This window comes from Bos javanicus, chromosome 15 (assembly GCF_032452875.1).
Source record: "Bos javanicus breed banteng chromosome 15, ARS-OSU_banteng_1.0, whole genome shotgun sequence".
NCBI lineage: Eukaryota > Metazoa > Chordata > Mammalia > Artiodactyla > Bovidae > Bos > Bos javanicus.
This window is the reverse complement of record NC_083882.1, coordinates 3,400,908-3,472,996: the sequence shown is the minus strand read 5'-3', so window position 1 is coordinate 3,472,996 and position 72,089 is coordinate 3,400,908. Positions and strand designations below refer to the sequence as shown.

At 38.1% G+C, this 72,089-nt stretch overlaps 1 protein-coding gene and 1 pseudogene across 1 annotated transcript; one reads left to right on the top strand and one right to left on the bottom strand.

The window, feature by feature from the left end:
* Positions 1 to 10,230: 10,230 nt before the first annotated feature.
* LOC133261547 (zinc finger protein 596-like) lies at positions 10,231 to 11,586 on the bottom strand. The gene has a single exon (XM_061440014.1). It carries the CDS (start codon positions 11,584 to 11,586, stop codon positions 10,231 to 10,233), a length of 1,356 nt encoding a protein of 451 aa, XP_061295998.1.
* A 30,659-nt stretch (positions 11,587 to 42,245) lies between these two features.
* On the top strand, positions 42,246 to 70,969 carry LOC133261546 (RNA-binding protein EWS-like; annotated as a pseudogene).
* Positions 70,970 to 72,089: the final 1,120 nt, after the last annotated feature.

The following is a 72,089-nucleotide window of genomic DNA, read 5'->3' as shown; positions in this document are numbered from 1 at the left end:
AAGGAGATCCAACCAGTCCATTCTAAAGGAGATCAGTCCTGGGTATTCTTTGGAAGGAATGATGCTAAAGCTGAAACTCCAGTACTTTGGCCACCTCATGCGAAGAATTGACTCATTGGAAAAGACTCTAATGCTGGGAGGGATTGGGAGCAGGGGGGAGAAGGGGACGACAGAGGATGAGATGGCTGGATGGCATCACCAACTCGATGGACATGAGTTTGAGTGAACTCCGGGAGTTGGTGATGGACAGGGGGGCCTTGCGTGCTGCAATTCATAGGGTTGCAAAGAGTTGGGCACGACTGAGCAACTGAACTGAACTGAACTGAACTGAACTGAAGAAGATACTGTTGAAAGGTTTGCTTCTACTCTGAGAGGAAGAATTAAAACTCCAGAATCTGAATATTGCTTGCTATTTTACAAATTCATAGTAAGAACTGAACATCTGCTAAAAAGTCTCTGATGAAGCATGTCATCACCATTTTTCTAAAGTTTTCTTCCAGTTCATTACAAACATAGGCCATCAGTCAAAAAAAAAAAAAAAAAGAATCTAACGCATTACACAAAATAGAATATTAATATGCCAGAAAATAAATCTTGTCAGTTGATCCCTTTATTCTCTGATAAAAGTAATTAATACATTTAATTTTCATTTTATATATCCTCATCAATTCCAGATACAGTTTTCTGGATTCATTCTTTCAGAATACTCTGTGTCCTTCTACTTTTAGAGCCTATCCTATCCAGCCCAAATTTTCATTCTTTAATACTATTCTTTTTTAGATTTTCTTATAGACTCTTGGTTATATGCACTAGTAAATTCACAACTTATTTTCAACTTCACGACATGCATAAAACTTGATGTTCATATGTGTGACCTATTGTCACTGAAAGGAGCATAGTTATGCGAAATTTCTGAAATGACACACTGTATATCTCTTTCAGTTAGACAAACACAAAAGCAAAAAAAAAAAAAGGAGATAAGACAGCTTAATATTATGAAGATATTAGTTCATTCTAAATCAGTTAATAAATGCAATGTAAGTCAAATTAAAAAAAAAAGAACCTCTTTTTTTCCCCCTGAAAACAGATTGAAGTTCATGTGAAAAATTAGTGTGCCAGAACAGCTAAGAATTTCTGAAAAAGAACTATGTGGTCATGCTACTCTAACCAGGAATTGAAAATACTATTTTACCATCATATAACTAGATAGATAGACTGGTGAAATATAATTTTAAAAATCTAGAAACAGACTCAAGAACATATGAAAATTTTCATTAATAATGCAAATGGCATCACCAATCTTTGAAACAAAGGTAGACTTTTAAATTAAGTTGTGCCAAAATGATTTGATAGCTGTTGAGAAAAAGGTAAATGTGTATCCCTCTCATACATACAGAAGAATAAACTCCAAGGGAATAATAAATCCAATATAGAAAATAATACATAGACAAGTAGACAATTTAATAAATCCTTCCATGTAAGGAAGGCTTCCCTGAAAGCTCAGTTTGTAAAGAATTCACCTGCAATGCAGGAGACTCCAGTTTGATTCTAGGGTTAGGCTACCCACTCCAGTATTCTTGTGGCTCAGCTGGTAAAGAATCTGCCTGCAATATGAGAGACCTGGGTTCAATCCCTGCGTTGAGAAGATCCCCTGAAGAAGGGAAAGGTTACCCATCCCAGTGTTCTGGCCTGGAGAATTCCATAGACTGTATAGTCCATGGGGTCACAAAGAGTCAGACACGACTAAGTGACTTTCACTTTCCATGTAAAGAAAGACTCTTATTATGACTCAAATCCAGATGTAGTAAAATAAAATAGCAATAAATTGAATTACATGACATTTGGAAACTTACCTTTGAATGAAAAATTTAAAAAAAATTATCAAAGTTAAAATATGTGTGAGGTGTAAATGGAAAGAAACTTTCAGTTCAGTTCAGTCACTCAGTCATGTCCAACTCTTTGCAACTCCATTGACTGCAGTATTCTAGGCCTCTCTGTTTATCACCAACTCCCAGAGTTTACTCAGACTCATGTCCATTGAGTAGGTGATACCATCCACCATCTCATCCTCTGTTGTCCCCTTCTCCTCCTGCCCCCAATCCCTCCCAGCATCAGGGTCTTTTCCAATGAGTCAGTTCTTCACATCAGCTGGCCAAAGTATTGGAGTTTCAGCATCAGTCCTTCCAATGAATATTCAGGACCGATTGCTTTTAGGATGGACTGATCAGATCTCCTTGCAGTCCAAGGGACTCTCAAGAGTCTTATCCAACATCACAGTTCAAAAGCATCAATTCTTCAGTGCTAGGCTTTCTTTATAGTCCAACTTTCACATCCATACATGACTACTGGAAAAACCATAGCTTTGACTAGATGGACCTTTGTTGGCAAACTAATATCTCTGGTTTTTAATATGCCATCAGAATGGTCATAACTTTGCTTCCAGTGAGTAAGCATCTTTTAATTTCATGGCTGAAGTCACCATCTTCAGTGATTTTGGAGCCCCCAAAACAAAGTCTGTCACTGTTTCCACGTCTATTTGCCATGAAATGATGGGACCAGATGCCATGATCTTAATTTTCTGAATGTTGAGTTTAGCGAACTTTGGCAGGTGGTAAAAATGAGTACTAATTTTTCTGGGAGGGCTTTCTGGGATGAAAATAACATGTCTTGATGGTACAGGGAGAGCTAGGGAGGAGGGTTCGGGATGGGGAATGCGTGTATACCTGTGGCGGATTCACGTTGATATATGGCAAAACCAATACAATATTGTAAAGTTAAAAAAAAAGAAAAAATAAAAATTCAAAATAAAAAAAATACAAAAAATATATATTTAATTGAGGAGGTGATTGTGAAACTCTGAAAATACTAAAAACTATTAAACTATATACATTGAATTGAGTGGTTGAGATGTAAGTGAATTGTATCTCAATAAAGCTGTTATTTAAAAAGAGAGGAAAGTATTAATTTTCCAAAGAAGAAAATTGTTATGCCTCTACTTAACCAAGTGATTAAATTTAATATCAATGACCTAGAATATGTCTTCTAGAGTTACTGCTGCATCACTGGAACATCCAATAGGCAATATAAATGAACCCTGCTCTGTATTCAGGCCCTTTTGAGATCTAATAAGTGGTTGGTGAGGCTTCCCTCGTGGCTCGGATGGTAAAGAATAAGTCACTTGCTTATGTTTATTTGTACAACCAACTCCGTACATGTGAAATAACAGTATCTTCACTCCTGGTAGCTTGAAACAGTCTCTCAGATGTAATTAAAAGATTTCAAATGTCTATTTCTGTACTTTGATGATTCATGGTGAAAACTTTCCAAACTCAAAAATAAGGAGTTGATAGGTTAGATAAGTGGGATAGATAGACAGGTAAATGATAAATAAATAGATTATGATAGATAAAGATAAATTCTTCTTAAATGGTAGCTGTGCACAATTAAGATTATGATCCAGACGATTTCACTAACCTTAGGGCATTATTGATAATATGTATAGAGAAGAAGCAAAAAGAAATTCTTCTAACATTAATACTCAATTTGTGAGCTTACAGAAAATTCAAAACAGGGAGAAAAACCTCATCCTTTTTACAAAATGATAGTTAAATTCTTATGTAAAAGAAAATTTCAGTTCTATCTGCAGCAAAACAAAATAAAACTTCACTGGAATTTTAAAGATTAGGAAGTATTGAGTAAATGAAAATGCTAACTAGTGTAGTAAAGGTAAAAACATCCTCAGATTTTTACCTCAAATATAGAAAAAAAAAAAGTTGTGACACTGATACTACATATTAAGTTACCATCTCTCCACTCGAGATGCTTTACTACTGTAAGTGTAGAGTTATTTCAGCTGTCTGAAATAGATTCTGCGGATGTTCTGGAATGAAATCTTGTCAATAGACTACATTTTTCACCCCATAATGAGGGACCTCAAATCAGGTCTCTCAAATCAGAGAAAGAAAATATATCTTGAAGAATTCACATAATTATAGATGATCAAATATTACTGAAGGATCTGTCTGTCTGAGATGGGTATGCTAAAATTTTCTGTTTCCCAAGCTGGCATTTATCTGACCTTAATAATAAAAACAAAACAAAAGACTTTGTTGCTGTAGTTTAAGAACTAAATTCATACAAAGATGCAGATATTTGCAGGTATATCTCATATAAAAATGCAAAAATAAGTACATGTACAGGTTGAGAACAACAAATAGAGTAATAGTTTAAATAAGAGGTTGTCATGGAAGCCTAAGTAATCTCTAGCATTGGTGAGTGAGCAACTGAAGGGATTTCATTTTCTATATTAGTGAATAAAGAAAAAAATCTAAATATTTTTATATTGTAGAATGAAAAGAGTACTTCATAGCTTTGTTCTGACTGTTTCAAAGCTTTGGGAGAATGCCATGGCACCTTCCCCAGCATCCCTTGCTGATAATTCTATTTTCATCTCCATCAATGGGGCCTTCATCTTAGGTAATACCATCTGACACTGATTTGGATCACTTTGATTCATGTAATGTGTGTGGATTCAGTTGCTTCTGACTTTTTGCGGCCCCATGGATTATAGCCCACCAGGCTCCTCTGCCCCTGAAAATTTTCAGGCAAGAATACTGGAGTGGGGTCCCCTTCCCTAATCCAGTGGATTTTCCCTACCCAGGGGTCAGACTCTCACCTCTTTTATCTCCTGCCTTGGCAGGTGGATTCTTTACCACTAGCATTACCTGGGAAGACCTCTTTTTTTTTTTTTTTTTCAGGTCATACTGGAGAGCAAATCAAAATTTGTTAATTCTGGAACTTCATATTCATCCTTTTTTTAGAATATTTGATGAATTTAAAAACTCTTTTTTTTTTTTTCTTTGAACTTCCATAAAAATAAGTTCAGGATAGTGTTGAATTTAATTACATATTTTATTATTTTTCTTTTATAGATTATATGAAATAACCTACTTATATTTATCTATAAAACCTTAAAAAACATGTGTTCTTATAAAAGCACCACATTACTAGTACTTAACCTGCTATAATTCCTGGTGCTATGTTCTTGGTAGTCTTTATATGAGTAAATGAGAGAAAAGTTTATGTTAAGCACCCTAAATCACTCACTGTTCTGTACTTTTCTACTCTCGATGAGACTTAAAATAGATCTTATTAGAGTGAGTCACTGTGATCTTCAAAAAGTCATTTCCAAAAATAATAGATGCATGTTTAAATTCTCTTACTGTGTTAATATTATTTTAAAAGTAAGGATTAAAATTATAATTACCAATGATTGATGCTGTTATAATAAGACATAATATATTTGCAACTTGGTTTTAATAAAGAATTATTTTGATAAAATTGTGCAATTTTTGGAATAGAATTTTAAAACTTTAACATGAAAATCACACAAACACATTAAATGAAACTTTGTACACTATATGGAAAAAAACTTTTAAGACTCAGAAAATGATAAAGATATAAATTTTATTTATAATAATTTAGATTTTAATGGTTCGAATACTATAGTTGTAAACATAAAGCAGATTTATTTTGACCATATGAAACAGTTAATGAGCTTGTCCTATTACTGTCAGTTTATATTTCAATGACAAGTGAAAAAGATCAACTGAAATATTTTCTCCATGAATGCCCCAATCGTTTTGGGCATTTAAGCTATAAGATTCATAATATTGTTTCATATATTTTATATGATAACTAACTATGGAAAAGACATAATTTAAATAATCATCACATTATTTCCTAAGCAACTGGATTCTCAGAAATGTTTAGCTTGTTTGTTACTTATGCAGAAGAACATCTATGAATCACTCCATTTGAGGATATATATAGCTTTCATGCCAGGTCACGTCATATCAAACTCTGTCAAATGGATAAGCATAAGAAAGGCTAATTATATCTATTTAGAGTTTGTTTTGTGTATGGTGTTAGAGAATACATTAATTTCATTCTTTTACATAGAACTGTCCACTTTTCCCAGCACCACTTATTGAAGAGATTATCTTTTCTCCATTGCATATTCTTGCCTTCTTTGTCATTGATCAAATGACATGTGTGGGTTTATTTCTGGGCTTTCTATACTGTTCCATTGATCTATATTTCTGCATCAGTGCATTTTCAACTAACCCTATGTGTCACTGCAAAAAAAAAAAAAAACTCAGTTTCTCTCATTCAAGTGGGGCAGTTTATAATAGATTCAGTATTAAACTAACAAAAGACAAGTGATAGCAGTTAGACTATCACATTGGGACTTCACTGGGAAAATCATGGACTTACACATATTTTATGTCAAAGAGGAAACTTCAAGACCTTTGAAACAAAACTTCTCCTCTTTTCTAAGCCTTGGAGTGGTCAGCTGGTTATTTTACATCATAGAATGAGCTATTGTAAAACCTTTATCAAAACCTCTAGCTTGCTGACTTCTAGTTCTAGACATTTTTCTATTATGCCAATAAATTCAGTAGCTCATTTTCTTTTTAATTTTACTGTTCCAACTATTTCAACTCTTTACCTCATAGTTTGTTGACATAGTATATCTATGAGACTATTTAGATTAACTTTAAAAAATATGCATTTAAATGTTAAAATATATCTATTTTTTGCTTTATACCCATCCTAGGATAATATTAAGTGCAGTAACAAAGAAGAATAGCAGTCCACTTCTAATTTAGTTTTTAATTCCTAAAATTTACAAATTCAATTAAAATGTTTACTCTTTAGAGTTAAAACCAAAACATAAAATAGTTTTCATATTCCTAAATTTAGTGGCATTTCAGAAGCTCATTTGATTTCTCTGTCCTGAACTCGTTAATGACAATAAAGAAAATCTTATTTTAAATAAGTGAAAGAGAAAAATTACTTTGCATCATATCCATACAATATATTCATGAAAAATATCAAAGTCTTACTTATTTGCCATTAAAATAATTTAAAACACTTATTTTTCATCTAAACTCTTGTTTTCAATTTCATTAAAATTTCAGAACAAGTTAAAGAGACAATGTAGAACTAAAGAGAAATCACAGATTATGAACAGTCTTCCTGGATCTGTGTTCTACTTTTCAATGCTTTTTCAATACTCCTTTACACCATGATTTAACTTTATGAGCCATTATAGTGTTTTAGGTTGATTGACTATGAAGACCCAAGTAACAAATGATACCCATCACTTCACAAACAAATGAGATATTTTAAAACAGAGCTATTCACTACGTTCTTCAAACACTACTACAAGCACCCCAAATTTGGTAATTTCGGTCTTAAGATTCTACCAAGTCATCAAACTATTTCAGAAAGCATCCTCATCTAGCTATATATTTATTTAATAATCTAGTAATTTAACATGACCCATTCATTATAAGTCAACATGAAAAGGGAATAAAGAAGCACCAGTTTGGTTATAGTTAACTATGAAGACATTGCTACACTGCATAAGGTCCATCCTGTGAATTCTCAGGCAACCTCTTACCATGTGAAACAAAGATAGTGGAAATTAACACACAATGGTAGGATTTGGATAGAAAATGGAGCAGCAAGAGATTCTTTCAGGACTCAAAAAGGACATAAAGTGATGTTTGGGCCACTAAAGGAAAATTCATTTGGAGGCATAAGAATTAGTCAACTTGGCTAATGCCATAAAAGTAGTTACAATTGCAAATCCCCTAATGATAGGGGAAAAGTTGTGGTGACTAAAGTAGAGGCTCTTGTTTTCAGTTGCCCAGTCTTGCCTGACTCCTTGTGACCCTGTGGACTGCAGTATGCCAGGCCTCCTGGTCCCTCACCATTTCCCAGAGTTTGCCCAAGTTAACGTCCATTGAATTGGTGATGCCATCCAGCCATCTCATCCTTTGATGCCCTCTTCTTCTGCCCTCAATCTTTCCCAGCATCAGGGACTTTTCCAAAGAGTCGGAAGTTTGTATCAGGTGACCAAAATATTGGTGATTCAACTTCAGCAATCTCAAAGTAGAAGTCAGGCAGAAAGTATTTACTATTCAACCTGTAGTATTTACTACTCAACCTGTAGCTCTTTGAAATTCCATTTCTATTGATTGAGGACAGAATCAGATCTGGTGGAGAAGAAAAAATAGTTACATTTGCAGGTGAATAGAAGCTCCTTCATCCATGGAATTTTCCAGGCAACAGTACTGAAGCGACTTAGCAGCAGCAGCAGCAGCAGAAGAGGTTTTCCTCACTTTCTACTATATCCAGTCAGATCAGATCTTATCAGTCGCTCAGTCATATCCGACTCTTTGTGACCCCATGAATCCCAGCACGCCAGGCCTCCCTGTTCACCACCAGCTCCCAGAGTTCATTCAGACTCACGTCCATCGAGTCAGTGATGCCATCCAGCCATCTCATCCTCTGGCATGCCCTTCTCCTCCTGCCCCCAATCCCTCCCAACATCAGAGTCTTTTCCAATGAGTCAACTCTTCGCATGAGGTGGCCAAAGTACTGGAGTTTCAGCTTTAGCATCATTCGCTCTAAAGAAATGCCAGGGCTGATCTCCTTCAGAATGGATTGGTTGGATCTGCTTGCAGTCCAAGGGACTCTCAAGACTCTTCTCCAACACCACAGTTCAAAAGCATCAATTCTTCAGCTCTCAGATTTCTTCATAGTCCAACTCTCACATCCATACATGACCACAGGAAAAACCATAGCCTTGACTAGACAAACCTTTGTTGGCAAAGTAATATCTCTGCTTTTGAATATGCTATCTAGGTTGGTCATAACTTTCCTTCCAAGGAGTAAGCATCTTTTAACTTCATGGCTGCAGTCACCATCTGCAGTGATTTTGGAGACCAGAAAAATAAAGTCTGACACTGTTTCCACTGTTTCCCCATCTATTGCCCATGAAGTGATGGGACCGGATGCCATGATCTTCATTTTCTGAATGTTGAGCTTTAAGCCAACTTTTTCACTCTTCTCTTTCACTTTCATCAAAAGTCTTTTTAGTTCCTCTTCAATTTCTGTCATAAGGGTGGTTTGATCTGCATATCTGAGGTTATTGATATTTCTCCTGGCAATCTTTATTCCAGCTTGTGTTTCTTCAAGTCCAGGGTTTCTCATGATGTTCTCTGCATATAAGTTAAATAAGCAGGGTGACAATATACAACCTTGACGTACTCCTTTTCCTATTTGGAACCAGTCTGTTGTTCCATGTCCAGTTCTAGCTGTTGCTTCCTGACCTGCATACAAATTTCTCAAGAAGCAGATCAAGTGGTCTGGTATTCCCATCTCTTTCAGAATTTTCCACAGTTTATTATGATCCACACACAGTCAAAGGCTTTGGCATAGTCAATAAGGCAGAAATAGATGTTTTTTTTTTTTTTTCCTTTAGCCACAGACTTTATTGTTTGAATATTTTCAACTATGACTTTTTTTGACAGACTTTAATTTTACAAAACCTACATTCCATGTGGTTGGGTCACTTCACACCCCATTTGATACCAAATTTTCATGAAGAGGTATTTCCCCCAATCACAAACTGCCTGACTGTTACAGGATTCTTACAGGATTCTCCCTCCCACACAGTATCTTTTTTTTTTTTTTTTCTAATATGAAATCTAGCTGTAGATTCACTTTTGATTTTAGGATTGCTGCATCCTCAGTGTGAGAATTTAATGTTGACTGAGAAATGAAAGTGATCCCTGAAGTCTTCCCTTCTGTCATGACCCTGAGAGTGTGTTCTATAGACTGAGCATGTGTGAACCAGAGGGGTTGCTCTATGGAGAAAGAATTTCTCATACTTTTCCATGAAAAAACTTCTCCAGGATGAATTATTTAAAAGTATGCTTGGTGTTGCTCAACCTACTTTGATATCTTTCAAGAGTCTTCATCTTTGTTCTTGTGTTTATTTTTTTTCAAGGTTTCTTGTGCACATCAACTGAATGGTTGTCAACAGTTATCACAGTCTTAGTGGTTCTCTCTGTGGAGTTGGTTCACATAGATCAATAATTATCGAAGAAGTAGAAGTGGTTGCTTATCCTCTGCTCATGTCCTCTAAGGTCTTTAGAGTTGGGAGCTGTTGCTGGAAACACTCATATTGTGTTTGTAGAGTGAGTTCTGTTAAGTTACATGAGGTCAGGCTAATGACTAAAGGCTTAGTCACAGAGAAAGCACATGTGTGGATCCACATCCACAGGCAGTGCCTGTCTGGACTGCATAGCACAATGCCTGAAGGAACCTCCACATTGATTATGTCACCTCAGGTCAGAACATCTTCTGAGGGTCCTACTGGTTTTCTCTCCTGTGCTGGGTTCCCTTGTGTTGTCTAAGGGAAGAGGCACGAGTGAAGTGTTCTCCACAGAGCTGACATTCATAGGGCTTCTCTCCACTGTGGGTTCTCTCATGTTCCCTCAGCTTAGCATATTTATTGAAGGCCTTCCTACACACAGAGCATATATGTGATTTCTCTTTAATGTGGATTCTTTTGTGCACATGAAGCCCTGAACTATGAGTAAAGGCCTTCCCACACTCAAGACATACATGTGGTTTCTCTCCAGCATGGACTTTCTTATGTGAACTAAGGCCAGAGCTTTGAAGAAAGGCTTTGCCGCACTGATGACATTCATATCTCTTCTCTCCTGTGTGAGTTCTCTCATATTGTTTCAAGGAGGAATTTTGACTGAAGACTTTCCCACACAGATGACATTTGAATGGTTTCTCTCCAGTGTGAATCATGCTGTGTCTCCTGAGGCTAGCACATCTACTAAAGGCTTTTCCACACTGATGGCATTCATAGGGCTTCTCTCCTGTGTGAGTTTTCTCATGTACTTTCAGGGAGAATCTTTGATTGAAGACTTTCTCACACAGTTGACATTTGAATGGTTTCTCTCCAGTGTGAATCATGCTGTGTCTCCTGAGGCTAGCACATCTACTAAAGGCTTTTCCACACTGATGGCATTCATAGGGCTTCTCTCCTGTGTGAGTTTTCTCATGTACTTTCAGGGAGAATCTTTGATTGAAGGATTTCTCACACAGTTGACATTTGAATGGTTTCTCTCCAGTGTGAATCATCTTATGTCTGCTAAGGCTAGAGCATCTATTAAAAACTTTCCCACACAGAGCACATTCACATGATTTATGTCTAGTGTGAATGTGACCCTGTCCATTGAGGAATGACCCTTGACTAAGTGATTTTCCATGCTGTTTGCTGACATTATGTTTGCTTCTGAAGGGAACTATTGAATATTGAAGTGAAGATGTAGGAGTAACTTCATCTCCCAAATCAGCACATTCAGCAGGATCCCCTTGTGTGTGAGAAACCTGCATTGTCCTTACTGGGGATGTGTGCTTCCAGTAGACACTTTGCATTAATGTCATTTCTTGTTGTCTAAAGAGACTTTCACTGCCTGGACTCTGACCTTGGAAGCCTCCTGCTGCTTGTGTCCACAACTCTTTCCCTTGTTCCAGTTGGAAAACCACATCTGATTTGCTGATCTGATAGCCTACAGAGACCAGGTGGGTGACAGTTTCCAGCATCACATTTCTAAACAGGTTTTTCTGGGACTTATCTAGCAGGCTCCACTCTTCCTGGGTGAAGTCGATGCCTACATCTCCAAATGTCGCTGATTCCAGGGGCTCCATCCTTAAGCTCAGTCACCAGGAGGCTTTCTTGGGATCTCACTCACAGCCGATCAAGCACTAGGCAGGCCAACCTGGGTGTAGTCCCAGACCAGCACTCGGAAACCGGTGGTGCGTCCAGGGAATACTATGCAGCTTCTTCTCTCCCAGATCCCATGTGAAGAGCTAGAGCTGCGGTTGCTAACAGAGAAAGTCAAAGTCAATTTACAATGGACACCCAGAGGTTCCAAAATCTTGAATATATGACAGGGTTACACTAGAGGAAGGAGCAGCTGTCATTTAATTTTGCTCAGTCTGTGTCTTGTGATCAAATATCTTTAGCCAAAAGCCTAAATTGGAGGAGCGGGTCAAGCCAAATGGATTCTGAGGATTCCATAGCAAGCAACTGATTCCTCTTCCTCCAACCTCCTAAATGGTCCCGCTTCTCTGAACAAATGCCTCCCTCTGTCTGTTTCAGAAATAGATGTTTTTCTGGAACTCTCTTGCTTTTTCCATGATCCAGCAGATGTTGGCAATTTGGTCTCTGGTTCCTCTGCCTTTTCTAAAACCAGCTGGAACATCAGGAAGTTCATGGTTCACCTATTGCTGAAGCCTGGCTTAGAGAATTTTGAGCATTACTTTATTAGCCTGTGAGATGAGTGCAATTGTGCGGTAGTTTGAGCATTCTTTGGCATTGCCTTTCTTTGGGATTGGAAAGAAATCTGACCTTTTCCAGTCCTGTGGCCACTGCTGAGTTTTCCAAATTAGCTGTCATATTGAGTGCAGCACTTTCACAGCATCATCTTTCAGGATTTGGAATAGCGCAACTGGAATTCCATCACTTCCACTAGCTTTGTTCGTAGTGATGCTTTCTAAGGCCCACTTGACTTCACATTCCAGGATGTCTGGCTCTAGGTCAGTGACCACAGCATCATGATTATCTGCGTCATGAAGATCTTTTTGTGCAGTTCTTCCATGTATTCTTGCCATCTCTTCTTAACATCTTCTGCTTCTGTTAGGTCCATACCATTTCTGTCCTTATTGAGCCCATCTTTGCATGAAATGTTCCTTTGGTATCTCTGATTTTCTTGAAGAGATCTCTAGTCTTTCCCATTCTGTGGTTTTCCTCTATTTCTTTGCATTGATCGCTGAAGAAGGCTTTCTTATCTATTCTTGCTAGTCTTTGGAATTCTGCATTCAGATGTTTATATCTTTCCTTTTCTTCTTTGCTTTTCACTTCTCTTCTTTTCACAGCTATTTGTAAGGCCTCCCCAGACAGCCATTTTGTTTTTTTGCATTTCTTTCCCACGGGGATGGTCTTGATCCCTGTCTCCTATACAATGTCACGAACCTCCATCCATAGTTCATCAGGCACTCTATCTATCAGATCTAGTCCCTTAAATCTATTTCTCACTTCCACTGTATAATCATAAGGAATTTGATTTAGGTCATACCTGAATGGCCTAGTGGTTTCCCCTACTTTCTTCAATTTAAGTCTGAATTTGGCAATAAGGAGCTCAGGATCTGAGCCACAGTCAGTTCCTTGTCTTATTTTTGCTGACTGTGTACAGCTTCTCCATCTTTGGCTGCAAAGAATATAATCAATCTCATTTCAGTGTTGACCATCTGATGATGTCCATGTATAGAGTCTTCTCTTGTGTTGTTGGAAGAGGGTGTTTGTTATGACCAGTACATTTTCTTGGCAAAACTCTATTAGTCTTTGCCCTGTTTCATTCCATATTCCAAGGCCAAATTTGCCTGTTACTCTAGGTGTTTCTTGACTTCCTACTTTTGCATTCCAGTCCCCTATAATTAAAGGACATCTTTTTTGCATGTTAGTTCTAAAAGGTCTTGTAGGTCTTCATAGAACCGTTCAACGTCAGCTTTTTCAGCATTACTGGTTGGGGCGTAGACTTGGATTACTGTGATATTGAATGGTTTGCCTTGAAAATGAACAGAGATCATTCTGTCGTTTTTGAGATTGCATCCAAGTACTGCATTTTGGACTCTTTTGTTCACCATGACGGCTACTCCATTTCTTCTGAGGGATTCCTGCCCACAGTAGTAGGTATAATGGTCATCTGAGTAAAATTCACCCATTCCAGTCCATTTCAGTTCGCTGATTCCTAGAATGTTGACATTCACTCTTGCCATCTCTTGTTTGACCACTTCCAATTTGCCTTAATTCATGGACCTGACATTCCAGGTTCCTATGCAATATTGCTCTTTACAGCATCGGACCTTGCTTCTATCACCAGTCACATCCAAAGCTAGGTATTCTTTTTGCTTTGGCTCCATCCCTTAATTCTTTCTGGATTATTTCTCCACTGACCTCCAGTAGCATATTGGGCACTTACTGCCCTGGGGAGTTTCTCTTTCAGTATCCTATCATTTTGCCTTTTCATACTCTTCATGGGTGGTTTGCCATTCCCTTCTCCAGTGGACTACATTCTGTTAGATCTCTCCACCATGACCCGCCCTTTTTGGGTTGCCCCACAGGGCATGGCTTAATTTCATTGAGTTGGACAAGGCTGTGGTCCTATTGTGATTACATTGACTAGTTTTCTGTGAGTATGGTTTCAGTGTGTTTGCCCTCTGATGCCCTCTTGCAACACCTACCGTCTTACTTGGGTTTCTCTTACCTTGGGCATGGGGTATCTCTTCAGGTCTGATCCAGCAAAGCACAGCCATTGCTCCTTACCTTGGACTAGGGGTATCTTCTCACCACCACCCTTCCTTACCTTCAACGTGGGATAGTTACTTTAGGCCCTCCTGCACCCACGCAGGCACGGCTCCTTGGACGTGGGGTTGGTCCTCCCGGCCCACTGCCCCTGGCCTTGGGAGTGGGTTGCTCCTCCCGGCCGCCACCTCTGGCCTTGGGCATGGGGGCGTAGGGTAGCTCTTCCCACTGCTGCCCCAGGCCTCCGGCTTAGGAGCATGGGGTAGCTCCTCTGGGCTGCCGCCCCTGACCTTGGACGCGGGGTAGCTCCTCTCAGCCATTCCTGTGCCATCGCAGTCTGGTACTCTCGGCTGCTGCCTCTGACCTCAGACATGGGGTAACTCCTCTTGGCCGCTGCCCTTCGGGCATGGGGTCCTCCTGGCTTCTGCCCCGACCTCGGACGTGGGGTGGCTCCCCTCGGCCGTGCTTAGCGCACCAGTCACAGCCGCCTGCACCTAGCGCACTGGTCGCAGCCACCTGCGCTTAACGCGCTGGTTGTAACCATAAATGGACTGAGAGAAGTGCATATGATTGTGGATAAAAGGATCTGAAAATCTTTACAACTATTTCTATTTGACAAGGCTAACACTTATATCCCCCAAACCAAGTGTATCACAACATAAGAAAAAGGATTCTGTAATCTAAATAACCAATAATAAAGAGTCCTGATGGGTAGACATGTATGAGTATGCATTTACTATATGATTAAAGGTGGCAGCTCAAATCCATAGGGACAGAACTGAAAAATGACTTGGAGATAATTGGTGATGCATTGGAAAAAATAAATTAAAAACAGATGTGTACCTCATATCATATAAAAAGATGCATTCCAGAAAGAGGAAAAAATTCCAGAAAAAAGATAACTTATACTACATACAGGAGAATATTTTTATGGTATAGGCCTTTTTAAGTATGACAAATATTAAAATTCATAAGTAATATGTATGGATAGCTTTTGTTCATAAATGTAGAAAGTTAATATTAAAAGAGTATACAGAGTTTAAAAAAATCTTAACTGGGTAAAGCAAATGACTATAATTAGCAAATGATAGATACTTTTCATATAAGTAAAGCCTTTATAGATAAACATTAATGATTAAAAACAGAATTTTATTATTAAAACAAAATAATAATTAATTATTAAATATATATATGAATAATATATACATAATAATAAAATATATTCAACATTTAACACCTCGGACAATATGTCATGTACTTTACATACATTGTGTGTATGTGTCTGTGTGTACGTATTATTTAACATTTATTATTTACTATGTGCCACGTTCTATTCTTAGTGCTTGTACTTATATCACTTAATACTCAGAATAATTCTATGATGTAGATACTCATTTCATTTTTACAGATTAAGAAAGTGCACTTCATTATAGTTAGATCCCCTTCATGGATCACTGCCTTTTCATGGTGATGGGGCTTGTGTAACTCAGTGAAGCTATGAGCCATGCCATGTAAGGCCACTCAAGACCTTAGTGGCCTTATCATAGTCGAGAGTTCTTACAAAATGTGGTCTACTGGAGGAGGGAATGGCAAACCATCCCAGTGTATTTGCCATGAGAACCTAATGAACTGTACAAAAAGATATGACACCAAAAGATGAGTCCCCTAGGTCAGAAGGTGTCCAATATGTTACCATGGAAGAGCAAACTATCAATAGCGCCAGAAAGAATGAAGTGGCTTGGCCAAAGCAGAAACGACCCTCAGTTGTGGATGTGTCTGGTTATGAAAGTAAAATCTGATGCTACAAAGAACAATATTGCATAGGAATCTGGAGTGTTAGATCCATGAATCAATGTAAATGGGATGTGGTCAAGCAGGAGATGGCAAGAATAAATATTGACATCTTAGAAATCAGTGAACTAAATCAGTTATTGGTGGACCCTAAAAATAAGTTTATCTATCTTATCAAAGTACTAATAACGGACACAACAGTCCTGGGAACTTTTGGGAAACTCAATTTTCAGTATTACAGTTCAATATTTCTTCTACTTAAGTGTGAAAATTAAATATTAAAATGCTTCTTAGGATTGTTACTCAATTGGGTTACAGCTATGTGAAGATCATCAGTATGTATATCATATCTGGCACATATGAATTATTAGAAGAGACTTTGGTTGATTTTATTTAATTTCAATGTAGAACAAGCAGAAATAGAACATTAAGGTAGATTTATTAATGCCTCATTTAGGCATTTTAGGAATCAGTGAATTAAAATGGACAGAAATGAGTGAATTTAATTCAGATGACCATTATATCTATGGTCAAATATCCAGTAGAAGAAACAGAGTAGCTCTCAAAATCAACAAAAGAACCTGAAATTCAGCACTTGGGTACCCAAAAGCGATAGGATGATCTTGGTTCATTTTCAAGGGAAGCCATTCTGCATCATGTCAATCCAAGTCTATACCCCTACCACTGATACTGAAGAAGCTGAAGTTAATCAGTTCTATGAAAATCTAGAAGACCTACTAGAACTAACACTTGAAAAAGATGTTCTATTCATCATTGGAGATTGAAACACAAAAGTAGGAAGTCAAGAGATACCTGGAATAACAGGCAGTTTGGCTTTGGTGTACAAAACGAAATGGGGCAGAAGCTAGCTGAATTCTGCCAAGAGAATGCACTGGTCATAGTAAACACCATTTTTCAAAAGCACAAGAAACGACTTTACATATGAACATCATCAAATGGCCAATACAAAAATCAAATCAATTACATTCTTTGTGACTGAAGATGGAGAAGCTGTTTACAGACATTAAAAACAAGACTTGGAGCTGACTGTGGCTCAGATCATCAGCTTCTCATATCAAAATTCAGAGTTAAACTAAAGAAAGAGGTGAAAACTACTAGGCCAGCCAAGTATGACTTAAATCCAATCCCCTATACATATGCAGTGGAGGTGATGAATAGAAGCAATATTTAGTATTCTGTGTGGAACCACTGATTGTTTCAGGACTGAGAAAGCAGTACTACAGGGCTATCTGTTGTCACCCTGTTTATTTAATTTATATGCTGAACACATTATGAGAAATTCCAGGCTGGATGAGTTACAAGCTGGAATCAAGATCAGTTCAGTTCAGTCCAGTTCAGTCACTCAGTCGTGTCCGACCCCATGGACTGCAGCCTGCCAGGCTTCCCTGTCCATCACCAGCTCCCAGAGTTAAGATAGGTAAGAGAAATATCAGCAACCTCAGATATGCAAATGAAACCACTCTAATGGCAGAAAGCAAAGAGCAACTAAAAAACCGCTTAATGAGGGTGAAGGAGGAAAGTGAAAAAGGCAATTTAAAACTAAATATTGAAAAAAACTAAGAATACGGCATCCAGTCCCATTGCTGCTGCTGCTGCTGCTGCTGCTAAGTTGCTTCAGTCGTGTCTGACTCTGTGCGACCCCATAGACAGTAGCCCACCAGGCTCCCGGGTCCCTGGGATTCTCCAGGCAAGAACACTGGAGTGGGGTGCCATTGCCTTCTCCAATGCATGAAAGTGAAAAGTGAAAGGGAAGTCGCTCAGTCGTGTCTGACTCTTAGCGACCCCATGGACTGTAGCCCACCAGACTTCTCCATCCATGGGATTTCCCAGGCAAGAGTACTGGAGTGGGGTGCCATTGCTTTCTCCGATCCAGTCCCATTAGGTCATGGCAAATAGAAGGGAAAAATGCTTTAGTATTCTGTATTGGTGTTTTTCTTTACAATATTGTAAAGTAATTAACCTCCAATTAAAATAAATAAATTTATATTAAAAAAAAAAAGAAAGGAAAAGGTGAAAACAATGACAGATTTCCTCTTCTTGGGCTCTAAAATCACTGTGGATGGTAACTGAAGCCATGAGTTCAGAAGATGACTGCTTCTTGGCAGGCAAGCTGTGACAAATATAGATACTGAGTTGAAAAGCAGAGATGTCACTCTGCCAACAAAGGTCCGTATAGTCAAGGCTATGGTCTTCCCAGTGGTCATGTATGGTTGTGAGAACTGGACCATAAAGAAGACAGAGTGCCAAAGAATCAATGCCTTCGAACTGTGGTGCTGGAGAAGACTCCTGAGTCCTTTGGACAGCAAGGAGATCAAACCAGTCAATCTTAAAAGATATAACCCTGAATACTCATTGGAAGGACTGATGCTGAAGCTGAAGCTCCAGGATTTTGGTCAACTGATGCAAACAGTGGACTCATTGGATAAGTCCCTGATACTGGGAAAGATTGAGGGCAGAAGCAGAAGAGGGTGCCCGGGGATGAGATGGCTGGTTGGCATCACCAATGCTATCAATGAAATAAACTTGGGCAAACTCCAGGAAATGGTGAGGGACAGAGAGGCATGGCATGCTACAGTCCATGGGGTTGTGAAGAGTCAGACATCACTGGGCGGCTCAACAACAACAGCAGCAACATACTTAGATACTGTGGTCAAGGTCCCACACTAGTTAAAAAGCAGAGTGCAATCAGACCCAGAACCCAAGATTTTAACCCTTATTATTATTATTTGGAATTGTAAACTTTCAAATCATTATTTTTAAAACTGATTATTTTGGAAATGGGTGTCAGGTAAATTATGAAACACCCATATTTGAAAGAATACATACTGTAGTGGTTAAACAAAAAGGGGAAACTATGTGTATTAACATGGAAAATAATTTAAGAACATGTTGCTAAGTGAGAAAAAATGTTACAGAACACACTGATATATTTTAAAAATTCTATGTGTAGGTAAGTGCCTATGTACCACAAAAGCATGGAAAAAGTATTGAAAGGATGCATGTTTGTGAATATGGTTTTTCTTGAGTCCTGGAGTGGGATAAAAGGGAAAGGAAATCAATAAGAACTTTCCAAAAGCTGTTCTAAAAGCTTCTTAACATTTGAATCTTTACAAAAATATGTAAATTTATAATTACATTAAAAAAAATTAAAAACCATATTGAACAGTGTGATTTCCTAGGAAATGTAAGTTTGTGTGCAGCATATATGCATAACTTTTAATATAGCTAATATGCCATTGCTCAAATAACAAATTCAAATGGATGTGTCAAAATATTCTGTGAAATAGAACCTGCTATACCAGCATTAATTTTGATAAGTATATATATATATAGATAGATAGATAGATATAAATATAATGCTTATGATTATTTAGTTAAGAATTGCTTAATGGAATATTTGGGACACTTTTAGACTGATTTACAAAGTGACCATTATGTATCAGCATCCTAATGTGTTTAAGAATGCCTTATCAAAATATATTTTTAGATTGCAGATGAGTCTAGAATGGGTTCAAATGTGTCACATAGAGCAAGCCTGTTTGTTTCCCCTACACACATTATAATCTATTAATTTTCCATTAAAGTAAAAGTCTCCCTGAGATTTTTTTCTTACAAGTCCACTTTCTGACCTTCAGGTCAATAAATGAGGCTCATATTTCTTTCCCTATAATTCTATCTTGCAACTGGTTTAAGGCATTTATCTTGAGATGCTATTACCAGTGAAGTTGAATTATTACTAATATATACTAAATTTAAATGAACCAGGAAATATGTTTCTCACATTTCACAATTCCTAATGTAGGTACAGTGCCTGATAGAATCCTCCAAATTACCCTCAAAATTCAAATTGAATATGAACCACGAAATGCTTCTGTTTACATTGGAAAGCTCTATCACTGCCCTGCATTTAGCAAAGGGTTAATTTAAAGCTGAGGCCTTAATCAGTTGAGTTGCTGCTTGGGTATCCATAACTAATGCAGGTCTGAATTTATTGGGGTCAGCTTTTGTTGTCTTTCAATATGACAATGAAGACTGACTTTTTTTTTTCTCAGCTGAAACAAATGTGAGAAAGCAGAAGTATTCTGGCACTTTCTATTCTTGTTTTTCTGTTTCAACATCTTACTGAAGTAGAGTAGCATACACACACTCAGAAAAGTGTAAGTATCGTAGTATATAGCTCAATCACTTTCACAAACAAACACGCAAGTAAACAACACATAGATGAAACAGTAGAACATAACTTGAATCCCAACTTCCAACTTGGCATTATCCATGTCCATGAAGGAATTTGAGGGAAGCTGCCACAAAATGTCTTAGTTCCTTCCATATGAAAGTGGGGATGCGTCTTAAGAGGAACTCTGAAAGTTGTTAAGCAAAACCTACTGCTGCTCTCTGCCAACCAGTAGTCACACATATGCTTGTGTATGCTTTTGGTATATAAAAATATGATTTTGTGCTGTAGGTAAATATGATTTTTTTCTTCTTAAACTATCACAATTTGCTTGAGTGCTTCCTACTACAGAATTAAAATAGAAAAGTTCTTGCAATGGGCTTCTGGTAAATGGCATTGCTGGGCTTTATACCACTGCACTGGAAAGACAGGCTTAGAATAGCAAGTGTGATATTATTAATAAATACATTAGCACACCTTGTAAAAATCTTCTAAAATCTAAAGCAACCATCTTTACTGCACAAACAGTTTAATGCCTCATTGACACCCATAGTGAACCAGGAATTTGAAAGAAAAAGTGGGTGCTTGATATTAACTGCATGGAGTAAAAAAAGATTCATTTTATTAATTATGTACATTCAGTATTTACAAATTTTGAAAGAATAATATGATAAAACCCATTATTTAGTTTCCAAATTTCAACCTTCTTTCACCTATGCCTTCACCTCCATCTATCCTTTCCTCATGGATTATTCAAACAAATCAAAAATATTAAATACTTGAATTAAAGAATATGCATCATGTATATATAAAATATAACACTTTAAAATATAACTAAAATATTCCTTTTTATTATGCCTAAAATATGAATGAAAACAGTATCATAATATTACCAAATATTCAGAGTTCAAATATATCCATATTGTTAAATATCATAATTGTTAAAGGATTTTTAAAAATTAGAGTTCTGCTAAGTTTTATATGTTGCAATTGGTTGATAATTCATGAATCTATAGATTTTTCTTCCTCTCTCTCACTCTCTTGCATGTGATACATGCACATGCTCTCTTAGTTTAGCTCTTGTTCTCACTATTTCTCAGTCTCTTACAATTTATTTATTGCTGACTAAGGTAGTTTTCCACAATATGGTTTTGGCTGTTTGCATCCCTGGGGTGTTATTTAACATGCTCCTCTCTCCCTTGTTGCTGTTAGACTTAAGAGTCTTGATGGATTCTGGAATGTGGCACTCTGTATTTTCAGCAGGAAGCACATACAGTCTTAGCTTCTCTCCTTTTTGTGATTTTTAGCTGTTATTGGTAACCATTTCCTGCATTTTTATTTCTCCTGGATTTACAAAATCATGTTCTGATTCTATCATTTTTTATTTGCAATGCTGGGCACTTCCTTAAAGAGAAATTCTGGTATTCAATTATTTAGTTACACTTCAGTAAAATTTACATTGGAAGAGCTGGATGCACACTTGGTCCTTTCCCTTTATCAGTTTTCTAATAGTTCCTCTAGATCCTCAAATGTGGCTAATGTTGTTCAATCCTAGTTTTAACACTTGAAAATTATGTAACACTGAAAAAATCACTTTTCCTCCCTGTATATATGTGAATTTGGTAATGATTTTGAACAAGTAGATATATAAAAATAAATAGAAACCTCAGTTAAATAGAGTTGGAGGATAAATGGAAACCTCAGTTAAATAGAGTTGGGGGATCAGAGGCCAACATGAGAAAGAAAGACTTCTCTTCTTTCCTGGCAAGGACTCAGCCAATTAAAAGCTATGGAGTCTTTGTTTACTATAGCCCTTTCATTTTCTTTTTCTCCCTACAAAACTGTCCTCTTTCCCTTAATGTGCAGGAACTACTACATGTCTTGCCATGGTGGAAGATCCCAAATTACAGTTCTCTGCTGATTCTGAATAAGCCCATCTCTGCTGGAAAAATATCTGTCAGTGCAGTTTCATGTCAGCAGGTGTAATGTGTATAGAGTGCACAGTAGTTTTTTCTTGCATACTGTAGGATCTCAGTCCGCTATTATCATCATTACTTATTTGTTAAATCTCCCAGATCCAGTCTTCACACATCAAGAGTTCAGTTACATAGTTTAGAAGTCATGGGACCAGATGAAGGAGGAGAAAATAGAAAATACTGTTTTTTGAAATAAATAGAATTTTGCAAGTGTAGTCTTATTGAATTAATATGTACTTAACCGCCAAGTGGAAGAAAGTGTGCTGCAGTCATTTTAGGCCAATGGATGTCACTTACGGATGTCTTGTATATGAAAAGAAGAACAACTGTTAGTGACTCAGCAGTTAAACAGAAAAATTAAAGTTTATTCAGTTGTGGAAAGATAAATTTGTTGGGAGTCAAAGTATGGTGTAACTGATTTAAGAACTGATACGCACACACAGAGACACACACACATTTGTATATATATTCTATTCAAACTCCAGAATTTCTGAGAAAAAAAAAAGAGTCATTTTGTTTTTGTTTTCACCTGGTACATGTTCATAGTACACTGAATTGTATTTTCACCTAGTAAATGTGTTCTAGTACACTGGATTATTTTCATCAAAAATCCATACTTCTAGCCCCATCTGCCATGTTATCTGCCATGCTTATATGCCCTTTCCTGGGTCAATGGATCTTAAAATATTAATTTTTCTATGAAGTTTTATGGGATCAGAGATGGGTGATAAGGGGTTTGAGATAGCAAAATAATAGAGCTAAATAGTATAAATTTGATGTAGTTTGTTAAAACCTAGCTTTAGCCTAAAAAAAAAAAAAAAAACTATTTCTTTTTCAAATGGGATTTTATATAAGCTTGCAAGAAAAGGAGAATAAGACTACTTATACAGATTGCTAACTCTGCAGGTGAGAACTCGATCAATCCAAGGTCAAGATCTCATGTTTAATATAGGCTCATTATTTTTATGTTTCATGTTCAAAGAGTACATATTTAACCCAGGTCAGCATTTACATAAATGCTTGCTCATTCACTCATAAGTGGTGAATTTTTGAATTTCTAACTCCATAACTAAAAGGAGATTTTAAAGTACTCTCATAAAACTGAATTGGTAATTTCAGCCTCAATTTAAAGTCAACATTAATGGTGTTATGACCATTATTGTCCCACTGATCTATTAATTTATATTTAGGATTGCTGATTTTCTTTTTATTAACAATAAAGTTCCTTCAACTCATTGAAATAATAGAAAGTTCATAAATCATGTAATCAACATGAGCTGATATTTGGCTCTCCAGAATATGATCACTCTTCCCATGTTTGACTTCTTGTATATCCTCTGATGTAGAGAAGGAAATGGCTTCCCACTCAAGTGTTCTTGCCTGGAGAACCCCATGGATGGAGGAGCCTGAGGGGCTGCAGCCCATGTGGGCATGAAGCACTGAACATGACTGAGCAACTAAGCACAGCAAAGAACAAATACAATGGTTTCAACCTCTCTTGCATCTAGATTGACAGTGTGTGACCTTGCTGTAAGTTTCTACCATCTTGGACTTTGAAATGGGAATTGATAAGTTTAAGCCAGAGGACATGGAACATCAATTACAGCAATAGTAGCAACATTCTCCAGGTTCCAGGGACAGGAGCAACAACAGTAGAAGCAGCACATTGCATGACCAGAGTTCAGTGCTTGGTGTCCACTGTAGCAGAGGCACAAGCTGACCTGTGTGGTGCTCATCAGCTACAAAGCAATAGAACTGGCATTTGGCCTATTGTTAGTAGTTACGTAGTTTCCCCTCTTCCTGGCCATTTTTCCTGCTGGGTTCTCCAGCCTTCCTAAAATACTTTGTGAGCCACTTGTTATCCTCTTCACAAATATTCTGCTTAAATTACCCAGCTTGTTTCTGTTGCATGAAGTAAGAAACCTAAAGTGCTATGAGGTGTGGTTACTTAAGTGATCAGTTAATTTTCTAGACAGGGCTGAAATGAAAAATTCAGCTAATATTTAGGGAAAGAATTCTGTCCATATTTAGCATCCAATGGAACGAGCAAAACATTATTTGATACCTGAACTCTATTTGTGTGAATATATTGAAAGATCTTTTCAGTAAACTTAAACAGTATTCCAGTGAGTCAACTCTACGCATGACGTGGCCAAAGTATTGGAGTTTCAGCTTTGGCATCAGTCCTTCCAAAGATCATCCAGGGCTGATCACCTTTAGAATGGACTGGTTGGATCTCCTTGCAGTCCAAGGGACTCTCGAGAGTCTTCTCCAACACCACAGTTCAAAAGCATCAATTCTTCAGCTCTCAGATTTCTTCATAGCCTTAACTCTTACATCCATACATGACCACAGGAAAAACCATAGCCTTGAAAAGACGGACCTTTGTTGGCAAAGTAATGTCTCTGCTTTTGAATATGCTATCTAGGTTGTTCATAACTTTCCTTCCAAGGAGTAAGCGTCTTTTAATTTCATTGCTGTAATTACCATCTGCAGTGATTTTGGAGCCCCCCAAAATAAGGTCTGATACTGTTTTTACTGTTTGCCCATCTATTTCCCATGGAATGATGGGACCAGATGTCATGATCTTCGTTTTCTGAATGTTGAGGTTTAAGCCAACTTTTTCACTCTCCACTTTCACTTTCATCAAGAGGCTTTTGAGTTCCTCTTCACTTTCTGCCGTAAGGGTGGTGTCATCTGCATATCTGAGAATATTGATATTTCTCCCGGCAATCTTGATTCCAGCTTGTGTTTCTTCCAGCCCAGCGTTTCTTGTGATGTACTCTGCATAGAAGTTAAATAAGCACGGTGACAATATACAGCCTTGATGTACTCCTCTCCCTATTTGAAACCAGTCTGTTCCATGTTCAGTTTTAACTATTGCTTCCTGACCTCCATACAGATTTATCAATAGGCAGGTCAGGTAGTCTGGTATTCCCATCTCTTTCAGAGTTTTCCATAGTTTATTTTGATCCACACAGTCAAAGGCTTTGACATAGTTAATAAAGCAGAAATAGATGTATTTCTGGAACTCTTTTGCTTTTTCCATGATCCAGCGGATGTTGGCAATTTGATCTCTGGTGCCTCTGCCTTTTCTAAAACCAGCTTGAACATCTGGAAGTTCATGGTTCATGTATTGCTGAAGCCTGGCTTGGAGAATTTTGAGCATTACTTTATTAGCGTGTGAGATGAGTGCAATTGTGTGGTACTTTGAGCATTCTTTGGCATTTCATTTATTTGGGACTGGAATGAAAACTGACCTTTTCCAGTCCTGTGGCCACTGCTGACTTTTCAGATTTGCTGGCATATTGAGTGCAGCACTTTCACAGCATCATCTTTTAGGATTTGAAATAGCTCACCTGGAATTCCATCACCTCCACTAGCTTTGTTCGTAGTGATGCTTTCTAAGGCCCACTTGACTTCACATTCCAGGATGTCTGGCTCTAGGTGAGTGATCACACCTGGGAAGGATTGGGGGCAGGAGGAGAAGGGGACTACATAGGATGAGATGGCTGGATGGCATCACCGACTCGATGGACATGAGTTTGGGTGAACTACAGAAGTTGGTGATGGACAGGGAGGCATTTTGCAATCCATGGGGTTGCAATGAGTCAGACATGACTGAGTGACTGAACTGAACTGAAACAATATTCACTATCTGAATTGAAAATTGGTATAAAAAAAAAAACCTACATGTAGGTGTCAGTAAAAACATTTGAGTGCATGAGTATCAATATGATATAGAATATGACATCATCTTATCTAAGCAACTTTATTTTCTATAGGTTTCTGTCTTGTGTGTGCATACATGTGTGCTAAGTAGCTTCAGTCATGTCTGACTCTTTGCCACCCCATGGACTGTAGCCTGCCAGAATCCTCTGTTCATGGGATTTTCCAGGCAAGAATAAGGGAGTGGGTTGCCATGACTTCTTCCAGGTGATCTTCCAAACCCAGGGATCAAACCCATGTCTTTTATGTCTCCTGCATTGACAGGCAGGTTCTTTTTCACTGGCAACAACTGGGACGCCTCTTCTGTTTTGTGCTTGCATTTTAAAAATAAGCTGTCTATTTTGGATATCACTTCCCCCTCATAAGTAAGTTTTAAAGGCATTCTAACGAAGTATAAATGTCTGTGAAGAAAGTAGGTGATCCTAAGTGTCAGCAAATGCCATACATCAGAAGAAAATTTAGAAGCAGTCCAGTGTGACTACATAAGAGACATAATCCTGACTGTATTTATTCTCATCTACTGTGCATGTGAATCACTTCTCTCCATGAGACAATATATAAAATGTATAAAAGTGCTGTTGGTATTGGAAATATTCAACATGCTATTTATACATGGCATAATAACTTTGAAGAAACACAAGGAAATTAACTTTTTCAGTTCATGGGTAATCACAACCAGCATGAGCACCATGAAGCCCTATGTTGGCACAGGAGAAAGTGTTGAATGCATTTTAAAATCTGAATAAGGCCACAACGGGGGACTAAGATGACTTAGTGAAGTAGCTGAGAAAGAGATAACTCAAGACAGATCATGGATCTTCTGATGATAATCAGCAGTCTTCTGCTATGAATTACAAAATTCTGCTGTTGCTGACTTCAAACCTCTCAGGAAACCAGACTGACACAATGCACAGAATCTTGAGACTTAATAACTGGGCCAGTTTTACTAAAACAGGGAGGGAATCTACTCATAAGCTCTTATCAACACATAAGAAATTATTATGGAGAAAGACATTCTACTTGATGCTCATTGCTGTCCTGAGGGGTGGGGTGGGGTGGGGGGAGAAAGATAACTCATGGGTACTATATACCATTTCTTTAAAAGCATCTTTACATTATGCAGACCAGTTAAATGCTGTTGAAAACAAGCTGGACCATGACATGGGCAATTCAAAAATTTCACTTTCCAAAAAGTGGTTATAAGTTTATGTAGCTGTATAGTTATCTCAAGCAGTGATAGAGCAAGCTGATAATCATTTCATTTTTTTTTATTCCAGCCTCTAAAATTCTGTAATTTCAAGTACCAAAAGTGAATCCAGTCACTTGGATTCTTGAACACTGTTCAGATTGTTTCAACCTCTCCTTTACCAGCTCATTCTCAAAAGGGTCCAGAAAGCATAAACTCTGCAATGAATATAAACTCACGAAGTTTAACAAGGTTATCAAACATTATACATTGTTACAATAATCAAAGCTTTCTGGATCTTTTATGATGGTTTGCTTAGTTAACTGAAACTAGATCCAACGACACATTGATGGATATACAGATGACAGAAACATCTTCATTTAAATTAAAGGGAGAGTAAAAGGGCTCAAGGTGGTTAAATAGGATTCTACTTCTTACATGCTTATGAAGAATTTATCTACAAATGGAACTGTTGTCACAGAGTACTTGCTGAACACTAGTGAAGGACCTCAGACATCAAAAAGGACAAAAAAAAAAAAAAAAAAAAAAAAATCCCCACTTAACCGTGTAGGATGAAAGGAAAAAAAAAGAAAAACGAGGAAATGGGAAGTGCACAGCACCACTGGGAAGAAGCTGAAAGAGAGGAGAGATTCCCATACTCAGGGAACCCCCTCACAGTGGGTGACCAGCTGGGACAGAAAGGACTTTCAGGGGATTATAGAGGAGCCCAGAAACTGGTCTGTGGCAGGCATGACAGATTAGGATCTATGCACATATTTTGTTCTTCAGTCATGTGCATCCCAGCCTGAATTGCATGTCTTCAGTGCAGAGGGTAACTGAGGGTGCAAAATGGAGTTTGGAGAGTGGACAAAGGGAGGAAATAGCTGTTGGCTGTGAGGAGACAGCCTGAAGGGAAGAAAGAGGGGATATCCACAGTCAGGAAAGTTTGCAAAGAGATCTGGGGCACCATAAAACAAGGCACCATTGTTGAGTGGTGCACAAAGAGTGGGGTGCCACTGCAACCCTATTCCAACCCACCAGCCGTTGTCTCCATGAGCACTGGGAAAGGCACCCTTATGAGTAACTCACCCTTCCTTCAAGCCAAGGCCTCATCTGGCTGTGGAGGCCCCAGTGAAACCACATGCTACTCTGCCAGGACCTTCTGGGGAGTCAACCCTGGATGTCCCAGCCTGAGTCGTGTGTCAACTAAGGCTGGCAAGGGCTGGGTGCTAAAATGGGAGCCTAAGAGAGTGGACTGGAGAAGAGGAGCGCCGTTGGTCATGTGGAGATGGCATGCAGGGGTGGGAGTGAAGAGCTCTGTGATCAGGAATGCTCCTGAAGGAAGTATGTCTGACCTGCCTTCTAAATAAGACACCATCATTGAGTGGCACACAGGGGGAAAGCTGCCATCACAGGCTCTCCCCACATGCCAACTCTGCCTCCACAGGCACAGAGAGCAACTCACATTAGAGCAAGTGTGCACCAGTCTCATAAACTCATGCCAGCCTCTGCAGCCCTGGGCATGAGAGGGAGATACAGTGAATCTACTGTGCTTGCCCTAGCCATGGCCACCTTCTGCTTACCCTGCTAGAGTGTGAATGCAGCCTCTCATCTGTCCCTGCATTTTGCCCCTCCCACCTAAGCAAGCAAGCATGCCCAAGGCAGTCCTATTTTTACTGTTTGTTTTGTGCTCTGTTTGGCTGCTTTTTGGTTTGTTTGGTTATTTATTTATTTGTGCTTAATTTGGTTATTTGTCTTCGGGTTTGTCTGTTCATTTTCCTTTTTTTTTTTTTTTTTAAAGTTTGGCATCCTATACAGGTTTCAAGATCATCCTTCCCTGAGCAGGGCGGAAACCTGAGCCCCAGGGTGGCAACCACAGAGTCTTGTCCCCATGGAATGTTGATCGGTGCAAACCCTCCTGGAGGGCCTTATCACAGTGCTAATGCCTGGTTTCCCACCCCAACCCTGCCTGCGAGCTCCAACAGTGGATGCCTCAGGTCACACAACCAGCAAGACAGGAACACAGAATCACCCATCAGCAGCCAGGCTTCTAGAGTTGTACTAATCTCAGACACCCCAATACAACTTCTGAAGGTGAACCTGCTAATCAGAGTGACAAAACTCAAATCTGTCCATGGTGAACAGGAAACATTCCTTCCTAGTAGGAAGCCTACATAAACCCCTGGACCAACCTCAACCATCACAGGGAAGACACCAGAAGGAAGAACTACTACCACAAATACCATGAGTTAAACAAAATGAAATGAGAGATGAATATGTTTCAGATGAAGGAGTAAGTTAAAAATTCACTAGACAAAATAAATGAAGAGGATATAGGCAATCTACCTGAAATAGAATTCACAATAATGATAGTAAAAATGACCCAAGATCTCCAAACTAGAATGGAAGCACAGATTGAGAAGAAACAAACAAAGATTAACAAGGACTGCTGCTGCTGCTAAGTTGCTTCAGTCGTGTCTGACTCTGTGTGACCCCATAGACGGCAGCCCACCAGGCTGTGTCATCCCTGGGATTTTCCAGGCAAGAACACTGGAGTGGGTTGCCATTTCCTTCTCCAATACATGAAAGTGAAAAGTGAAGTCACTCAGTCATGTCTGACCCTTAGCGACCCCATGGACTGCAGCCTACCAGGCTCCTCCGTCCATGGGAATTTCCAGGCAAGAGTACTGGAGTGGGGTGCCATTGCCTTCTCCATTAACAAGGACTAAGAAGAACTAAAGAACAACAACAACAAAATTCATGAAAAATACAATAATAAATGAAAAGTATACTTGAATGAATCAATAGCAGAATAACTGAGGCAGAAGAATGGATAAATGAGCTGGAATATATAAAGATGTAAATAACTGCCATGGAGAAGAATAAAGAAAAATGAATGAAAAGAAATGAAGATAGTCAGAGACTTCTGAGACACCATTAATCACACTGATGTTTGAATTAAAGTGGACGTAGAAGAAGAAGAGAAAGATAGAGGGTCCAAGAAAATATTTGAAGACAATATAGTCAGAAACTTCCCTAAAATGGGAAAAAAAAGTCAATCAAGTCAAAAAAGTGCAGAGCATCCCATAAATTCAAGGAGAAATATGCTAACATCTATATTAATCAAAATAACAAAAACTAAATACAAAGACAAAATGTTAAGAGCAGCAAGAGAAAAGCAATAAATAGCATACAAAGGAATTGTCATATTATCAGCTGATTTTTCAGCAGAAACTCTACTGGCCATAAGGAAGTGGGCAGATTAAAGTGATGCAAGAGAAAAACCTACAAACAAGAATATTCAACTGAATAAGGATATCACTCATGTTCAGTGGGCAAATGAAAAGCTTTACAGACAAGCAAAAGGTAAGAGCATTCAGCACCATCAAATCAGTTTAGCCCTACCAGAGCACTGCTGAGCAGAAACCCACAAACTGCAGAACAATTATGATAAAGAAATTCTAGCACTTTTAAGAAAGTTCTAGGACCCACAACAGATTTCCCAAACTGGGGATCCACAAAGGGACTGAGAACCCCTAGGGAATTTGAATTTAGAGGACAGTGGGATTTGATTACATAACTTCCACAGGACTGGGGAAACAGACTCCTGGAGGACAAAAACAAAACCTTGTTCACACCAGTATCCAGGAGAAAGGAACAGTGTCCCCACAAGAAACTGAGACAGACTTACCTGTGAGTGTCCAGGAGTTTCTGGCAGAGGCGTGGGTCAACACTGGCCTTCTTCAGGGTCAGGGGAACTGAATACAACAATGAGTGCACATATCCTTTTGAAGAAGGTCACCATTACCTTCAATAACCCTACTACACTTTGGCTTGAGGCCAAACAACAGGTAGGGAATACAACCTCAACCATCAACAGAAAATTCCAATAAAGATTTACTGAGCATGACCCCACCCATTAGAACAAGACCCAGTTTTCCCCACAGCCAGTCTCTCCCACCAGAAAGCTTTGATAAGCTTCTTAACTTTATCCACCAGAGGGCAGCCAGAATGAAAACCACAATCACACAAATCTAACCAAACTGATGACATGGACCACATCTTTGTCTAACTCAATGAAAATATGAGCCATGCTATGTAGAGCCACCCAAGACAGATGGGTCATGGTGGAGAGTTCTGACAGAACGTGGTCCACTGGAGAAAGGAATGACAAACCACTTCAATATTCTTGCCTTGAGAATCCTATGAACATTATGAAAAGTGAAAAATATATGACACTGAAAGATGAACTCCCCAGGTTGGTAGATGCCCAATATGCTACTGGAGAAGAGTAGAGAAATAGCTCCAGAAAGAATGAAGAGATGAAGCCAAAGCAAAAACAAAACCCAGTTATGGAGGTGACTGAGTGATAGAAGTAAAGTCCAATATGGAAAGAACAACATTACATAGGAACCTGGCTTGCTGGGTCTATGAACCAAGGTAAATTGGAAGTGGTCAAACAGAATGTGGCAGAATGAACATCAACATTTTAGAAATCAGTGAACTAAAACAGATTGGAATGGGGGAATTTAACTCAGATGACCATTATATCTACTACTGTGGGCAGGAATCCCTCAGAAGAAATGGAGTAGCCCTTATATTCAACAAAAGAGTTCAGAATGCAGTATTTGGATGCAATCTCAAAAATGACAGAATGATCTCTGTTCCTTTCCAAGGCAAATTATTCAATATCACAGGAATTTAAGTCTATGCCCCAACTACTAATGCTGAAGAAGCTGAAACTGAATGGTTCTATAAAGGCCTACAAGAACATCTAGAATTAAAACCCCCCAAAAATGCCTTCATCATAGGGTACTGGAATGCAAAATAAGGAAGTCAAGAGATACCTAGAGTAACAGGTAAGTTTGGCCTTGTAGTACAAAATGAAGCAGGGCAAAGGCTAACACAGTTTTGTCAAGAGAATGAAAGCACTCTCTTCCCAAAACAAAGGAGATAGCTCTAAACATGGACATCACCAGATGGTCAGTACCAAAACCAGATTAATTATATTCTTTGAAGCTGAAGATGGAGAAGCTATATATTATCAGCAAAACAAGACCAGGAGCTGACTGTGGCTGAGATCATGAACTACTTATTGCAATATTCAGACTTAAATTGAAGAAAATAGGGAAAACCACTAGACCCTTCAGATATTACATAAATGAAATCCCTTATAATTGTACAGTGGAAGTGACAAATAGATTCAAGGGATTAGATCTGATACAGTGCCTGAAGAACTACGGATGGAGGTTGTTGACATTGTACAGGAGGTGATGGTCAAAACCATGCCCAAGGCTAAGAAATGCAAAAAAGCAAAAATGGTTGTCTAAGGCTGAGACAAATAGCTGGGAAAAGATGAGAAGCTAAAGGCAAAGGAGAAAGGGAAAGATATACCCATCTACTTATTTAAATCATATGCAGAGTACATAATGAGAAATGCTAGGCTGGATGAAGCACAAGCTGGAATCAAGATTGCTGGGAGAAATATCAATAACCCCAGATATGCAGATGACACCACCCTTATGGCAGAACGTGAAGAACTAAGGAGTCTCTTGATGAAAGTGAAAGAGGAGAGTGAAAATGTTGGCTTAAAACTCAACATTCAGAAAACTAAGATCATGGCATCTGGTCCCACCACTTCATGGCAAATACATGGGAAACAGTGGAAACAGGGGCACACTTTTTTTTTTGGTGGGGGCCCAAACTCACTGCAGATGGTGACTGCAGCCATGAAATTAAAAGAAGCTTGCTCCTTGGAAGAAAAGTTATGACCAAACTAGGCAGAATATTGAAAAGCAGAGACATTGCTTTACCAACAAAGGTCATCTAGTCAAAGCTATGTTTTTTCCAGTAGTCATGTAAGGATTGTGAAATTTGGACTATAAAGAAAGCTGAGTGCTGAAGAACTGATGTATTTTTGTTGGAGAAGATTCTCGAGAGTCCCTTGGACAGCAAAGAGATCCAACTAGTCCATCCTAAAGGAAATCAGTCCTGAATATTCATTGGAAGGATGGATGCTGAAGCTGAAACTCCAATAATTTGGTCACCTGATGCGAAGAACTGACTCATTGGAAAAGACCCTGATGCTGGGAAAGATTTAAGGCGAGAGGAAAAGGTGATGACAGAGGACGAGATGGTTGGATGGCATCACCAATTCAATGGACCTGAGTTTTAGTAAACTCCAGGAATTGGTGATGGACAGGGAGGCCTGGCATGCTGCAATCCATGGAGATGCAAAAAGTCAGACAAGACTGAGTGACTGAACTGAACTGACCTATCTGAATGCAGAGTTCCAAAGAGGAGCAAGGAGAGATAAGAAAGCCTTCCTAAGTGAAAAATGCAAAGAAATCGAGGAAAGCAACAGAATGGGAAAGACTAGAGTTTTCATCAAGAACATTAGAGATAGCAAGGGAATATTTCATGCAAACATGGGCATAATAAAGGAGAGAAGTGGTATGGATCTAACAGAAGCAGAAGATATGAAGAAGACGTGACAAGAATACACAGAAGAATTATACCATAATTATCTTAATGACCTATAAATACATGATGGTGTGATCACTCACCTAGAGCCAGACATCCTAGAGTGTGAAGTCAAGTGGATCTTAGATAGCATCACTATGAACAAGTTAGTGAGTTGATGGAATCCCAGTTGAGCTCTTTCAAATCCCAAAAGATCATGCTGTGAAAATGTTGCACTCAATATGCCAGCAAATTTGGAAAACTCAGCAGTGGCTACAGGACTGGAAAAGATTAGTTTTCATTCCAATCCCAAAGAAAGGAAATGCCAAAGAATGTTCAAAATACTGCACAATTGTACCCACCTCTCACACTAGCAAAGTGATGCTCAAAATTCTCCAAGCGAAGCTTCAACACAGTATGTGAGCCAAGAACTTCCAGATATTAAAGCTGGATTTAGAAAAGGCAGAGGGAACATACATCAAATTGCCAATACCCGTTGGATCATAGAAAAAGCAAAACAGTTCCAAAAAATATCTATTTCTGCCTATTGACCACTCCAAACCTTTTGAATAAGTGGATTGCAACACATTTTGAAAAATTCTTAAAAGAGATGGGAATATCAGACCACCCTACCTGACTCCTGAGAAATCCCTATGCAGGTCAAGAAGCAACAGTTAGAACCAGACATGGAATAATGGACTGCTTAAAACTCGGAAAAACAGTACTTCAATGCTGTATATTCTCACCCTGTTTATTTAACTTATATGCAGAGTACATCATGTGAAATCCTGGGCTGCATGAAACACAAGCTGGAATCAAGATTGCCAGGAGAAATATCAATAACTTCAGATATCCAGATGACAGCACCCTTATGGCAGAAAGTGAAGAGGAATTAAGGAGTCTTTTGATGAAAGTGAAAGAGGAGAATGAAAAAGCTGGCTTTAAACTCAACATTCAGAAAACTAAGATCATGGCATCCGGTCCCATCACTTCATGGCAAATATATGGGGAAACAATGTAAACATTGACAGACGTTATTTTCTTGGGCTCCAAAATCACTACAGATGGTGACTGCAGCCATAAAATTAAAAGACACTTGCTCCTTAGAAGAAAAGCTATAATCAACTTAGACAACATAATAAAAAGAAGATACATTGTTTTGCTGACGATGGTCCCTCTAGTCAAAGCTATCATTTTCCAGTAGTCATGTATGGATGTGAGATTTAGACCATAAAGAAAGCTGAGTATTAGAGAATTGATGTTTGTTTGTTTGTTTTTTACTGCGGTGTTGGAGAAGATGCTTAAGAGTCCCTTGGATTGCAAAGATATCAAACCAGTCAATCCTAAAGAAGTCAGTCCTGACTATTCATTGGAAAGCCTTATGCTGCAACTAAGCTTCAATACTTTGGCCTCATCAAAAAAGATCTTGATGCTGGGAAAGACTGAAGGCAGGAGGAGAAGCGGGGGACAGAGTATGAGATGGTTGGATGGCATCACCAACTTGATGGACATAAGATTGAGCAAGGTCTGGGTATGGGTGTTTGAGAGGGAAGCCTGGCCTGCTGCAGTACATGAGATTGCAAAAACCCAGACACGACTGAGTATCTGAAGTGAACTGAACTGAAACCAGTTTTACAATAAATGCTAAAGGATCTTCCATCAGCAGAAAACACAAGAGAAGAAAAAGTCCTACAAAAACTAACATAGAACAACAAATAAAGTGGCAATAAGAATATTGTAAACGTTTAAATTACTTTAAATGTGAATGAATTAAAAGCTCAAACCAAAAGACAAAACTGGCTGAATGAATTAAATAACAAGACCCATAAATATGTTGTCTACAAGAGGCCTACTTCAGACCTAGGTACACTAGATATGATAAGTGAGAAGATGGAAAAAGAGATTCCAGGAAAATAGAAATAAAAAGTAGCCAAGAATAGTAATATTCATCTCAGACAAAATACACTTTAAAATAAAGGTTTTTACAAGAAACAAAGAAGGACACTACATAATGCTTGAGGAATTGATCCAAGAAGAGGGTATAACAATTATAAATGTTTATGCACCCAAAATTTGTTGTTGTTATTCTGTCATATAGTGATGTTCAGCTTTTTGGGACCCCATGGACTTCAGCTTGCCAGACTCCTCTGTCCTCCAGTATCTCCCAGAGTTTGCTCAAACTTGTGTCCATTGAATCATTGGTGCTCTCTAACCATCTTATCCTCTGCTATCCCCTTCTCCTTTTGCTTTCATTCTTTCCTAACACAAGGGTCTTTTCCAATGAGTCAACTATTCCCATTAGGTGGCCAAAATATTGGAGCTTCAGTTTCAGCAACATTCCTTCCAATGAATATTCAGGGTTGATATCCTTTATAATTGACTGGTTTGATCTCCCTGAAGTCCAAGGGACTCTGAAGAGTCTCCTCCAATATAAGAATTCAAAAACATCAGTTCTTGGTGCTCAGCCTCCTTTTGGTCCAACTCCCTTTTTCATATAAGACTACTGAAAAAACCATAGATTTGATTATATGTTCCTTTGTTGGCAAAGTAATGTCTCTGCTTTTTAATACACCGTGTACTTTTCTCATCATTTCCTTCTAAGGAGTAAGCATCTTTTAACTGTCTGGCTGTGGTCACCATCCACAGTGATTTTGGAGCCCAAGAAAGTAAAATCTATCACTATTTCCACTTTCCCCCCTTCTATTTGCCATGAAGTGATGGGACAGTATGCCAAGATCTTAGTATTTTTAACGTTTAGTTTCAAGCCAGCCTTTTTGCTCCCCTCTTCCATCTTCATCAAAAGGCTCTTTAGTTCTTCACTTTTTGCCATTAGAGTAGTATCATCTGCATATCCAACATTGCTGATATTTCTTGAAGCAATTTTGATTCCAATTTGTGATTTTTGCAGCCCAGCACTCCACATGAAGTACTCTGCATATAAGTTAAATAAGCAGGGTAACAATATACAGCCTTGGCATACTGTTTTCCCAATTTTGAACCAGTCATTTGTTCCATGTAAGGTTGTAACTGTTGCTTCTTGATCCTCATAAGTTTCTCAGGAGACTGGCAAGGTGGTCTGATATTCCCATTTCTTTAAGAATTTTTCAGTTTGTTGTGATCCACACAGCCAAAGGTTTAAGCTATTCTAATGAAGCAGAAGTTGACATTTTTCTGAAATCACCTTGCTTTCTTGATGATCCACTGAATGCTGGAAATTTGACCTCTGGTTCCTCTGGCTCTTTGAAGCCCTGTTTGTACATCAGGAATTTATTGGTTTATGTATTTGTGAAGCTTATCTTGAAAGATTTTGAGATTAACCTTGCTAGCAAGTGAACTGAGTCCAACTGTACTGGAGTGTGAATATAAATGGAATTGATAGAATATTACTCAGCCATTAAAAAGAATATATCTGAATCAGTTCTAATGAGGTAGATGAAACTGGAGCCTATTATACAGAGTGAAGTAAGCCAGAAAGAAAAACACCAATACAGTATACTAATGCATATATATGGAATTTAGAAAGATGGTAACGATAACCCTGTATGTGAGACAGCAAAAGAGACACAGATGTATAGAACAGTCTTTTGGACTCTGTGGGAGAGGGTGAGGGTGGGATGGTTTGGGAGAATGGCATTGAAACATGTATATTATCATATGTGAAACGAATCACCAGTCCAGGTTCAATGCATGAAACAGGGTGCTCGGGGCCAGTGCACTGGGATGACCCAGAGGGATGGGATGGGGAGGGAGGTGGGAGGGGGATTCAGGATGGCGAACACATGTACACCCATGGCAGATTCATGTCAACGTATTGCAAAACCAATATAATATTGTAAAGTAATTAGCCTTCAATTAAAATAAATAAATTTATATTAAAAAAATAAAAAGTGCAGGTCAATATATTTCACTGAATCTCCTAATGATTTATGAAGAGGGGTTTATTTAAAATCTCACCTCTTTCTTCTATTTTTGCTTTTTAGGATTCTGACTTTTTAAATTGGGTGGTTTCCAAATAAATGACTTTATTGTGCTTTCCAACTTAAAAAAAATGAAAAATAAACAAATAAACGGAATTGCCCTCCTTTGGGATAGGAATAAAAATCTGCCTTTTTCAGTCCTGTGGCCACTGCTAAGTTTCAAAGACCTGAACACATGTTGAGTGCAGCATTTTAACAGCATCATCTTTTAGAATTTGAAATAACTCAGCTGGAATCCCACCACCTCCAATTTCTTTGTTTGTAGTAATACTATCTAAGGCCTACTTGACTCCAAACTCCAGGAAGTCTGGACCTAGGTAAGTGACAACATCATCATGATTATCTGAGTCATTAAGACCTTCCTTGTATAGTTGTTCTGTGCATTCTTACCACCTCTTCTTAATTTCTTCTGCTTCTGTTAGGTCTTTACCATTTTTAAAATTTTTTATTATGCTTATCCTCACATGAAATGTTCTCTTGATATATCCAGTTTTCTTGAAGAGATCTCTAATGTTTTCCATTCTATTGTTTTCCTCTATTTATTTGCACTGATCAATTAAGAAGTCCTTTTTATCTCTTATTGCTATTCTCTGGAACTCTGCACTTAGTTGAGTACATAGTTCCTTTTCTCCCTTTCTTCTCTTCTTTCCTCAGCTATTTGTAAAACTATGACAAAAGACACAACACTATACACTGGAGAAGAGAGTGTCTCTTCAATAAGTTGTGCTGGGAAAATCAAACAGCTACATATAAATTAATAAAATTAGAACACCCTCAACATTTTACCCAAAAATAAACACAAGATGTATTGGCAATACAATGTTGTAAAGTAACCAGCCTCTAATTAAAATAAATAAATTTAAATTAAAAATAATAAACACAAGATGGATTAAATACCTAAATGTAATGTTGGATATTAAAAATTGTTAGAGGAAAACATAGGTTGCATACTCTTTGACATAAATTTCAGTAAGCTCTTTTTTGACCCACCTCCTAGAGCAATGAAAAGATAATTTTTTTAAAAAAGGAGGCCCAGGTAAACTTAAATGTTTTTCAAAAGAAAGGAAACCATAAACAAAATGAAAAGACAGTCTTCAGAGTAGGAGAAAATATTTGGAAATGAAAAAACTGACAGGAGATTATTCTTCAAAACAGTCAAACAGCTAATGCAGCTCAATATTAAAGAAAAAACACAATATAGGAGTTTCAAAGAATTAGATATGACTGAGCAACTGAACAACAATAATAATAGTCACAAAATTGACAGAAGAGCTAAGTAGAAATTTCTTCAGAGAAGACATACAAAAGTATCTTAAAAGATGATCTACATCCTTAATTATTGGAGAAACACAAATTACAACAGTACAATACAACTAGTATCATCTCACAATGGTCAGAATGTCCATCATCAAAAATCATCAAACAATAGACGCTGGGGAGGATGTGGTGAAAAGAGTACCTTTGTACGCTGTTGGTGGAAATGTAAACTGGTATAGCCAGTATAAAGAACAGTCCAGAGGTTCCTTAATAAACTAAAAATCAAGCTACCATATAGCATAGAACTCTCACTCTTAGGTATATATTCAGAGAAAACATAATTCGAAAGGACACATGCACCCCGATGTTTGTTGCAGCACTATTTGTAGTAGCTAAGACCTGGATGGAGCCTAAATGCGCATTGACAGAAGATGGATAAAGACTACATGGTATATGTATTCAGTGGAATGTAACTCAGACATAATGAGGAACATAGTGCCATTTGCAGAGTTGTCAATGAACCTCGAGGCTGTCATAGAGTGAAGCAAGTCAGAGAAAAACAGACACTGTATAATATCACTTATACATAGAAAAATGGTAGAAATGAAGTTATATGCAAAGCAGAAATAGACTGTTACAGAGAGCATATTTATTGTTACCAAGTGAGGTAGGGAGAGTGGAGTGGGATGAATTGCGAGATTGGAGCTGAAATATATAGACTAATATATATAAAATATACAACTAATGGTGACCTGCAGTATAGCACAAGGAACTCTGCTCAGTGCTCTGTGGTGACCTAAATGATAAAGAAACCATAAAAAGAGTAGATATATGAATGCTTATGTCTGATTCACTTTGTTGTACAGCAAAAGACTAACATAATATTGTAAAGCAATTGCACTCCAATAAAAATTAATTAAAAATAGAAAAATGTGTGTTAATCACTCAGTCTTATCTGACTCTCTGTAATCCCATGAACTTCAACCCACCAGGCTCCTCTGTTCATGGAATTCTCCAGGCAAGAATATTGGAGTAGGTGGCCATTTCCTTCTTCAGAGGATCTTCCTGACCCAGGAATCAAACCTGGGTCACCCCCATTGCAGGCAGATACTTTACTGACTGAGCCACAAGCTAAGCCCAATTTAGGTAGTCTAGTAATATCTATGCTATGCTATGCTATGCTTAGTCACTCATTCGTGTCCAACTCTGAAAACACTGAAAAAAATAAAGGGACACTCAGTCATATGTGACTCTGAAAATACTGAAAAAAATAAAGGGAGAAATCCTCAGGTTTGGGAAATATATAGGTGGAGCATGTTTTTCATGAATTGAAGAAAAGTTTTAGTCACTCTAGCCACTTCAGTGAATGCTAAGTTGCTTCAGTTGTATCCGACTGTACAACCCCGTGGATTGTAGCCTGCCAGGTTCCTCTTTCCACGGGATTTTCCAGGAAAGAATACTGAAGTGGGTTGCCATGACCTTCTCCAGGGGATCTTCCTGACTCAGGGATGGAACCCACATCTTTTAAGTCTCCTGCATTGGCAGGAGGGTTATTTACTACTAGCACCACCTTGAAAGTTCAACCAGGCTTATAAAACTGGGCATAAATGCTTTCAAGGTTCAAACATATTGAAGCATATCATCAAGCATATTACCTGTAGATAGCTCCTTCTGAATCACTGTATGGATATTTGACATTTTGTGTATCAACTCAACAGTTGATGAACATTGAGATTATTTCTTGATTTTGCCTATTGTGACAGTAACATTAGGAACATTCACATATGTGTCTTTGTCTGGAAGTGTTTTCCTTTCTCCTGGGTAGATTCCCAGGAATGAAAATGCTAGCACATATGGTAATTTAACATTCTGCTTTAAAAAAAAGGTGTCAAAATGTTTTTCAAAGTCACTATTTTGTCCTTGTTCAGTTACTCAGTCGTTTCCAACTCTTTGCGACCCCATAGACTTCTGTATGCCAGGCTTCCCTGTCCTTCACCACCTCCCAGAGTTTTCTCAAGTTCATGTGCATTGAGTCCAGGGTGCAATCCAACCATCTCATCCTCTATCATTCCCTTCTCCTCCTGGCCACAATTGTTGCCAGCATCAGGGTCTTCTCCAATGAGTCCACTCTTCTCATCAGGTGGCCGAAAGATTGGAGCTTCAGCTTAAGCATCCGTCCTTCCAAGGAGTATTCAGGGTTGATTTCCTTTAAGATTGACTGGTTTGATCTCCCTGTTGTCCAAGGTACTCTCAAGAGTCTTCCTCCCTGATAGCTGTAAAAGGTGTACCTTCTTCCCACAGCCTGATCTTCAGGGCTACAAACTTTCCATTCACCTTGCTTTTCCCTTTGTATACTGTAACATAAGATCCTTCCCCTAGCTTTTACAGTTTTCCGTGTGAGTCAGATTTTCCAAATTTGGGACTTGCTGGTGAACTGGGGCAGGCTGGAATGCCCCGAACTTTAGGAGACTCTGCCAGCGGAGGAGCTCTTATTTAAGTTAATGCAAGCATTGTTCTCAGAATGCACCCTCTTTACTTGATTCGTGGGTTTCTCAAACAGGTCAAAAGTGCTTTGTGTCCTCTGAACTCTGACTTTCTTATCCTCAGGAATTGTGTCCACGGGTTTGATTACTGAGTCCATTCCAGGGCAGTTCCGTGTGGCCATCTTTGTGAAATATATCTCACTAAAGGTGGTGTCCTCTTTCTTCAAGGCAATGCAGCCGAAACTGTCCGACAAAGTTCTCAGAAACTTCTTCATCTTGCCGGTCTTCTCGTCTGGCTGTGGCTCAATGAGGTCGCACATCTGGGAGACACAGGGCTCGGGCAACTTCCCCAAACTGGTACAGAGCAGAGCGCAGACAACTGCGAGGGCTCATGGGAGGGGAAGTCGGCGCCTCCTCCATTTCCTGCGCCTTCCCCAGCTCCTCCTCCTCTGGCCCGTAAGTGGGATTCTTTTCAGTAAGCAAAGAATCCCAAAGAGATGAAAAAAAAAATAATATATATATATATTATATATAATATATATATATATATAGTTTTATTCTTTCCCCCTCCCCCCTTTTCTTTTTTTTTGCTACATTTCCCTTAGTGTTTTCTATAGGGCACATTTGTGGTGAGAATTCTATAGTTTTAAAATAGCAAGGCATGTTGAAGTCACGAAAAAAAAAAAAAAAGAGTAGTTGACATTTCCCCTGAAATACTGGCGCTCTGACTGGATGCAGTTACTGATGAGATTTTGAGTTCCCCTTTTTGGTGGAAAGCGAGAATATATATTAGTTTCATGAAAGATGGTGTAATACATTAGGGTGGAGTTTTTCATTCTACTTTTGCTTTTGAAGTATACAAAGTTTTTTTCATTTTGTTTTTGCATCACTGTACTGTGAAAAGTAGTTAACAGCTGTTAAAAGCTTGTTTGACAAATAGGCACGTAACAATGGGTATGTATCATGTTCCCTATGACAAACATCCCCTTCCCTTTTTATAGCTGGGCAGTTCCTTCCCTGTGAGTAACAGTTGAAGGAATTAGTTGAATTCTTTACATAGTATTAATTTAAGTATGAGTTGAATTTAAGCTGAAACTGCCAGATAGTGTTCTCAGGACATGGGATAAAATATCATTTCTGCCAATCCAATTCAGCAACTTCGGACTTGGAACCTAGAGACAAGGACAAGGAACCCATTATGTCAGTGTACAGCATCAGTAACAGGGGCAAATGCTTGAGGTTAGAGGCAGCAAGGCACAGTGTCCAGTTTTCAGCATCAACAATGAAAGCACTGCACCCCCAAGGTGCCTATGCTTTGTGGAAAATGCAAGAGTTTTCTGATTGAACTAGTGTTGCTGATTTTGATGCCTCTGTTCCTCCTAAATTTCTGCCTAAATTTTCCAGTTCCAATTATCTTGGCTTCCTGGAGTTTCAGCCAGTTATATAACACCTTTTTGATAAATTCATTGTTTTATGTTTAAATATGCCTCTTGTTGTTGCTGCAGCAACTAAGTTGTCTGTTGCAGCAACTAAGAACAATGACTGATTCTGGGTTCTTCAAAGTAGCCAGCAGTCTATGAGAAGACAGTGAATGTACCTTCAGTTCAGTTCAATCTCTCAGTCATATCCAACAATTTCCAACCCCATGGAGCATGGGAGGCTCCCCTGTCCATCACCAACTCCCGGAGCTTGCTCAAACTCACTTCCATCAAGTTGGTGAGGTCATTCAACCATCTCATCCTCTGTCATCCCCTTCTCCTCCTGCCTTCAATCTTTCCCAACATAATGGTCTTTTCTAATGAGTCAGTTCTTTGTATCAGGTGACTAGAGTATTGGAGCTTCAGTTTTAGCATCAGTCCTTCCAATGAATATTCAGGACTGATTTTATTTAGTATTAACTCTTTTGATCTCTTTTCAGCCCAAGGGGCTCTCAAGAGTAGTCATCTCCAACACCCAGTTAAAAAGCATTAATTTTTCAGTGCTCAGCTTTCTTTATTACCGGGGTCTAGCTCTGGTGGATTCAGGGATTTCAAAGGGGAGACGGCTTCGGCGATCAGGATACGATGAATTAAGGATATGAAGAGTGATCAAATAAGGATAGCTCAGTGAGAAAAATTCAGTGGAGAAAGAGGCTGAATAACTTGATTTACATGGAAAGTTAATAAAATTCCAAAATAAGGAATTTGCATCACCTACGTAGGCTGCAGGCGTCCTCCCATTCTCCCGAAGGACAGGAGACACTAAGGCCTCCCCGGTCAGATCTTAGAGGCCCAGGCAAAATTAGTAGGCTTGACAAGCCTCCACGTTCCAGATGGGAATTCAGCCAGAAGGTGAGAGAAAGAACGACATAGGGAGATCAAGTTTCAGTGAACAAGGCCCGCACTTTATTTTCCAAAGTAGTTTTTATACCTTAAGTTGTGCATAGAGGATAATGGAGGAAGGAGTAGAGTCATGCAAGGACAGCAGTCCTTGATCCTAATCGAAGCCAGGCTTTCAAACTTATCATATGCAAAAGTTTAGGTGATTTACATCATCTTCTGGCCAGGAAGCCTGTTAACATTTTAAGATCCTTTCTTCAGAAACCTTTTTTTTCTCTAAAGGTGATTATTCTAAAGTTAGGCACCACCCTCTGAAAGCATTAGATAAAGTTTCATTCCCATAGGGCAAAGGTGTGGTGGGCTATAACAAGAAAATAATTAACTCAAGGGTCCAAGGTTACAAACATTAAAGCTACTACTTACTTTCCTATAATCCAATTATATTAATCAATACACTGCCAGGGACACAGTACGTAAGGGATATGGAAACTTAGCAGCAAACATTGGCCCAACAAGTGAAAAACCCTTCACCAATACAATTTCTAATCAATCTTTTAACTGCTCAAAGGAATCTGTATTTAGACAGTTTAGAACATCTCATGCCTCTTACAGTTGGGAGTCTCTGAACAATCACATGTGGCCGGAAGAACCTATTCAGGCAGACTAGAGGACTTCCAAAGGAGTTTGTAGGTTGAAACACTCTTGTCACGCCGAGGAACTTGATTAACTGGAGCTGTAAGTTAACTCTTTTTCAGAGAGAGGTGGTGGGGGACAGCCCCTCGTAAAGTCAGAGGTGTAGGTGAGAGCACAAAGCAGTAAAGTAGGCAGACTCTGGTTTTGGGGGTAGATGCTCGAGAATTTCCAGGGGGACACCTGAGGCTTGATCCTGCCTTTGCATATGCCGAGTCTCCTTCCTCATGACCTTTGCCATGGGCAGAGTTCCTCACGCTGGCTCCCGGCACTTTATAGTTCAACTCTCACATCCATACATGACTACTGGAAAAACCATAGTTTTGACTAGATGGACCTTTGTCAGAAAAGTAATGTCTCTGCTTTTTAATATGCTGTCTATGTTTGTCATAGCTTTTCTTCCAAAGAGCAAGTGTCTTTTAGTTTCACGGCTGCAGGCACCATCTGCAGTGTTTCTGAAGACCGAGAAAATGAAGTTTCTCACTGTTTACATTGTTTTCCCATCTATTTTCTATGAAGTGATGTGGCTGGATGCCATGATCTCAGTTTTTTGAATGTTGAGCTTTAAGCCAGCTTTTTCACTCTCCCCTTTCACTGTCATCAAGAGGCTCTTTAGTTTTTCTTCACTTTCTGCCATAAGGGTGGTGTCATCTGCATATCTGTGGTTATTGATATTTCTCCCTCCAATCTTGATTCCAGCTTGTGCTTCATCCAGTCCAGCATTTCACATGATGTACTCTGCATATAAATTAAATAAGTAGGGTGAAAGAAAATATACAGGCTTGACCAAATATACAGACTTTCCAAATTTTGAACCAGTCCTTTATTCCATGTCTGGTTCTAACCATTGCTTCTTGTCCAGCATATAGATTTCTCATGAGGCAGGTAAGGTAGTCTAGTATCTCAATGTCTTTAACAATTTTCTACAGTTTGCTGTAATCCACACAGTCAAAGGCCTTAATGTAGTCAATGGAGAAGAAGTAGATTTTTTTTTCCCCTTGAATTCTATTGCTTTTTCTATGATCCAATGGATGTTGGCTATTTGATCTTTTGGTTCCTCTCCCTTTTTTTAATCCAACATGAACATTGGAAGTTCTTGGTTGATGTACTGTTTAAGCCTTGCTTGGAGAATTTTGAACATTACTTTTCTAGCATGTGAAATGAGTGCAATTGTGTGATATTTAACATTCTTTGGCATTGTATTTCTTTGGGATTGAAATGAAAACTGACCCTTTCCAGTCCTGTGGCCACTGCTGAGTTTTCCAAATTTGTGGGCATATTGAGTGCAGCACTTTCACAGCATCATCTTTTAGGATTTAAAATAGTTCAATTGGAATTCTATCATCTCCACTAGCTTTGTTCATAGTGATGTTTCCTGAGGCCCACTTGACTTTGCAGTCCAGGAAGTTTGGCTCTAGGTGAGTGATCACACCATCATGATTATCTGGGTCATTAAGATCTTTTTCATGTAATTTTTCTGGGTATTCTTATCACCTCATCTTAATATCTTCTGCTTCTAGTAGGCCCATTCCTTTTTTGCCCTTTATTGTGCCCATTATTGCATGAAATTCTCCCTTGTTATGTCTAATGTTCTTGATGAAAACTCTAATCTTTCCCATTCTATTGTTTTCCTCTATTTCTTTGCATTGTCTTCTTAAGACTTTATTTTCTCTCTTTGCTCTTCTTTGGAACTCTGCATTCAGATGGGTATATCTTTCATTTTCTCCTTTGCCTTTCACTTCTCTTCTATTCTGAGCTATTTGTAAAGCCTCCTTACCATGTACAATGTTATGAACCTCCATCCATAGTTCTTCAGGCACTCTGTTTATCAGATTTAATCCATTGAATCTGTTTGTCACTTCCACTGCATAATTATAAGGGATTTAATTTAGGTCATACCTGAATGGCCTAGCAGTTTCCCCTACTTTCTTCAATTTAAGTCCGAATTTTGCAATAAGGAATTTATGATCTAAACCACAGTCCATATCAGGAAACTTTTAAAATAGGAAGCTGATCTGTAATCACATTTGCTTACCTTGAAGTTAACAGTTTTACTTTGACCGAGAACCAATTACCAAGCAAACAAGTCACAGTTGCATTAGGAAAAAGAAAATAGCATTTTTAACTGATATTTTGAAGTGAATTTAAGTAAGAGACTCTTTATAGTTGAACCAACAAGAGATAATGAAGTTTTGCAGATTGGCAATAGTGAAAAGCTCCTTCAAGGTAGAGAGATAAACTATTGCCAGTCATAGGAGAACTAGCAGTAGGAATCTGAAAGGAGTTATAGTTACAAAAGATCAAAATTATAGCCACAACCATGCGACCAAAGCAGATAGGAAGTTGGAGATCCATGAAGAAGTATTTTGATCTTAAAATCAGAGGCCTCCAATCAGCTGTTGTATTCTCCTATTTCTAATCACATTAACTAAGTGAAAACTGGTGAGCAACATAGTATACCTTGAATGAAAATTAATTTACCTTTGAAATTAATTATGAGAATTTTGTGATATACCCTATCTCATTAAATTACAATGTTGAAAAATTTTTCCCAGGAAAATACATACTAATCAGAGAAATGTCTGTATTACCCAGGAGAAAATTAATTAAACATTTGTTTTTCTAAAGAAATTTTGAAGGATTTGAAATTAGAAAATGCGATTTTTATTTAAAATTATATGGTTTAGAAACAAACAATTGCAGAATAATAAACTTAAGGAGGATCAAAAACTTTCTCCTCAATAAGACAGAAATTACAAATAGCCATTTTAAATCTCTGGAATTATCCTAATAACATATAGAAAATTGAGAAATATTTAATGAAGAAAATCCATTAAATTATGGTAAAAATTGGGGTGGATTCTGAATTTGAAGAAGCATAACTCACTTTCAGCCCATCTGTAGCTCAGCATGTTCGGAGCCCCACTATAAGCAGAAAATAAGAGATAAAAGAGAATGGGACTTCTTCTCCTGCCAGCTTCCAATAAAAGAGTTTGGATTCTTTCTTTGGGAAGGTTAGAATCCCAGCACTTTTTGTTCCCCTCATCTTTGTTTTGGAAGAGCTCTATTCTAGACAAGGGGAACTGAGAGACCTGGGCACACATTTTCTATTCAGCTACCAACTCATAAGACAAAAGCATTATGCTAGAGCTGGGTGCACAAGCCAAGAACACTGAGTCCTGCCTACACTTGCCCCAGCTTGCTGAATGAGCAGAGGCTTTATGCTGAGAAAGATAATTCAAGAAGACCCGAGCTACTGCCCCTGCCTAGTGCCTCCCTCACAGAGCAGGAGGTCAATTCAAGGGCGGAAAACATTGTTTCCACTTTGCAGGTTCAGAGTGTTAGTGTACAATTTAGACCCAGCAGAGATTCAAGCATTAAAAATAACTAGTTCAGCAAGGAGACTGACTATTTGGAACTAAGCATGAAGAATTTCAAATTAAAGGTCACTTCCAGAAACAATGGAGATTTTAGCAGTTTACAATTAAGAAAAGACTACTAGCTCTAGAAAAGCAGCAAGATACACCAGCCAAAAATTTAGCAGACAAACTAGAGGAAGAGACAACTAAAAAGAGTACTTCTGGAAGTACTTAAACCCTAGACTCAAGAACTACCTGAAAAGGAGATAAAATTTAATTCTATAATTGTTTAACAATTTATGCATTGGGGCATCATTGATAATATGACAAATCAGCTAGCAATTAGAGGAGGTGAACAACAATCACAGCATCAATAAATGCAGATCAGTTAGTATTCCATGAAAGTGAAAACCAAAGGACAGCAGAGTGACTCACTTTCACTTTGGCTCAGAAGGTAAAAAGTCTGCCTACAATGCTGAGACCTGAGTTCAATCCCTGGGTTGGGAACATCCCCGGAGAAGGAAATGGCAACCCACTCCAGTATTTTTGCCTGGAAAATCCCATGGATGGAAGAGCCTGACGGGCTATAGTCCACAGGGTCACAAAGGGTCAGACATGACTGAGTGACTTCATAAGGAAGTCAATTCATCAGGAATATATGTCAATCTAAATAGATGTGCATCCAAGACCAAAGCATATATTTATATTAAAAATATTAAAATATCTGAAGGAAGAAATAGATAACAATATAATGGCAGTAGGGGATTTCAATGACCCAAATTGAAAAATGACAGAAATCAACAAGAAATCATTTGTCTTGAACCATACTTGAGACAAAATATATATAGACATGTACAGAACATTCATCCAATAGTAGGAGAATAGACATTTTCCTGAAGCTCACATGCACGTTCTCCAGAAAAGAACATAGGAGAGGTCAACAAATAAGTCTTTAAGAATATTAAAATCATACAAATTATTTTTCTAACCACAATGGTATGGAACTAGAAATCAATAACAGAAGCAAAGCTGAATAATTCACAATTATGTGGAAATTTAAAAAAAAAAAGTATTGCTGAACAATTTTGAAAAAGAAATCAGAAGAGAACCCTAGAAATATCTTGAAACAACTGACAGTGAAAACACAATATGCCAAAATCTATAAGATATGGCAAAAGCAGTTCTAAGAGAGAAGTGTACAGAAATAAAATGTCTACATTAAGAAAAAATGAAATATATCGAATATTAATACAAAATCTAAATTTATACATCAATAAACTAGAAAAAAGAATGAACTAAGTTCAAGTAAGCAGAAAAATAGTAATAACAAAAATCAGAAAAGAATTAAAGGAAACTCAGAATAGGAAAGCTAAAAAAAATGATTAATAAAAAGAAGAGATAGTTGTTTGAAAATATAAACAAATTTGGCAAAACTAGAACTATATTTTTGGCAGTAGACACTTCTTATATGTTTATGAAAATGAGAGATACACAAAAATCTTTTAGAATTAGGAAGTTCATCAAGATTACAAAAGTCAAGATCAATAAACAAAAACTGAATTATATTTTTACACACTAGCAATGACCATTCTGAAAATGAAGCTAATAATTTTACTCACAATAGCATAAAAAAAAATATTTTGGTGAAATTTTAAATAAAAAAAGCACAAGACTATATATGCACTGAAAGCTAAATATTTTTGAAAGAAATGAAAGAATAGCCAAATAAATGAAAAGATATCTAATGATTATTGATCAGAAGATTTAATATTATTAGATTCCCTATCAAACACTCAGCTTGCATTTTTTTTCAGGAATGGGCAAGCTGATCTTAAGTTAATATGAAAATTGAAGGTTCTGAAATAGTCAAACAATCATGAAAAAAGAACAAATTTTGGAAGCACACTTACGGAAGTGAAGCACACACTTTTTAAACATTACTAAATTAATTAAGACTGAGTGGCACTGGTATAAAGATAAATATGTAGATAGAGGGAATAGAATTCTGAGTACAGAAGTAAACTTTACATTAATGATTAAATCATTTCAACAAGGTTCCCAGACAGTTCAATGGGGAAAAGTAGTCTTTAATAAATGAGAGCAGAACAATTGGAGGTTTACATGTAAAAGGATGAGGGTGGACCTCTATGCCACACCATACCCACAGACTAATGAAATATAAACTTCATTGTATGAGATAAAATTATACACTTAAAAACATTGGATAAAATCTTTCTGAACTTAGATTAGGCATTAATAATACTAAAAATGCAAGTGACAGTAGAAAAAAAAAACAGAAAATTCAGCTAACACTAAAGTTAAAACATTTGTGTTACAAATAATACCATCAAGAAAGTGAAAAGACAACTCAAAAAGGGGACAAAACAGTCAACAAATATATTTTTGGTAAGAGAGTTGTATTTAGAATATACAAAGAACACTTAAAACTGAATAAAAATATAAAAGATCAAATTAAAAATTGTGCAAAAGACCTTAAAAGATATTTCTCTATAGTAAGCTTACAAATTGTCAGTAAGCCCATCAATACATGCTCAACAGCGTTAGCCACAAGAGAAATTCCAACCAAAACCCCAGTGAGATACCATTTCACATCTGTTGGGATTGCTATTATCCAATAGATAATAAAAATAATTGATGAGGATTTACACAATTGAAACTCATGAATTGCTGGTAGCAATGGAAAATAGTGCAGCCACTTTGGAAAATGTGTTGCCATTTCCTCAAAATTTAAACATGAACAATGTTACTATATGAAATCCTATTGCTAGATATATAGACACCAAAGTACCCACAGAAAATTGCACATGAGAATGATGTTTGCTCTGGATTTGTCATATATGGCCTTTATTATGTTGAGGCAGGTAAGTTCCTCTATGGCAACTTTCTGGAGAGTTTTTTTGTTTTGTTTTGTTTTAATCCTAAATGGGTTTGAATTTTTTCAAAAGCTTTTGCAGCATCTATTGAAATGACCATGTGGTTTTTATTATTCAATTTTTTGATGTGATGTTTCACACTGACTGATTTGTGGATATTGAAAAATTCTCACATCCCTGGAATAAAGCCCATTTGATCATGGTGTATGACCCTTTTAATGGGTTGTTAGATTCAGATTGCTAGCATTTTGCTGAGGATTTTGTGCCTATGTTTGTCACTGATGTTGGCCTAGAATTTTCTTTTTTGTGATTTATTGGTCTGATTTTAGAGTTGGGGTGCTGGTGGCCTCATAAAATAAGCTTGTTATTCTTCCTTCCTCTGAAATTTCCTGGTAAACTTTCAGAAGGGTAGGTATTAACTCTTCTGTAAATGTTTGACAGGATTCAACTGTGAAGACATCTGGTCCTGGATTTTTGATTATTTGAAGATTTTTTTTTATCACAATTTCAATGCCAGTACTTGTGATTGGTCTGTTCATATTTTCTATTTCTTCCTTGTTGTCTTGGAAGGTTGTATCTTTTCAGAATGTGTCCGTTTCTTCAAGGTGGTCCATTTTGTTGGTGTACTGTTGCTTGTAATGGACTCTTACGATCTTTTGTATTTCTGTGTAGTCCAGTGTAACTTTTCCTTGTTCATTTCTAATTATATTGATTTGAGCCCTATCCCCTTTTTCCATGATAAGTCTGGTAAAAGATTTATCAATTTTGTTTATTTTCTCAAACAACCAGCTTTTAGTTTCATTGACCTTTGCTATTGTTTTTTTAATTTATATTTGATTTTTTCTGATTTGATCTTTATGATTTCATTCCTTCTGCTAACTTCGGGTTTTGTTAGTGCTTCTTTCTTAAGTTGTTTTATGCATAAATTAGGTTGTTTATTTGAAGTTTATCTTGGTTCTTGAAGTAAGTTTGCATTGTTATAAGCTTGATGCTGTGAAAGTACTGCACTCAATATGCCAGAAAATTTGGAAAACTCAGCAGTGGCCACAGGACTGGAAAAGGTCAGTTTTCATTCCAATCCCAAAGAAAGGCATGCCAAAGAATACTCAAACTACCGCACAATTGCACTCATCTCACATGCTAGTAAAGTAATGCTCAAAATTCTCCAAGCCAGGCTTCAGCAATATGTGAACCATGAACTTCCTGATGTTCAAGCTGGTTTTAGAAAAGGCAGAGGAACCAGAGATCAAATTGCCAACATCTGCTGGATCATGGAAAAAGCAAGAGAGTTCCAGAAAAGCATCTATTTCTGCTTGATTGACTATGCCAAAGCCTTTGACTGTGTGGATCACAATAAACTGTGGAAAATTATGAAAGAGATGGGAATACCATACCACCTGATCTGCCTCTTGAGAAATTTGTATGCAGGTCAGGAAGCAACAGTTAGAACTGGACATGGAACAACAGACTGGTTCCAAATAGCAAAAGGAGTTCATCAAGGCTGTATATTGTCACCCTGTTTATTTAACTTATATGCAGAGTACATTGTGAGAAACACTGGACTGGAAGAAACACAAGCTGGAATCAAGATTGCTGGGAGAAATATCAATAACCTCAGATATGCAGATGACACCACCCTTATGGCAAAAAGTGAAGAGGAACTAAAAAGCCTCTTAATGAAAGTGAAAGTGGAGAGTGAAAAAGTTGGCTTAAAGCTCAACATTCAGAAAACGAAGATCATGGCATTTGGCTCCATCACTTCATGGGAAATAGATAGGAAAACAGTGGAAACAGTGTCAAACTTTATTTTTCTGGGCTCCAAAATCACTACAGATGGTGACTGCAGCCATGAAATTAAAAGACACCATGAAATTAAATAACTTCCAACCTAGATAGCATATTCAAAAGCAGAGACATTACTTTGCCAACAAAGGTTCATCTAGTCAAGGCTATGGTTTTTCCTGTGGTCATATATGGATGTGAGAGTTGGACTGTGAAGAAGGCTGAGCCCCGAAGAATTGATGCTTTTGAACTGTAGTGTTGGAGAAGACTCTTGAGAGTCCCTTGGACTGCAAGGAGATCCAACCAGTCCATTCTGAAGGAGATCAGCCCTGGGATTTCTTTGGAAGGAATGATGCTGAAGCTGAAACTCCAGTACTTTGGCCACCTCATGCGAGGAGTTGACTCATTGGAAAAGACTCTGATGCTGGAAGGGATTGGGGGCAAGAGGAGAAGGGGATGACAGAATGAGATGGCTGGATGGCATCACTGACTCGATGGACGTGAGTCTGAGTGAACTCCAGGAGTTGGTGATGGACAGGGAGGCCTGGTGTGCTGCGATTCATGGGGTCGCAAAGAGTCGGACACGACTGAGCGAATGATCTCATCTAATCTCATCTGAAGCTTCCCTCTTAGGACTGCTTTTGCTGCATCTCATAGATTTTGGATCATCAAGTTTTTATTGTCATTTGCCTCTGGGTATGTTCTGATTTCCTTTTTTATTTCTTCAGTGATATATTGGTTATTTAATAACATAATGTTTATCGTTCATGCGTTAGGTTTTGTTCCCCTGCAATTGATTTATACTTTTATAGTATTGTGATAGAAAAAGATGCTTAATATTTCAATTTACTTAAATTTACTGAGGTTTGATTTGTAACTCAAGATGTGATCTGTCCTGCAGAATGTTCCATGTGCACTTGATAGGAACATGTATTCTGCTGTTTTAAGACTGAACACACTTTCTCTAAAATCAGGAATAAGACAAAGATGTTCAGTCTTGCCAGTTTTATTCAGCATAGTTTTGGTTTGGAAGGGAATTCAAGTTAGGGGGGAAAAAAAAGAGGTAAAAGTGTCACTGTTTGCAGGTGACATAATACTGCATATAGGAAATCCTAAAGACTTTTAACAGAAAACTGCTAAAATTCATCAACAAATTTGATAAGGTGGCAAATTGCAAAAATAATACACAGAAGTCTCTTGCATTCCTATCCACTAACAGAAGATCAGAAAGAAATCAAGGAAACCTTTCCATTTACCATTGCATCAAAATAAATAAAATGTTTAGCAATAAACTTACCAAAGGAGGCAAAATACCCATACTCAGAAAACTATAAGATATTGAAGAAAGAATTAAAAATCACATAAACAAATTATGAAGAGATATACCATGTTTTAGGATTGGAAGAATCAATATTGTGAAAGTGACTATACTACCCAAAACAATCTACAGATTTAATGCACTCCTCATGAGATTATCAATGGGACTTTGCACAGAATTATGCAAAATATTTTACACTGTATGGAAACACAAAAGACCCAAATAATAAAAGCAATCTTAAGAAAGCAGAAGAATCAGACTCCCTGATTTCAGATTCACAAAGTTACAGCAATCAAAACAGCAGGATACTGTCACACACATCAGTGGAAAATGACAGAAAGTCCAGAGATAAATCCACACACCTATGGTCCTTAATCTATGAGGGAGACTAGAATATACAATGAAGCAAGAACCATCTCTTTAAGAAGTAGTTCTAAGAAAACTTAACAGCTACATATAAAAGGATAAAATTAGAACATTTCCTAACATCATAAAAAAATGAAATAAATTAAAGACCTAAATGTAAGGCGAGATACTGTAAAACTTTTAGAGGAAAACAGGCAGAACACTCTGACACAAATTGCAGTAAGATCAGTTTCTACCCACCTCCTACAGTAATGAAAATAAAAATAAATAAATGGGACATAATTAAACTTAAAAAAAAATTCACACACCAAAGGAAATGATAAAGAAACTGAAAAGACAACCCTAGAATGGGAGAAAATATTTGCAAAGAAAGCAATTGAAAATAATCTTAAAAATATACAAACAGCTCACCAAACAAGCAAACTGCTCAATCAAAAAATAAGCAGAAGATCTAGACATTTCTCCAAATAGACATATATGTGGCTAAAAAGCACATGAATAGAGGCTCAGTGCCACTAATTATTATAAAAATGCAAATCAAAACTGAAATGCACTTATCACCTCACACAGATCAGAATGGCCACCATCAAAAAGTCTACAAACAATAAATGCTGAAAAATGTGTGGAGAACAGGGAGCCATCCTATAGTGTTGGTGGTTATGTAAAATGGTACAACTATGGAGCATAGTTTGGAGGTTCTTTTGAAAACCAGAAATAGAGCTACCATATTTATCCAACTATCTCACTTCTGGGCATATACTCAGAAAAGAGAATCATAATTTGAAAAAATATATGCATTGCATTGTTCACTGCAGCACTATTCACACTAGCCGGAAAATGAAAGCAACTGAAACATCCATCAACAGAGGAATGGACAAAGGTGAAATATGTGTGTGTGTGTGTGTGTGTGTGTACACACATATACATACATACTATGGAATATTAGTCAGCCATAGCAAAGAATTGAATAATACGATTTGCAGCAACATGGAAGAACCTAGAGATTTTCATACTGAGTGAAGCAAGTCAGATAGACAAAGACAAACATATGATATAACTTATATGTGGAAACCAAAAAATGGGTACAAAGGAATTTATGAAACAGAAATAGAGTTACAGATGTAAGAAACTAACCTATGGTTACAAGGCGGGTAGTGAAGGGAAAACTTGGAATATTGGTATTTACATATACATACTACTATATATAAAACAGATAACTAGTAAAAACCTAATGCATACCACAGCAAACTCTACTCAATACATGTGATGGATGCGGGGAGCGAGCTCCGCCCCTGGCAAAGGTCATGAGGAAGGAGGCCTGGCATACGCAAAGGCGGGATCAAGCCTCAGGAGTCTCCCTGGAAATTCTCGAGCAATCTACCCCCAAAACCAGAGTCTGCCTACTTTCTGCTTTGTGCTTTCACCTACACCTCTGACTTTACGGGGGCTGTCCCCCACTACCTCTCTGAAAAAGAGTTAGCTTACAGCTCCAGTTAATAATTCCTGGGTGTGACAGTGTTTCAACCTACAAACTCCCTTGGAAGTCCTCTAGCCTGCCTGAATAGGTTTTTCTGGCCACATGTGATTGCTCAGAGCTCCAAACTGAGAGGCATGAGATGTTCTAAACTGTCTAAATACAGATTCCTTTGAGCAGTTAAAAGATTGATTAGAAATTGTATTGGTGAAGGGATTTTCACTTGTTGGGCCAATGTATGCTGCTAAGTCTCCATATCTCTTACCTGCTGTGTCCCTGGCAGTGTATTGATTAATATAATTGGTGTAAATAGTAGCTTTAATGTTTGTAACCTGGGACCCTTGAGTTAATTCTTTTTCTTGTTATAGCCCACCACACCTTTGCTCTGTAGGAATGCAACTTTATTTAATGCTTTTTGGAGGCTGGCGCCTGACTTTAGAATAATCACCTTTAGAGAAAAAGGCCTCTGGGCCAGAAGATGATGCAAATCACCTAAACTTTTGCATATGATAAGTTTGCAGGAAGAAAGCCTGGCTTACTGCATGACTCTACCCCTTCCCCCATTATCCTCTATGCATAACTTAAGGTATAAAAACTACTTTGGATAATAAAGTGCGGGCCTTGTTCACCGAAACTTGGTCTCACCATGTCGTTCTTTCTCTTACCTTCTGGCTGAATTATTCAGCCTCTTTTCTCCACTGAATTTCCTCACTGAGCTATCCTTATTTCAGCCTCTTTTCTCCACTGAATTTCCTCACTGAGCTATCCTCATTCTATTACTCTTTATATCCTTAACTAACGTTTAATTAAGCAATTGTTTCCTGATCCTCGCCGACGCCGTCCCCGCTTCGAATTCCCTGGATCCACCGGGGCTGGACCCCGGCAGATGGCCTATATGGAAAAATAATCTACAAAAAGAGTGGGTATATGTATATGTGTAATTGATTCGCTTCACTGAAGCCCTGAAACTAACAGAATATTATAAGTCAATTATACTCTGATACCATTTTAAGAACATATATAAATGTTCATAGAAGCATTCCTGCTGCTGCTGCTGCTGCTAAGTCGCTTCAGTTGTGTCCGACTCTGTGCGACCGCATAGACAGCAGCCCCTATGGGATCCCCCGTCCCTGGGATTCTCTAGGCAAGAACACTGGAGTGGGTTGCCATTTCCTTCTCCAATACATTAAAGTGAAAAGTGAAGTCACTCAGTCGCTCAGTCGTGTCTGACTCTTAGCGACCCCATGGACTGCAGCCCACCAGGTTCCTCCATCCATGGGATTTTCCAGGCAAGAGTACTGGAGTGGGGTGCCATTGCCTTCTCTGGGAAGCGTTCTTAACAGTGGCTAAACGTTGGAACCAATGCTTTAATTGATTTACAAATAAACAACATATGTACAAGGAAGTATTATTTGGCCATAAAAGAAATAAAATAGAGATATATGCCAAAGCATGGATAAACTTTGAAAACATTATACTAAGTGAAAGAAGTCAGGTACTAAAGACCACATATTATGTCATTTGCACGAAATACCCAGAGTAAGCAAAAAAAAAGAGAGGACATGTGGTCAGTCAGTGCAGTTCATTTGGTCAAGTCATGTCTGCAACCCTGTGGACTGCAGCACCCCAGGCTTCCCTGTCCATCACCAACTCCTGGAGCTTGCTCAGACTCATGTCCATTGAGTCAGTGATGCCATCCTACTGTCTCATCCTCTGCCATTCCCTGTCTTCAATCTTTCTCAGCATCAGGGTCTTTTCCAATGAGTCAGTTCTTTTCATCAGGTGGTCAAAGTATTGGAGCTTCAGCTTCAGCATCAATCCTTCAATGAACATTCAGGACTGATTTCTTTTAGGATTGACTGGTTGGATCTCCTGTTGTTCAAGGGACTCTCAAGAGTCTTCTCCAACACCACAGCTCAAAAGTATCAATTATTAAGCACTCAGCTTTCTTTATGGTCCAAATCTCACATCCATGCATGACTACTGGAAAACCAGAGCTTTTACTAGATGGACCTTTGTTTGCAAAGTATTGTCTCTGCTTTTTAATATGCTGTTTAGGTTTGTCATAGCTTGTCTTCCAAGGAACAAGTGTCTTTTAATTTCATGGCTGCAGTCACCATCTGCAGCAACTTTGGAGCCCAATAAAATGGACTTGGACAAGAAATGGGGAGTGAATGATAATTGCTATCATATTTCTTTTTAATGCTTACAAAAATATTCTAAAACTGACTAGGGTGTTGGTTGCTCAACTCTGTGAACACACTGAAAACTACTGAATTGTATACTTGAAGTGATCTAATTTTATGCCATATAAATTATATCCCAATAAAGTTGTTCTTTAAAAATGGCATTGGTTTAGCAATCTCTAACAATTTATTCTCATTTCCCAATAAAATACCCATGAAAACAGATAAAAATATGAAAACAAGACCAACCAGTTTTTTAAAGTTAAGGAGAAATTTCTAATAATTAAAATTTGAGAAGTATTACATTTAAAAATGTACACACTTGCTCAGCCAAGTGAAAAATAGCAAAAGTGGCTCACCACTACCTAACCTTCCATAAATAGGTAGACATACCCTCATCTTTTTGCAATTTCTTGAACAACAGGTTGAAAAGTAATTTCATGTCAACATTGACATTAAACAATTGTTCTGCCTCCATAGACACTGGTTTTCTAAACTTTTTAAGTCATTCATCAATATTTTTTTTCTTTTTATTTTCATCAATAGACACAGGTACTGAGAAACCAAGCCTGAATGGATTTAGAAAGGAAATTGTGGGTGGAGAGTAATGTCCTTGGAACTCTAGAAATCATTTTGAAGAGTGTAAGTTTGGAGTATTGTCATTTCTCATGAGTTGCATCTATTTAGGGCAAAGGAAGGTCAGAAAATGATATTAAAAGAATGTACACTCTCAGATATGTACAAAATTTGGTGAGATATGGAAATTGGACTAGGAGTTTTGCAAATGAAACTGCCATTCTGCTGTGAATATGAAAAAATAACTTGGATGGCTTCCATGTTGCCAGAGAGTGGCGTCAAAGGATATACTTTAGTCAAATGGACAAATTCAGTTTCTTATTAACAATGAAAACTAGGGTCATCTCAGTTCTGATGGTTAAAATTTACTCTTTGGGGAAATTAAAAAATATACACAAATGAACAATTGACTGTCTCAGAGATCATCTGTTTCTTTTAAAACCATTTAAAGAAAATAATAACCAGTTGCTAACAAGAAACAGAAGAATATAAGTTTAAACTTTGCAGTGGTTTATCTCTTCCAATTCTCCTCTTTTTAATTAACATTCAGCAGTTCAGACCATGTTAGTTAATATGAGGGGCAATAATAGCATATATTTAAAATTTTTGTTTTTATTTGGAAAAATCAATGCACCTATGAATTACTATAAGAGAAAGTATTTTTTAATATTTTGTGATTCAAGTATCCACTGACAGAAAATTAACTAGATTACAATTAGTAATGTCAAATATACAAGAAATACTTAATATCAAATAAGAAAGACTAAGTCTAAGAAAAAAGATGGTGTGAGTCCCAGTATAGTATTTTGTCTACATTTTCTCTCATTTAATTTAAGATTGGGTAAGATTGGCACTTGGCCCATAGTAGTGTTCAATATGTATGTGTTGAATATTGAAAACATCCAAAATGTATTTGAGGATATAGTTTATTTAAGAATTATTTGGTAAATCTCTTTAAGTGAAAGTAAGCTGTAACTCCCTAATTTTTTTCCCCTTATAAGCCAACAATATCACTTGAGTTTTCTTGCAATGTGGGCTAAAACAAAGCCCAAGTGGCTAAAACTTATGGAACATTTCTAATATTCTGGGCAGTGCTCTAAACAGTTTTTAAGTATTAGCTCAGTTAATTGTCACAACATCACTATGAGGTAAGTGCTATTATTATTACTCTAATTTTAGGGATAAAAAAAAAAAAGCAGAGCATGGAGAGGCACAACTTTTTGCATTTAAACCCAGGTCACCTGAAATGAAGCCTCCATGCAATAAAGTACCATGTTTTACTGTTTTCCTCTGTTGTAGCCTTACCTGTCTACCAATCTAACATGCAAAGTGATGGCATTAGTGCTTTGAGGTGCTGATAGGCAGCAAGAGAGACTGAAATTCAAAAAGTATCCTCTTTTCAACAGTTTACCTGACACACCAAAAACAAACTGTGAGAGGATATGCCTTTCAGCCAGTTCTTTTTGACTTTTCCTAATTGCAGGAAGAAAAAGCAATATTGCTTGTTTTCTTTTTTTTCCTTTTCTATCAGTTGAAAAAATGGGAGAATCCTTATCTCATATGTCATTTTGGCATTTTTATATCATTTTTCTAATTACTCCAAAGTTAAGAGAACATAAAAATATAGGAATCATTTGTCAGGTAATTATAGCAATGTAACTTTTCCTTTATTTTTATTCTTTTCTTTAGTTTTCTTCAAAATCTAATTTTTATGATACTGACCTTCTCAACTCTCTTTCCTTCTCCAAAATGAAGCAGTTTAAGGTGTCATTTTTATAAATATTTTAAAGATTTTCAGCACAATATTTTGAATTATATTTTTAAAAATCTGAGACTCATACAAAAAAATTGTTAGAGATCACATTTGCAGCTTATACATGGGAGAAATGCATAAACATATTTAGTGAGTGAATTCACTCAGTCGTGTCCAACTCTCTGTGACCCCATGGACTGTAGCCTACCACAGTCCTCTATCCATTGGATTTTCCAGGCAAGGGTACTGGAGTGGGTTGCCATTTCCTTCTCCTTCTCCAGAGGATCTTCCCAACCCAGGGATCAAACCTGTGTCTCCCGCATTGTAGGCAGACGCTTTTACCATCTGAGCCACCAGGGAAGCCATATTTAGTACATATTACATAGTAATATACATAGAACATATTTAGTACACAAGTTTAATTATGTGAAAGTCGCTCAATCGTGTCCAACTCTTTGCAACACTATGGACTATACAGTCCGTGGAATTCTCCAGTATTCCAGTATTCTTGGGCATCCCTTGTGGTTCAGCTGGTCAAGAAGTTGCTTGCAATGAGGGAGACCTGGGTGCAATCCCTGGGTTGGCAAGATCCCCTAGAGAAGGAGGGAAAAGCTATACATTTCAGTATTCTGGCCTGGAGAATTCCATCGACTCTTTAGTCCATGGGGTCACAAAGGGTTGGACATGACTGAACGACTTTCACTTCACTTTAATTTGTGAATAATTCTGACTCACTATTTTGTGTGCCTGGAAGAAGCAATGCTGAAGTTCCAATACAAATAAGAAAATTTAAAAATGGGTTGAATATGTTTAAGATATCAGGTTTATTTCATATAACATATATTTTGATAACGTATAGCTAGAATATGTGATAAAGAATTTTGTAGTTTGAATTTAAATTGAATCCTAATTTACCTTGTTTTCTTAGCAGGACATGAAGATAAGCATTATTCCAAGAAATGGCAAAAGTATGAGAAATTTTAAAATTCACTATATTTTTTCCTAGTATGCAACTCATTAACCAAATATTCTGGTAGCCTCCATCAGACTGATACATAAGAATCACAGATTTTAGTTACATTTAGGGAAACCCATATCAAATGGCTTCCCTGGTGGCTTGGATGGCAAAGAATATGCCTGCACTACAGGAGACCTGGGTTCAATCTTCAGGTCAAGAAGATCCCCTGGAGAGGAAATGGCAACCCACTCCAGGATTCTTGCCTAAAGAATCCCAAGGACAGAGGAGTCTGGTGGGCTAAAGTCCATGATTTTGTAAAAAGTCAGACAAGATTGAATGAATAACACTTTCACTTCACTTTCATATCAAATGGGATTTCCAAACTTAGAACAGAGAATCAACCTTAAAGTTCTATCAACCTTCTCACCTCAAAGCCTTGCAAGGAATTATTTCTCTCTAGTGTTGAAGAGTTCATCTTTTAAGCATACTTGATGCTACATAGATAATTGGAGTGTTCTAAAAGCTGTTGATAAAGACATAGCGAATCCCATAGCTCTCTAGGATCCTTCTGCCTTTCCAAGGGCTCTTTTTCCCCCATGATTTATGAGAACAACATCCCTTATAAAAGCAGAAGTCTTGGCTTATATATTCTGGAAGGCAATGTCATTTCAAGTTTCAGTGATATTGACTGTAAATTTTATAGAAGCAACTGAAATTATTCCTAAAATATTTGATTATATGCTGTATATAGGGGCTTCTCTGATGGCTCAGTGGGAAAGAAGCCTCCTGCAATGCAGGAGACTCAGGTTTGATCCCCGAGATGGGAAGATCCCCTGGAGGAGGGCATGGCAATCCACTCTGGTTATTCTTGTCTGGAGAATCCCATGGGCAGAGAAGCCTGGCAAGCACAGTACATAGGACACAAAGAGTTGAATACCACTGAAGTGACTAACCATGCATTCTGATGTGTGTGCTGCATATAGTTATAGGTACTTATTTGCCACTGGCCAGAAAACAGTAAATAGAATCTAATAGAGAAGCATGTTCAAAAATTTCAATATCATATATGAAGTGATGAAGTTTTATATAAGTAAAGCAAAGGATAATTTCCATTCAGTTCAGTTCAGTTGTTCAGTCATCTGACTCTTTGCCACCCCATGGACTGCAGCACGCCAGGCTTACCTGTCCATCACCAATTCCCAGGGTTTGCACAAAGTCATGTACATTGAGTCTGTGATGCCATCCAAACATCTCATCCTCTCTCATCCTCTTCTCCCACCTTCAGTCTTTCCAAGCAGCAGGCTCTTTTCCAATGAGTTAGTTCTTCTCATCAGGTGGCCAAAGTATTGGAGTTTCAGCTTCAGCATCAGTCCTTCCAATGAATATTCATGACTGATTTCTTTTAGGATTGACTGGTTTGATCTCCATACAATCCAAGGGAGTCAGAGGAGTCTTCTCTAACAGCACAGTTGAAAAGCATCAATTCCTTGGTGCTCAGCTTTCTTTATAGTCCAACTCTTACATCCATACGTGACTTCTAGAAAAACCATAGCTTTGACTAGATGCACTTTTGTGGGCAAAGTAGTGTCTCGGCTTTTTAATATGGTGTCTAGTTTGGTCATATCTTTTCTTCCAAGGAGCAAGTGTCTTTAAATTTCATGGCTGCAGTCACCATCTTCAGTGATTTTTAGAGCCCCCTCAAAATAAAGTCTCTCACTGTTTCCATTGCTTCTCCATCTATTTTCCATGAAGTGATGGGACCAGATGCCATGATCTTAATTTTCTGAATGCTGAATTTTAAGCCAACTTTTTCACTCTCTTCTTTCACTTTCATCAAGAGACTCTTTAGTTCTTCCTTGCTTTCTGATAAAAGGGTGTTGTATCTGCATATCTGAGGTTATTTATACTTCTCCTGGAAATCTTGATTTCAGCTTGTGCTACATCCAGCCCAGTGTTTTGCATGATGTGTTATGCATATAAGTTAAATAATCAGGATAACAATATACAATCTTGATGTACTCCTTCCCCAATTTGGAACCAGTCTGTTGCTCCATGTCTGGTTCTAACTGTTGCTTCTTCACCTGCATACAGATTTCTTAGGAGGCAGGTAAGGTGGTATGGAATTCCCATGTCTTGAAGAATTTCCCCACAGTTTGTTATGATACACACAGTCAAAGGCTTTGGCATAGTCAATAAAGCAGAAGTAGATATTTTTCTGGAACTCTCATTTTTTCGATGATTCAACGGATGTTGGCAATTTGATCTCTGGTTCCTCTGCCTCTTCTAAATCCACCTTGACCATCTGAGAGTTCTTACTTTATGTACTGTTGACACCTAGCTTGGAAAACTTTGAACATTACTTTGCCAGTGTGTGAGATGAGTACAAATGTCCAGTAGTTTGAAGATTATTTTGCATTGCCTTTCTTTGGGATTGGAATGAAAACTGACCTTTTTCCAGTCCTGTCTCCACTGATGAGTTTTCTAAATTTGCTGGCATATTGAGTGTAGTACTTTAGCAGTATCATCTCTTAGGATTTGAAATAGCTCAACCTGAATTCCATTACCTTCACTAGCTTTGTTCATAGTGATGCTTCCTAAGGCCCACTTGACTTCACACTCCAGGATATATGGCTCTAGGTGAGTGATTATCTGGGTCATGACAATCTTTTGTGTATATTTCTTCTATGTATTCCTGCCACCTTTTCTTAATATCTTCTGCTTCTGTTAGATCCATACCATTTCTGTCCTTTATTAGTAATAAAGTATATTAGGATAGCCTATCCCTTCTCCAGCAGATCTTCCCAACCCAGGAATCGAACTGGTGTCTCCTGCATTGTAAGCAGATTATTTACTAACTGAGCTATCAGAGAAGCCCAATGATTTTCATTATTTAGAAGCAAAAAGTAAGAATTTTTTTTTTAAGTCAAGATGATATTTATTAGCTATGCTACTTAGCACTTCCGGTTCTTAACACCTTTATTTGTTAAGTTGGAAAAATAATGCTTATCTTATGGGCTATGTGAGAACAGGAAAACATATCAGTACATCTATCAAATAGTAGATAATAAAGATAATTCCTAATATTTTTATGTCATTTGGTTATTATACCTACTGCTCTATTTTCCAAATGTAATATTTAAGTATAATATATATCATTTTCACAAACTAGTAAACACATTACCCAGTGCCCAGGATAAGAAACATAACAGTGCTGTCATCCTGGAAAGTTCCCCCACCCATGTCCTAATCATAAATCACATCCTCCACAAGGATGCTCCCATCATGATTTCTAATATATTGATTAATTTTGCCTGTTTTTGAACTTGATAACTACTTCCTAGATCCTCAAATCTGTCAGCATTCTACATGACCAATAGGACTTCGCAGATATGATTTAATAATTTAAGATGGAGTAAATTCTCCAAGCCAGGTTTCAGCAATACATGAACCGTGAACTTGCTGATGTTCAAGCTGGTTTTAGAAAAGTCAGAGGAGCCAGAGATTAAATTGCCAACATCTGCTGGATCATGGAAAAAGCAAGAGAGTTCCAGAAAAACATCTATTTCTTCTTGATTGACTATGCCAAAGCCTTTGACTGTGTGGATCACAGTAAACTGTGGAAAGTTCTGAAAAAGAAGGGAATGCCAGACCACCTGACCTGCCTCTTGAGAAATCTGTATGCAGGTCAGGAAGCAACAGGTAGAACTGGACATGGAACAACAGACTGGTTCCAAATAGGAAAAGGAGTACCTCAAGGCTATATATTGTCACCCTGTTTATTTAACTTATATGCAGAGTACATCGTGAGAAATGCTGGACTGGAAGAAACACAAGCTGGAATCAAGATTGCCGGGAGAAATATCAATAACCTCAGATATGCAGATGACACGACCTTTATGGCAGAAAGTGAAGAGGAATGAAAAAGCCTCTTGATGAAAGTGAAAGAGGAGAGTGAAAAAGTTGGCTTGAAGCTCAACATTCAGAAAACGAAGATCATGGCATCCAGTCCCATCATTTCATGGGAAATAGATGGGGAAACAGTGGAAACAGTGTCAGATTTTATTTTTGGGGGCTCCAAAATCACTGCAGATAGTGACTGCAGCCATGAGATTAAAAGATGCTTACTCCTTGGAAGGAAAGTTGTGACCAACGTAGATAGCATATTCAAAAGCAGAGACATTACTTTGCCAACAAAGGTCCATCTAGTCAAGGCTATGGTTTTTCCAGTGGCATGTATGGATGTGAGAGTTGGACTGTGAAGAAGTCTAAGCACCAAAGCATTGATGCTTTTGAGCTGTGGTGTTGGAGAAGATTCTTGAGAGTCCCTTGGACTGCAAGGAGGTCCAGCCAGTCCATTCTGAAGGAGATCAGTCCTGGGATTTCTTTGGGAGGAATGATGCTAAAGCTGAAAGTCCAGTACTTTGGCCACCTCATGCGAAGAGTTGACTCATTGGAAAAGACTCTGATGCTGGGAGGGATTGGGGGCAGGAGGAGAAGGGGACGACAGAGGATGAGATGGCTGGATGGCATCACTGACTCGATGGATGTGAGTCTGGGTGAACTCCAGGAGTTCGTGATGGACAGAGAGGCCTGGCGTGCTGAGATTCATGGGGTCGCAAAGTGTCGGACACGACTGAGCGACTGAACTGAACTGAAGTGACCTAGATTATTTAGATAGGCCCAGTTGATCACATAAATCTTTAAAAGCAAAGAAACTTTCCTCACTACTGTGAATGAGAAAGAGTGAAAAAGAGGGAGAAAATCAGACACATGGAGAAAAGAAATCATAAATAGAGACAGAAATACTGGCGGAGAGAGCAGAGAGATGACAGAAAGAAAAATAGAGAGACTCAGTGGGGGAAGTAAGGTGAGGAACATCCCTGGCATTAATAATTCAGGTATTGGCCATGACTTGAGGAATGCAGGGCACTTTTAGAAGCTGGGAATGGCTTCAAAAGGGAGTCTCACCTGGAGTGTGCAGAAAGGAACATAACTGCTTTAGTTTAGCCTAGTGAGAGCTGATAAGGTTTTGATTTAAAGAACTGTAAGATAACAAATTTGTGCTGTTTTAAGCCACAAAATTTTTGATAATTTGTTACAGCATAAATATGAAACAATACACTTATATTCCTATGGCTGGAATTGCTGAGTTATAGAGTCAGCTTATGCTTGAGTTGATTGGAAATTATCGAATAACTTCCAAGGCGGTTTTACCAGTCTATCCTTCTACTAAGAGTATGTGAGAATTTTAGTTCCTACACATTTGGAACTTTCTTTTGTCATTTCCATTCTTCTAGTAAAATTGTATGTACTGTGATTCTTTTCTGCATTTCTCAAATAATAAATGAAGTCAAACACTTTTCATGTTTATGGGGCAAGTGGACTGCTTATCTTGTGATGTGACTGGCAAGTCTCTTACCTATTTTTCAATGCATTTGTTTACCTAATCCAAAAAGGTTTTTTTTTGTTTTTTTTTTAATATATTCTTGACATGAGTCATCTCTCAGACATAGTATCATCAATATTGTCACATCTTCTTGTAGTCTGTCCATTTTTCTTTTGCTATCTTACTGGTTGGTGAAGACAAAACAAAAATTAATACACTCAGCCTCTTTCTGTATTATTTAAGAAAGCTTTTGCTATCCCAAGATCATTAAAATTTTCTCCTATGATTTTTTTCTCAATCCTTTATTTTTTGCCTTTTATATTTAATGCAATCTGTCCTTGAGACAAAAGCTTTAAATCTGTTACAAATGACAAAGTGAGGTATGGAGATTTAAACATTAAATAGAAAATTAAAGAAGAGGTTGAACTGTGGTCTTCTGCTGTGCTTATCTACAAACACTGCTTTGTCTACTGACCTTGTAAAGTCTTCCCTGGTAACTTCAAAGTCGAATGGGTCTTTCCCTTTCTCAGCCACAACATTTCTCAATTCCACTCATGAGGTGTACTTTTAACAATTGTAGATATTATATGCATTTGCATGTGTTGCCTTCCCGCCTGGATTGTTAGACTCTGTGATCAATGGCTGCTTCATCATACATCTCTATGGGATTTTCAGAATTAGCCCAACTTAAAACTGTTTGTATTTATTACATGATTGCTAAAAGAAAGGGAAATAACCATTAATTTCTCTGCTTTACACATATAGTTCACATGGCAACAATACTTGCTATATGACTCAAAAAAATCATGAAAAACATTACAAATAACAATCTTTTGGCATAAAAAAAGATCTGAGAAAACAAAAATCTTTCTTTTTCATGGAAAGACATTTTATTTTACTTTATTTCTAAAATTTATTTATTTATTTATTTATTTTTGGCTGTGCTGGATCTTCATTGCTGCCTGTGAGCTTTCTCTAGTTGCAGTGAGCAAGAGCTATTCTCTAATGTGAAGATTTCTCATTTGATGGCTTCTCTTGTTGTGGAACATGGGTTCTAGGGCACATGTATTTCAACAGCTGGGCTCCACAGTTGTAGCTTGAGGGCTCTAGAGCATAGGCTCAGCAGTTGTGGTACACAAGCTTTGTTGTCCTGCCGCATGTGGAATCTTCCCAGACCAGGGATCGAACCCTTGTCCCTTGTGTTGACAGGCAGATTAATAACCAATGGACCTCAAGGGAAATCTGGAAAGGCATTTTATTTTAAATATAGCTGTCTGTACATGTCAATCCCCAAACCCCAATTTAGCCTTCCCCTCAACTCTTCCCCTTTGGTAACCATAAGTTTGTTCTCTAAAGATACTGATCATAACAGATCATTCACTTTAGAGATGTGATGAGAGACAAGCAAGGAATAAGAATACCAATGGCCAGTAGAACTATTATATAATTGACTTCTTTAAGCTCTAAGCCCATCAGACCAAATCAAAGTAGTGCATATATTCAGCCTCCTCTATGTCTCATGTACTTAAAATTTTCAAGACAATATATATCTCAGAGAATCACTTGGGGCCCATATTTTGTCACACATGACAAGAAAATATATCAATCATGTGGATATTAGCTACGTAAATGACAAAACAAATACTTTATTAGCACTGCTTCTGCTGCTGCTGCTGCATCACTTCAGTCGTGTCTGACTCTGTGCGACCCCATAAACGGCAGCCCACCAGGCTCCCCTTTCCCTGGGATTCTCCAGGCAAGAACACTAGAGTGAGTTGTCATTTCCTTCTCCAATGCATGAAAGTGAAAAGTGAAACTGAAGTCGCTCAGTCGTGTCTGACTCTTAGCAACCCCATGGACTGAAGCCCAACAGGCTCCTCTGTCCATGGGATTTTCCAGGCAAGAATGCTGGAGTGGGGTGCCATTGCCTTCTCCATTATTAGCACTAATTTTTTACTATTCAATACCTCATCAGTAACACATAATTGCATTCCAGTTAGTGGTGGCTAAGAAAGCAGGCTTTCTAACCTAAAGTAACCAAAATTTATAATTCACTTCTTATATAAACAAAGTTTTTTTCTTTTTTTTTCCATCCACCTTTTGACCTTATACCTTAAAATACTCTTACTTTTAGACAATTTTCAAGAATATCTGTGTTTTTGGAGTTTTGCATAGGAAGTTATGGACAATTAAAAAGATCCATTTCCATTCTCTAAGAGTAAAATGCTATCTCATGTCCTTCTTTAATTATGTCAGGAGCATTTTTTAGCACTTAGAAAAAGTTGTGCTGTTAAGATAAAGTGCGATTTTAACACATTTGAATAAATTAGAAGAACATATGTATTTTCAGAGAAATTGATAGAAGTGTTTGAAACACAAAGAGCTACACAATTGTTTTTTAAATGGATGTTAGAAGATTTCGTTACAAGGCAAGATCAAGTTTGATTTTTACCTAATGAACCTGAACTTTCTGCCAGTATGAGTCATTTCAGCAGCACACCTGAATTCACAGAGTACGACCACATCAGTTTCTGATATATTAGTAGGCAATGAGAGTACTCAGCCTTGATTAAGCTGGGAGATTGCAAATTCCTGATCTTGATATCAAACTCTGTTTCTTATAGGAAAATCATTCTACTCTATAAAAGGATGAGATAGTATTTTAATTAAGTGCTCAAAACAGCTAATTTATAGCTAAAGCTTAATATATACCATGAAGATTTCTATTTTATATATTTACTTTCAAAAATATCTCCAAAGCAATGTTTTTCAAAGTGGTTTGCTTAGTTTTGAGAAGTGGTTTTCGTATCTTAAAAAAGTAAAAACATAACAGGATTCATTTTATCTTAAAGGTATGATAAATCTTTAGGTATTTACCTTAGTCTGGACAACAATTTTGATTTTTCACTGTAATTTTTGTTGAGATTTTTTTCAGCTGTCACAACCATATAAGTCTGATAATTCTTTGTAACTAAGTCCTGCTGCTGGTGCTGCTGCGTCGCTTCAGTCGTGTCCTCTGTGCGACCCCATAGATAGCAGCCCACCAGGCTCCTCCATCCCTGGGATTCTCCAGACAAGAACACTGGAGTGGGTTGCCATTTCCTTCTCCAATGCAGGAAAGTGAAAAGTGAAAGTGAAGTTGCTCAGTCGTGTCTGACTCTTAGCGACCCCATGGACCACAGCCCACCAGGCTCCCCCGTCCATGGGATTGTCCAGGCAAGAGTACTGGAGTGGGTCGCCATTGCCTTCTCCAGTAACTAAGTCCAATACACTTTAATTTCTCCAGCCCTTGAGAACTAAGGGTTACTCTCTAGTGAAGAAGAAGGCAAGTGGGAAACACTGGAAGAACTTGCTATTAGTGAGTGATTATTATTGCTATTAGTGATTATTATTATATTTTAATTTCAAGCATGAGCTCAAAAAGGAGTCATTGTGACTGGCTTATGATTACTTTCTGTAAAAGTCTGCATCTTACTCATTTTTATCTCCACAAGACTCAACACAGCATCTACCATCTGAGCAGAAAAAAAAAAAATGCTTCTAAGATATTTTTGCATTGTGAATGCCTAGAAGTTTAAGTGCTGCTTATCTAAGATCTACTTTATTCTGTTTTCATTATATTTGAAATTTGTAATTGTGGAAAGAAAAGGGTACCCATGGATATTACAGTACCTACAGCCCAGTAGGGCTATGGTGCTTACACCACCTACCCCACTCTTGGATATGTACAGCCACTCAGGCATATGCACCCTATGGATAGCCCACTGATGTAAGTTATACCCAGGCTCAGACGAATGCAGCCTATGGGCAGACCACATATGCAACTTCCTATGGGGAGCCTCCCAATGGATATTCTACTTGAACTGCACCCTCCACAAGGGTATTGTCAGCCTGTCCAGTATATGGTACTGCTGCTTATGATACAATCACTGCTACAGATATTACCAACTAGGCCTCTTATGCAGCTTATTCTGCATATGACACCTAGCTTGCTCAGCTATGGACAGCAGAGTAGCTAGTATGGTCAACGAAGCAACTATGAGCAGCAGCCACCCACTAGTTACCCTTCATCCCCCAATGGGTCCTATAGCCAGGTTCCAAGGCAATATAGACAACAAAGCGACAGCTATGGGCTACAAAATTCATTCCACACAACCACCCCAAGAGCACCCCACTCTCATTTACAAGCAGGAGTCTGGAGGATGTTCCTGGCCAGAAGAGAACTGGAGAATGAGTGACCTGGTTTACCTGGGCAGAGGAAAAGGGAGATTTGATTGTGGAAGTATGAGCAGAGGTGGGCAGGGAGGAAGATGAGGTAGAATGAGTGAGATGGCTTCAATAAGCTTGGTGGACACATGGATGAAGGACAAGATCTTGATTTAGGCCCACTGTAGGTCCAGATGAAGACTCTGGTGACAGTTCAGTTTATGTTTAAGGACAGATTAAATGCCAGTGTGACATTAGATGATCTGGCAGACTTCTTTAAGCAGTGCAGAACTGTTAAAATTAAGGAGTGGAAAACCCATGATTCATGTCTACTTGGACAAACAAACAGGAAAACCCAAAGATTATGATGCTACAGTGTCTTATAAAGATCTGCCAAAATTGCTATAGAGTGGTTTGATGGGGAAATTTTTAAGAGATTCTCTTGCAAAAAGGAAGCTTCCAATGAACAACATGTGGGAAGGAATGACACATTGTGAAGACAGATGGATGCCACTACCTCCTGAGGAGGTCCAGGGGCCTTGGAGGTCCTGAAGAACCCATGGATCACATGGAAGGTTGTGGAGTAGACAAAGAACCTTCTCACACAAGGCCCTGGGGTTTCCAAGGGAACCCATTTTGAGGAGGATAATGGAAGTGCCCTGATTCAGGGTGTGGAAGACAGAACTTCATCCAGAGTGCAACCAGTCTAAGGCCCCAAAACCCAAACACTTCCACCTGACATCTTTCCAACTCCTAGGTAGTGAATGTGGCAGGGCTGGCTCTGGTGGTAGGTGGGAAAGAAAAGGTAACATCATGGACCCTGGTGGTTCCAGTTCAGTTCAGTCACTCAGTTGTGTCCGACTCTTTGCGACCCATGGACTACAGCATGCCAGGCCACCCTGTCTATCGCCAACTCCAGGAATTTACTCCAACTTATGTCCATTGAGTCAGTGATGCCATCCAACCATCCCATCCTCTGTCGTCCTGTTCTCCTCCTGCCTTCAAAATTTCCCAGCATCAAAGTCTTTTCAAATGAATCAGTTCTTCACATCAGTTGGCCAAAGTATTAGAGTTTCAGCTTCAGCATCAGTTCTTCCAGTGAACAATCAGGACTGATTTCCTCTAGGATGGACAGGGTGGATCTTCTTGCAGCCCAAGGGACTCTCAAAAGTCTTCTGCAACACCACAGTTCAAAAGCATCAACTCTTCAGCACTCAGCTTTCTTTATAGTCCAACTCTCGCATCCATACATGACCACTGGGAAAACCATGGCTTTGACTAAATGGGCTTTTGATGGCAAAGTAATATCTCTGCTTTTTAATATGATGTCTAGGTTCATCATAAATTTTCTTCCAAGGAGCAAGCGTCTTTTAATTTCATGGGTGAAGTCACCATCTGCAGTGATTTTGGAGCCCAGAAAAATAAAGTCAGCCATTGTTTCCACTGTTTCCCCATCTATTTGCCATGAAGTGATGGGACCAGATGTCATGATCTTAGTTTTCTGAATGTTGAGCTTTAAACCAACTTT

Coding starts and splice junctions, on each gene's coding strand:
- LOC133261547 (XM_061440014.1), bottom strand. CDS start 11,586: ATGGAGCCCCTGGAATCAGCGACATTTGGAGATGTAGGCATCGACTTC.